Source organism: Phragmites australis, chromosome 10, assembly GCF_958298935.1.
Source record: "Phragmites australis chromosome 10, lpPhrAust1.1, whole genome shotgun sequence".
In the NCBI taxonomy this organism is placed as follows: Eukaryota; Viridiplantae; Streptophyta; class Magnoliopsida; order Poales; family Poaceae; genus Phragmites; species Phragmites australis.
This window is the reverse complement of record NC_084930.1, coordinates 3,089,039-3,148,279: the sequence shown is the minus strand read 5'-3', so window position 1 is coordinate 3,148,279 and position 59,241 is coordinate 3,089,039. Positions and strand designations below refer to the sequence as shown.

Here is a 59,241-nt window from a genome sequence, read left to right as displayed (position 1 = left end):
TATAAATCTATGTGAAGTCTAAACTTTTATGTGTCTATGTTAAGTTTGAACTAAAAACTATATGTAATATGTCTATTTTGTTGGATGTTAGCATGTTACGATATTCTGATGTCTGGTTGTTGTCGGTGAATCAGAAACCGGGGGTTCCCGAATCCCGAGGCCAGATCAGTAATCCGCCACGTGGCGCCATCCCGCGGAGTCTCCTCCATGAGGTAAAAAAGATTAAGTCATGGGAGAGGGCGCTCGGGGCCACAGTCAGTGGTCCCCGAGTACCCAAGTTCCCCGATGATCTACGAAGTCTAAGTGCCGGGAAGAAAGTGCTAGGGGAGGTATACGGTGACCCCCGAGCACCCGAGTCCCCCGACGATCAGGAAAGCTAAGTACCGGGAGAAGTGTGCCCGGGGCCGCGAGCAGTGGCCCCCTGGGCACCCAAGTACCCCGAGGACCCACTGAAGGAAGTTCCGGGAGAGAGTGCTCGGGGCTGCGTGCAGCGGCCCCCGAGCACTCGGTCCCCCGAAGATCCGTACAAGCGTGCCCGGGAGAGAGTGCTCGGGGAGATGAACAGTAGCCCCCGAGCACTCGGTTCCCCGAGGACCAAGAAAGGGCATTCTCGGGAGAGAGTGCTCAGGGAGGTGAACAGTGACCCCCGAGCACTCGGTTCCCCGACGACTCAGAAAGCCCCCTGACAGTGGCCCCCGCAGGGGCCCACTGATGAGGTGTCAGCAAGTCAAAGGCCCGAAGCCGCATTTAAGAGTGCGCGTGGCCTATTACCTCCAACTGCTCCCGTCACGCTTTGTGTCAGTTCCTGCCACATTCTGGCAGAAGGGCGTGGGGTCATTAAATGCACGGGTCCCATCCCGTGCCATCCGGCCCGTCTCGGGATAACGTCGTGAGGGCCAAGGCGTTCCGTCTGCTGCACTGCTGTGGTAGGAGAACAAGACAGGGCGGACACGCCAGGCCGCTCTGCGGTTGCCCGGTGGGCCCTCTCGACGGCGCCCGTTGCTAGTGCATTTATGGTGACGGATGACCGGGCGTGGGGCGTATTTTTCACCCCGGGCACTTCGCACAGAGGCTATGATGACGCCCTTTCCATTTATGGTACTTTGGAACTCGTGCCCTCCCGTTCGGAGTACGCTGCTGCCGGCGGGTATTTAAAGTAGCTGGCAGCACGGACAAAGACAAGCTTTAAAATCTCTGAGCAAGCTCGACAAATTAGACAATCTCAAAAAGGTTGGAAGATCCCAGAGGAAGTAAGTAGCGAAGAGAAGAGAAGATCGAGAGCACCCAAAAGCCAACAGATACACGCAGACCGAAGAACAAGGAGCCTCAGGCTCTAGGATAGACAAACATTCTTGTAACCAGCAACATCCTTGAGGGATATTCTCAGGGCATTTATAGTATCCATACAGGAGTAGGGTGTTACGCCTTCGTGCGGCCCGAACCTGTCTAAACACCAGCGCATTTACTTCGTTCCACACTAGATCGTTACACCCCGCCGGCCATCGCATTTATACCCATTTATTTCTCCGGTGAACATATTCAGGATCATCCCCCCGGCCGAATCTATAAAAAGGGGTCCTTCAGGATCCCTGCAACAGGAGTTAACCCTCCGACAGTTGTATACTTCAGTACTTGTGTGTTTGTTTAGGCTGTCATAAGTCAAACATGTATGGTATTATTACTTAAGTTAAACATTTGATATTATTCTCATAGTGTGTTTGTGTGTAATAATCGATCAATCGACTTGATCCTATACATGGTGCATGGGCGTGATTGCGAGTAATGTTACGTCGGTGTTTATCGTTCTATAATTTCGATTCCCGATCGATACCGGCTTGTTTCCGTTCCGACAATATCGTTATCGATGTTCCCGTAATATAGACTTCGTATTCGTTTCCGGCACTATCGTTTTCGATTTCGCTTTCGAAAAAAATGCGAAAGTGGAAATGGTGAAAATCTTCTTCCGATCATTTCCGACCGTTTTCATCCCTAAAGCGAGGCAGTTGGCATCGCATGCCGCTCTGTTCAGCCATGCAGCAGCAGAACTATGGCACAACATCCGCGCTCGCTGCTCTGCCCGTTCACCAGTCTACCACCAGTCGTCGGGGAACCTTAGGCCATCTCCAGCAAATACTCTAAAAATTTATCCTCTATAACACTATTACAGTATCCCCTAACACTATTATAATATCCTCTATTATTTCATCTCCAACAGCTATCATATTTTCTCCCTTCCATTATTCTCCTTCTCTCCTCGGACCCACGTGCATACGCTATGCACAGTGATACCGCAACCCGTATCCATCGGCAAATTTGCCAAAACCTGCTCGATCCCGCATCCCTGTAGAACTTGGAAAATCGCATTTGTCGATTCCGCTGGAGGCACATACAGACGACATCGGGCGGCATTTTCAGCGGGAACATTGATACGGCTGGAGTTGGCCTTAAGGCTTAGTGAACCCCGAGGTGGCACGCCGTGGTCTCCATTGCCCACTCGTCGTCGTCGTGCATGCCAGCGTTTGCCTGCTGACCTGTACGAAAAAATGCTCCGCGTATGACTGGGTCGTCTCACCCGTGGCATGCATAAGCAAATTTTATAGGAATTTTTTATGAAAGAATTTTATGGAATTCTTATTCAGTCATATATTCTCTGAGTTAATGACTGGACTGTTGAGTAGAGAGAGGGAGAAAATACGTGTCATCACAGAAAATGTGGTTTTTCGTAGAACCCGATCCTATAGATTTGGCTTCCGTACTGTAATCCGTGCGATGTGCTTTGGTTAGGCTGCTAAGCCGTAAAACCAAATCATACTTGTAGTTAGGTGAAAACGGATCGGATTTTGATGGATAATGATCATTTTATATTTATATTTATATTTTTAATTGAAAATGAAAACGAATACGGAAATTTGGGATACGAAAACAAATATAGATAATATCATAAATAAATACGGCGCGAATATGAATCGAGTACAAATATGGATGCGAATATCTGTCAAATTACCCCTTAAATTATACGTATAAAAATAATAAAATAACAATATAGTATAATATCACACAAAAGAAAAATAAATTATACATATAAAAACAACAAAAATAATAATGTAGTCTAAGTAGTTAAGGCCGTGGTGGTCTGTTGCCCTGACAATGGTGATGAGCTTATTCTTCAATGGGTCAGGTGAATATGATATTATGCGTATCTTTATTCGGATATTATCTATTTTTTATTCATATCTGACTAAAAAACATTTTCGTTTTCATATCATTATGTTGATAAGAAGTATTCGTATCTATATCCGATTCAAAAATATCCATATCTAAATAAGACATCCGTATTCATTTCTCTAAACCCAAAACGAAAAATATCTAAACTGTTTTCAACCCTACTTGTAGTAGAGCTAGCCGGTTGCCGGAACCACCATATTTGCAATCCGGGACAGAACGATCCGCAATCTGGCGACGGGCATATATGCAACATACCGAGGGGACAGCATCGAACGTACCGTGATTCTTGATTAGATCGATGTGGCACGTGTGAAGCATCTTCAAGAAGAAAAGAAATGATACTCTCTCCAGTTTCAAAAAGAAGTCTTTTTAGACCTCGAACGTTTGCATGCGAAAAAAAAAGGTCGTTTTAGCTTTTTGATGGTCATTTGGACTCTTCTATCCGTACTGTTAATGCTTGTTTATTTACTGCAGCATGCAGGCCTCTTCGTTTTGCAAAAACGTCCAGTCTCTCTGTATTTTACTAACATGCAAAAACGTTCAGCGCGAGAGCCGCTCACCCTGCTTGCATATACAACTTGTTTGTGTTTCAATTTAGGAGATCGCTAAGAGTATTTTAATTAAAATTGTTTTATGCATGTCTACTGAACATGGGGAACAAAATGTTAGATGCATAAAATGGTTGCGACATTCACTCTTAAAAATTAAAGGGTTCAATACATATTTGCATACCCGTACATTTTAATATCAATAACAAAGCAATGACATTTTCTCTTATCAAATTATTAAGCAAGTTAGGTCATAGCCTACTCATGTCTACAATTGATGACTCGCAACCGTCCTATAAAGGTAGGTGCTCGAGTCTTTTTAGATCCCTTTCTTCGTATTTGGGATCTTGAAGTTATTTCCTTCTACTACTTTCATTGTCTCATTCATTATATTTTGAAGTGTAAGAAAATTCTGTTGCACTTGTGTGGACAGTACTAACGAAGGCCTGTTTCATATGAATAAGCTTAGCTTCAAAGCAAATTAACATGAGTATAAATTAACCAAAGAAAAAAAAACAATATTTCTTCAATAATTGAAACAAGATCTACTATTGTTTTTACATCTTCTTATGCTGAATAGATTCTATAGTACATCTAATTAGCTACTCTTTATTATGTGAATCAAGATCCAAACTTCTTTTTGAGACTGGAGGGAGTACTCCAGTAGGAAGGACGGCCGCCGGCGATGCTCCGGTTCCTGTCGCCACGAGGATCACATTCATCACGCGGAGAGAGAAACGGGGACAAGAAAAGGCATTCGTCAACGGCCGCTTAATTGCACGCTAGTTTCCACGAGAGGTTGGTTCCGGACGGCTTTTATCGATTGTTAATCGAGCTTAGGTATGGTAGCTTGGCTATCAAGTCGTACAATGCTTGACGCCTCTCTTTCTTTTTGTAGACAATAGAAAAAAATCGCCCTTTTACATCCTATGATACATCATTAACTTATTATTATATTATCTTAGGTCAAAGCTAAATGTTGAAGGAAATACTTCTCTTTGTGAAAGTGCATCTACGTGAAAATAAGAATATTGGTGCTACATGATCATAAACTGAGTACACCTTTCTGTGGACCAGGTGCATAACTGCACGTCTTGGTCCTGACTCAGTGATCATGGAAGGACGATCGGAGTTAGATTTATAATTTTTCAGACGGAAGCATATATCTGTAATTTTTTGATTTAAAAAATATTAAAATAAAAAAGTTCGACTAACAGCTCTCCTTGCAGGCCATACACTTGTGCATTCGCCTGGCACGGCCTGGTAGCTCAGATTATATACATGCGTCCAAACACCGAGCGCACGGGCCATACCGTTTGTATACGAGTCAATCAGGCCCAATCGAGATCAGCCCACACCAACTCGGGAGGCCGGCCTCGTTGGTAATGGCACACACGGATGGGCCAGAAGAGGAAGGCGAAGTGGAGCACTCGTGCGCCTCCCCTGCTGGATTACGTGCGCTCTGCGGCGGGGATCCGCGATCTCGTCCGCGCGCCACGCTGCCACATCTGTGTCATGGCGCGGAAACGGGTACCCCAACCATGCCGTGCTCTGCTTCTTCCACCGACCCATCCACCACTCGCTAGGCAGGTTAGGGCTTCCGACCTTGCATACGCCGCAGCCGCCGACATGGCTGGGCAAAGCGCGCTCCGTTGCTGGAAGTCGTTCTTCGCGGCGTTCGGCCACCGGCCCGCTCTCCCGCGACGAGTTCCGGCTCGTCAGGGGTGAGATCGTCGAGCTGCTCTGCGACGCTTCACAAGACGCCAAGGTGGAGCTCTTCCTCGTGCTCTACGAGTTGGTTACGTTTGTTATATTAGTTTAGTGTTCGTGTGTTGTAATGTGAATAAATTTTATATAAGTTCATATCAAATATATATGTATAGATATTATTTATATCAATGGATCTAAATAGTAACTTATTGTACTGCCACATGATAGATCTGCTGTTTATTTATAACTGTTTTTATTTCTAGTACGTCTGGAGATGAAGGATGGTTTTACCCTGCATGCATATGCAAATTAGACTGTATAGTTGAATACCCGTGTATTGCAATAGGAGACGCAAATTTACACATGATAATATTATTGAATTCTATAAAATCTATAAAACCAGTCATCATCGTTGAAATATCTTTTAAGCAATAACATTGTTAATATTATTGAAGCACTTCAAACACTAAAGATACTATTTTGAACACCAAACAACACACGACCATACAGTCAAGTTGACATCCTTATTCGATCATACACTGAACACTCATAAAAAACATAAGGAAAGGAGATTCATGCTAAACGTTGGCGTCAAACGTAACAAAGTATATACTTAGATTTTTTCACAGAATATAAATAAAAATAAAAAATACAAACAATTTGGGAAATGGCTGCTACACCATCCTCGTTGAACCAATTCAAATATAAGGAATGCATTGATCAACTAAGCTAAAAACAAGATGCAATATTGGACCATATTTATACTTTAAGCTTTGGCAATACGCAAGAATCAAACTCGTGCCCACCGATGAAGAGGAGAAAACATGGTTCCTAATAAGGACCTCATCACAAACAATTTTTTTTGTCATCATCCACATGAAATCTTTTATCCACATCATCCACATGGAAGGTGTTAGAGATGTATGTGTGCTTGTCTCGTGGTATGCAGGTGATGATGCAACTTGGCAACTGACGATAGGATAATCGGGGCCAAGCAAGGTGTTTGGTGCTGGACGATCGAGGAGGCCAGGTGGAATCAAGGGTGATCATAGCTAGACACATAGAGGTTAATCAAAGCATGGAAAGATGGATAAAGATGACATATTAATAAAATCAAGCGAAAGGGATACCAGTGCAAGTGATAAGTCGGTCTAAAAGATCGGCAATAGGAGAGACTTACCGGCGATCAAGATCACAAGATGGACTACACGCGTCGACATTATGATGTTTGCTTAAGCGGTAAGGAAATAGTTGCGAGTCACATTTTGATAAGCATGCAAGACGGTTTTTCGATTTAGCCGCAAAAACCACAGGAGGATGAAGTGCACGTGGCATCATTGTGAAGCTTGCGTCGAGGCGAGACTAAGTTATGAAAGCGTCACGTCTATCCGATGGACGGAAAAAAATTCAAACGAAACTACATCCGGTGATAGGTGTGAGTGTATTGTAAGTGAAGAGTAATTTATGGACATGATTGCTTAAGGGTTAAGCAATCCCCAGGTCTATAAATAGAGAGGTATGACTGGTGAAAATATGAGAGACTTCGAGAGTTTTTGGAGAGTTTTGTGCGCCCTCCACTTATGTTGTGTGGAGAGTGAGATAGGAGTGCTCAACCTATATTTATGTGAGAGTTTTTTTAAGAAAAACACTTTGTATTCTATCAAAAGAGGATATTCCTCCAAGCTTAATAAAGAGAGTGTTTTTGCATATGCTCGAGTTCATCTTCTTTTAGTCTTCTACTTTTGGCTCCAGTATTTTGGTGCAAATTTTTGGTGTGTTCATTTTCATTTTTATTTTCTTTGAGAACTGTTTCTTTTGGGTCTTGTAAGAGATGTTTTTCTTATTGCTAGAAGGTTAATCTTCTCATATGAGTTGGTCTTGATCCATCTCAATTCTCTGGATATGTCAATTTGAAGAATCTCTTATTTCAATGGCTAGTTCTCTTATGTTTAGGAGATTTTCTTCAAGCTAATTATTTTCTTGCGCTATGACTCTTTGATATGAACTTCAATAGAATCTAGAGTTCTCATCTATTAAAAATGAGTATAGATTTTGAAAGTCTTGCAATCTATTTTTATTTCTCTTGCTGTTGTATGTTGTTTTAAGTTGCGTTGAGTTTAAAAATAGTAGAAGTTTATCAATTTTGTAAGAAATTTGTTTAGATCTCTAATGGTTAATCTTGATCCTACTGTTGTTCATGTGATTTCTCCAAACTTCCGTGTTAATTTCTTTTGATATTTTCACCATGTTCGTGCTTCATTCGTAGCATTTGGCAATGCTGTCGATCGCCTAACGCCGGCGACGAACATATGTGTTTGTTTGGAGAGTTCACTCGTGCCAGCCACCACCGCGCACGACGGTGCCTAGATCCACCGTGCGTGCATAATTTAGTTTTCATAAAATAGCATTACATAATTACGAAGGACAAACACCACATATTATCTTCTTTAAAAGAAACTAAAATAAAAGCACCACATATTATTCTGCATGCACAGAATAATCACGGACCACCAGGTCTTCAATTGCATATTTGCATGTCCCTTCACAATCAGCATGCAAACAGACCCACAGGCCACAGCTCGCAACTCTTGCTTATTTGTCGATCACAATACGTAGAGATGAAACTCTCGTGTACAACAGCGCACGTTCCAGGCTCGAGGCTCTAGAGCAGGTCTGCCATGACCTTGAACTCCTCGATGGTGATGGCGCCGTCGGCATCCAAGCACTCGGCGATCGCCGCGCAGTCCTGGACGCTGGCGGTGCCCATGACGCCGAGCGCCCTGGCGAGCTCGTCCGCGCCCATCAGCTCGCCGCCAGCGGCCTCGAGCGCGGGGACCGCGGACTGCAGCCGGCCGTCGCGGTCGGCGTCGGCGCTTGCCAGCATGCCGCAGGCCTCGGCCTCGGCCTCGGACTTGTCGAGGCCCAGGGACACCAGCAGGCCCCAGAGCTCGGGGCCCGTGACGAGGCCGTTTTTGTCGGAGTCGAACTCCTGGAAGGCCTCCACCAGGCCGCTGATGTAGCTCAGCGCCTCGAAGTCCACCGTCAGCGGCCGCCCCGCGCCCCGGCGCTGCCATCTCGCGCGCACGAAGCCCAGCTCGCCTGAGTTTTTTAGCTGGTTGCCGTGCTTGTAAAGCCCAGCTCGCCGGCTTGCAAGCACGGCCGTAAAAAGGGTGAGAGCCGGCTTGTGATCACCATCTCGTTCGTCGAGATTTTGATCGAACGTCCGTGAGAGCAGGCGTGCATTGAACGTTTTGCAAGGGTTCGGGTCCGTGACATGGACTGTACTGGATAATTTTTTTAACAGCACTTTTTCACTGTGCGGCCTTCTTTGGAGAGCACGTCCGGTTCGGCTTGTCCCATCGAGTCTTTATCACTGTACTCCATGCCCGTCCGTATGTACTGGATAATTTGAAGCTTTGGTTGCTTTGGTGTTGACGTGGCCCAAACTTTTTGTTTGTTAGGTACATGACGCATGACACACTCACGTTACATGCATGCACGTACATGTGTGCGCGTTTCTTACACATATTAGAGAGAGATTAGAAGACTCTAGACATTCAATACACGGGAAACGTGCAATGGCACTCAACGGGCGTATGTGTACCTTGCCAATGGAGCTAACTTGATGTGCCACTCTTTGATGAGTAGTCAGTCTTCGTAGCACCCGAAACGACTGGACCTGAAGATGTTGCAGGCCTCCAATTACATCTTTGATGGGCCGAAGTCCTGTCAGTTGCGGCTTCCATTTCATTCTCTGCATTGTTTTTTTTATGTTTTTTCTTCAACACACCGGACCAACTTTTCTAATCGGCCGGATTGTATAAGACCTCTCTTTTCGCTGAAGTTCGGCTGGTCAACTTGCCTCGAAGAAAAAGAGAAAAAAAAGGAGGAAAAGCTCATGCTCGTCTACGTTTCTGTCAGGATTTGTCTACCAATCCTTCATAAAGGCGTTCAGATCACCATCTAATGTTTATTTTGGTGCCATTTCTCCATGTTGACGATTAAGCACACATTAAACCGCTCCATTTTCGTTCCTAGAAGAATATGGCTCCTTTTGTTCAACACGACGAACGACTGACTCGCTTTGCCATAGCTTCCATGCTCCTCTACGGCTGTCAATGGTGATTGGTTTTCGAATGACTTTTGTCCGAAATCGTATATGCAGGTTGAGGGAGTTATATTTATTAAAAAAAATTATTTGATTGTATTTATCTAAATATATTGAGCTTAGTTTCTATTTGGTTGACCGAATATGAGACCGTATGAGTGAATGTAAGAATTGATACTGTGATTAATTGCTAGTAAGAAAATAATTTTGTGACACCGATAAGTAGGTCTATCTACATGAGCGGATGCAAGAGTCTGCATCCGTCTGATCAAATTGTAGAGGGAAGCTCGACTCTTGAGCCAGACTACGAGCACACATTTACCTCCACCGAACTAAACTAAAACAGTACATACAAAACAACAAACACATACTTATACGAGATTATACATAACTACCGAGCTAAGTTACTCTTGTGCAGACATTCCATCACACCCCAAAGCCCCAGGGTCAAATCAAACCAACTCACACGCAGGCAGCCCCATATATTGACCGATCAGGGTCTAGAACCCAACGGATTTGTGAAAAGTCATCTCAATCTCCTGCGTGTTCTCTAAAAAGAAATTTTCTCCCCATCCAAAGTCAGCAAGGCGAACTTTCAGGCTCTTGAGGAGGCACTGTATCTGAAGTCTTAGATACGCTCTAATGATCTGCCAGCCCGGCTTACTTACCCTTGTCTGACCGGCCATGATATTTGACATTTTTTACACGGAAGTCTGAATTAAGGTTCAGGATCAACGGCAGCAAGTGTATCCAAGTCTAAACTAAGACGGGTTACGTGAATTGTTAGAAATAGCAATTTATATTTCACGAAGGCTATAGAATAGTATACGTACATGTAGAAATGAGCAATATGAAAAAACTCTTATAACACAGGAACATTACACAGAAAGAAACTTCCTCCACGCCATGGCCAGAAAAAATTTCAGGTCAATCTTTTTATCCTTTTTATTGTTGTTAATTAGTGCAGTAGTAGTATATGACATAGATTTTAGATATTTAGATCTAGGGTTTAGAAAATTGTAAAATTTAGTTAGAAAATTGCACAATAATAGTTGAATATAGAATATTATTTTTAGTATATTATTTTCAATTTGTTACCTGTAGTATATTATTTGTAGTATATTATTTTCAGTATGTTGTTTGTAGTATATAGTTTATAGTATATTACTTATACATGCGGACGTATGAGTTAACAGTAGATGATAATTTACGAACCTAGGGTAGCATTTAAAAACTATTTTATCCGATAATCAGAAATATAGTTTGTTGTCTTAACATGTGTTATGTTTGCGGGTGTTTCCAGGAATGGGAGATAAATTAATTTTTCAGATATATTATGGTGAGGGTGAAATTATGTACGGTCCCAACAGTGTAGATCTCTCTGGATTTCGCCATGTTATGAAGGGGCTTAGTAAGGCTAATGAGAGAACTATTGTGGGGGTGTGCAAATGGCTCATACGGTTTTCCCAACTGGATCCGCAGCAATATGAGCTGAAGTTGAAAGGTGTTCTGAGCCGTGGTAGTCATGGATACTTTGGTGAGCTTGTTCCCATCGAAGCCACATCAACTTGGAGGCAGTATGTAAATATATGCTGTAAACGTGGCATGCCGCTTGTTTTATTAGTTGCGGCATACTTGAAAGATCAAAATGAGGTGAACTCTGAAGAAGCAGTAGCAGGATCAAGTGAGGCAGTGGAAGATGAGTCAGAGGCGACTAATGTAGGGTCCAGAGAGGAGGTTGGTGATGTTTCAGACCTGCAGCCGATGGGTGTAGCTGATGAAGGAGAGCACATCCCTAGCATCATTGAAGATATGGATTTGGAGAATGAAGAGTTGGAGGAAGGCCTTGCCGATGAGGATTCTTCTGATGAGGAGGGTAATGCTGCAGTTCCTACAGAGTGGCGGGATCAAGAATTTTTGAAGTTGGTGGTTAGCGAGGCTGACCAGACACCGTGGCCATACCATGAGAATAAGGTGTCACAGGGTGCTATGTACCCTACAAAAGAGGCAGTTATTGATACTGTGAAATTTTGGTCGTTGTCTCTTCGTAGGCAATTCAAGGTTGTTAAATCAAGTACAAGAGAGTACGATGTGAAGTGCTTGGTTCCTGAGTGCACTTGGCGGGTACACGCATTTAGAGGGAAATGGGCAGACTACTGGTAATGCTCAATAGTTAAGGAACATAATTGTCATATTGAGGAAATAGAGTTCGCCCATCGGAACCTGTCTTCTGCTTTCATTGCAAATGTTATGTACGGAGAGATTATGGACAACCTAAGGTATGAGCCACGATCAATAATCCGTGCTATTGAGCAAAAGTTCCAGTACACAATAATTTATGCGAAGGCATGGAGGGCGAAACAAAAGGCTATTGAGATTAGGTTCGGTACATATGAAGATTCGTATCACAATCTATCTCGTCAATTAGCCACAATTTGTGCAAGAAATCCAGGCAACTACTATGATATCAAGCATTACCCCTCTACTGATGTGGAGTACAGCGGAAAAAGAGTGTTGCAGCGTGCTTTCTTTGCATTCGGTGCAACTATTAAAGTATTTAGATATTGCCGACCCATCATATGCCTAGATGGAACATTCCTAACTGGGGAGTACAAAGGGCAGATATTGTCTGCAATAGGGGTCGACGGTAACAACCAAGTGCTGCCACTAGGGTTTGCGTTCGTGGAGAGTGAGAATAGGGACAGCTGGTATTGGTTCCTAGAGCGGGTGAAGCATGCAATTGTTCTTGACCGACCAGATGTGTGTCTCATTCATGATAGACATGCAGGATTGTTGCAGGCTTTGCTGGATATGTAACACGGTAGCGTGCGACGGGGTGTACCAGTACAGTAGCCAGATCTCAAAAGCAGGTGGTGCATGCGCCATATGGGTGCGAACTTCTACAGACAGTTTAAAAACAAAGAGTTAATGAAGCTCTTAAAGAAGTTGTGCAGTCAGAACCAACAACGTACGTTCAATGCATTATGGGCAAGACTTGATGAACTGACTCTTAAACAAACTGCGGAGGCTGCACCTAATCGTGAGGAACCAATAGCCGAGTCGTTTTGGCCGTCAGACGTGCACCGACGTTCTTCAGTGTCGGCACCCACACGACCCCTTCTATCACGTCTTGGAGGGTCCGAGCAACATGGTACGAATTATACTTTTGAAAATTATTGATCAATATCCTTTACTTATTGTTATTAAACATTCATTAGGTCCGTCTGCACAAGTCTCGACACAGCCTCGCAGATTGAGCCCTGTACGTCCACAGTCAGGTACTCCGGGAACCCTTCTTCCTAATTTCTAGTACTTTCAGCAAAATAAGTTACAATTGTGCTCAGGTTACTTCGGTGACGAGACCGGTCCGTCTTCGGTGGCCCCACACCCTACCCCCCGCAACGTACTACGGCACGTCAGTGTGGCCTTCTTCTGCTGCACCGTCGTACCACGCAGGTACAATTATACATTTTTTACTACTACTTTCAATACCATATTGTTCGTATCTAACGTGATTATTTGTTCACAGGCCCCTCCAGCCAGTACACATGGACGCCTGCCGAGTCTTCACAGTCCTCCTACCCTAGTCAGGAGGATGAGGCTGGCCCCGACACCGCAGACGACATCGTCCGTGACTTCTTCGGGGGCACACCTGACTACGACGTCCTTCAGCGGTCACAGGTTTTCAGTGCACCGCTTCGGACCCAGCTCACGCACCACGAGCCCTCGACACCGGTGGTCCCTACTAGGCCTACCAGACACGTCGGCCCACCTGACCCCCTCACCTACTCCAGGGGTCACGTGAGGGTTAACCAGCGGCATCGGGACCACGATGGGGCGCACGGACGACGGCAACGAGGGAGGCATGAGTAGCATTTTACATTTTTTTAACTAACATATACGTATTCGCTTCGTGATGTGCTCATATGTATTAAGATATGTTCACTTTGTATGGTCGACTTAACATTTCGTAAATACATTTCATATTCAGACACGTTCAATGAACAAGTGACCACACCACTAAACTTTAATCATGACTTAACAACACATGCCTCCTGCCACAGACTTTAAACAAAATGTGACAACACTACCCAATTTTTTTAAATCAGTAAATGACGTGCTTGTAAAGCCCAGCTCGCCGGCTTGCAAGCACGGCCGTAAAAAGGGTGAGAGCCGGCTTGTGATCACCATCTCGTTCGCCGAGATTTTGATCGAACGTCCGTGAGAGCAGGTGTGCATTGAACGTTTTGCAAGGGTTCGGGGTCCGTGACATGGACTGTACTGGATAGTTTTTTTAACAGCACTTTTTCACTGTGCGGCCTTCTTTGGAGAGCACGTCCGGTTCGGCTTGTCCCATCGAGTCTTTATCACTGTACTCCATGCCCGTCCGTATGTACTGGATAATTTGAAGCTTTGGTTGCTTTGGTGTCGACGTGGCCCAAACTTTTGTTTGTTAGGTACATGACGCATGACACACTCACGTTACATGCATGCATGTACATGTGCGCGCGTTTCTTACACATATTAGAGAGAGATTAGAAGACTCTAGACATTCAATACACGGGAAACGTGCAATGCCACTCAAAGGGCGTATGTGTACCTTGCCAATGGAGCTAACTTGATGAGTAGTCAGTCTTCGTAGCACCCGAAACGACTGGACCTGAAAATGTTGCAGGCCTCCAATTGCATCTTTGATGGGCCGAAGTCCTGTCAGTTGAGGCTTCCATTTCATTCTCTGAATTGTTTTTTATGTTTTTTCTTGAACACACCGGACCAACTTTTCTAATCGGCCGGATTGTATAAGACCTCTCTTTTCGCTGAAGTTCGGCTGGTCAACTTGCCTCGAAGAAAAAGAGAAAAAAAGGGAGGAAAAGCTCATGCTCGTCTACGTTTCTGTAAGGATTTTCTACCAATCCTTCATAAAGGCGTCCAGATCACCATCTAATGTTTATTTTGGTGCCATTTCTCCATGTTGACGATTAAGCACACATTAAACCGCTCCATTTTCGTTCCTAGAAGAATATGGCTCCTTTTGTTCAACACGACGAACGACTGACTCGCTTTGCCATAGCTTCCATGCTCCTCTACGGCTGTCAATGGTGATTGGTTTTCGAATGACTTTTGTCCGAAATCGTATATGCAGGTTGAGTGAGTTATATTTATTAAAAAAATTATTTGATTGTATTTGTCTGAATATATTGAGCTTAGTTTCTATTTGGTTGACCGAATATGAGACCGTATGAGTGAATGTAAGAATTGAGACTGTGATTAGTTACTTGTATGAAAATAATTTTGTGACATCGATAAGTAGGTCTATCTGCATGAGCGGATGCAGGAGCCTACATTCGTCTTATCAGACTGTAGATGGAAGCTCGACTCTCGAGCTAGACTATGAGCGTACATTTATATCCACCGGACTAGACTGAAACAGTACATACGGAACACCAAACACGTCTTTATCTAAGATTATGCATATCTACCGAGCTAAGTTACTCTCGTGCAGACATCCGATCACACCCCAAAGCCCCAGGGTCAAATCAAACCAACTCACACGCAGTCAGCCCCATATATTGACCGATCAGGGTCTAGAACCCAACGGATTTGTGAAAAGTCATCTCAATCTCCTGCGTGTTCTCTAAAAAGAAATTTTCTCCCCATCCAAAGTCAGCAAGGCGAACTTTCAGGCTCTTGAGGAGGCACTGTATCTGAAGTCTGAACCTTCTCAAAGAGGCCGAGAGGAACCAGTCTTGGATACGCTCTCTAATGATCTGCCAGCCCGGCTTACTTACCCTTGTCTGACCGGTCATGATATTTGACATTTTTTACACGTAAGTCTGAATTAAGGTTCAAGATCAACGGCAGCAAGTGTATCCAAGTCTAAACTAAGACGGGTTACGTGAATTGTTAGAAATAGCAATTTATATTTCACGAAGGCTATAGAATAGTATACATACATGTAGAAATGAGCAATATGAAAAAACTCTTATAACACAGGAACATTACACAGACTCAAAATATTTCTAACACTGATGAGCGATGAGGTAGCAACCAATTGTTTCAGAGAGTTGGTATGACATTGGCTCAGCATGGTTCTAGACTTCTAGTTCCTGTTTTCACCCGAAAGGCCGAAACCATGGGTTGGGAGGGTTGTTTATGTCGTGATTTCACCATAATCTCACGTAACATGCGATTCGAGCACCCGTTTTCGATGAAGTAAATGTGATCTATGTTACAAAACTTGGGTGAAACAAAGGTTTGTGTCAGATATTTTTAGAAAGAGGTTCACCCTGCTTGTATTGGAAGCAAAAGATTTGTGTTACATTAGGTTACATGTAATTTAACATGATGCAAGTCAAGGAAAGAGATGGATTATATTACTAGATTAGTACGGACTAGTGACCAATTAAACAATTGTCAAAACCAATTCACCTAATGCCAGATGCCAACCAGAGAAACCAAGCTGTTCACCAACAATGTTGACGATGCAACGATGGGGCCGAGCACGTTGTTGACTTTATACATAAGAGAGATTTGGACATGTGAAATCAAGTAGATTGAACACACGGCATATGTTTTCGGAGGCGCATGAACCGTTTTAACCTTTTACCGGAAATACAATGAATTGATTAATGAGTTCTATAAACAATAGCTGATGCAGCGAGAACAAGATCGTTTCATGAGATTGTGTAACATCACTACCTAACAAAGAGGCCCCCATGGACGAATTTCTCCTTGCTTTGCATGTGCCAAAAAAATATTTTCTATGTGCAAAATGTTAGTGACGTCAAGTGCTAAGCATGCATGATGAAAGATTATCGATGGTTTGTACATTTTTGGTGGCGATAAGTCAAGTACCTCCTAAGCATCATGACGCATCTCTATCGGATAAGTATGCGCGCAAAGCATTTACCCGGCAATGCTTGGCGCTCCTACGATACGGATCACACAGGCCACTCATCTGATTGTATTTGTTCATCCATGCACAGCCGTCCATCAAGACAGAGACGGCTGCTGATGTGATTCAATCAATTCAACTACACAAGAACAATTCGCCTCCCAACCAAACCACCAGCTGAACTCGAGATCATGTCAACTCTTCTCGCCTTTTCTACGCTCTCAATCTACGGCTCTAGGCAACGTGAGAGGGAAACGTCGGTAAAAAAGGGCCCTTCTGAGGCAACGAAAAGAAACGCATCAGCATCTGGACGCACTTGTAGCTGCATGAATGCATCACCTAAACCGTCGCCTAATTGGCTAAATTGCATTTGATACTCACTTGGTTATGTTTTCTGTCTACCAAGGTGTCGCACGAGGCATCCGCAATGAATCCCAATGGGCCATGCTATGCAAATGGTACTAATATTTGTGCAACTACGACTGGCTAATCATAAACTAATAATCCATCACGGCAAAATAAAGAAAAGAAAGTGCGTGGAAATACAGTTTGAATGCAAAATAAAATAAAATAAAAGGTACCAAGAATAAAACCAGGCTAGTACATGTGCCTTTCTTTTTCGGCGAATCAGTCCAGTACATATGTTTATCATGCTACTTACACAACTAAAATATGTTCACTCTGCTCCCAAACAAACCTTGCATACGACTGCGGTCTACCACTATTTTGCACATCATGTTGGTAACAAACCTCCTTTGATCCATCAGATTGATTTCAGAAATAATTTCCAGAACATGGATACTAATAGTATAATTCCAGCAGCAGCAGCAGCTCCTAAAACTCTATGCACATAAATCCTTTTTTCAAAAATAAAAAAGTCTATGCATATCTAAAGGTCTAGCCACAGCTTGCAACGACCTGCCTTGCACATCTGATCATCTCCGAGCCCAAGCTACCACTCAAATTTTTTGTCATGATCCACACACGCATAGGTCATCCTCAGAGAGTCATACGCCGTAGGGCCAAGGAAAACAGAAACGCTTGCGCAGACGTACACATCACCCGAAGCTCCAAAAGTAAACGGGCCGGGGCCGGGGCGGGAGTACCCACCCACCCCTACCAATCGATCTCGCCGTTATCCTGACCTCCACTTGCTCCTCAATCAACCGCATACTACGTACACATTGACCACGACATTAATGATTGCTTTTTAAAATTATGTGTGAGGTAAGGTCTCGAGATATCAAGATAAGTAGTGCTCGGCATGCACCTGCCACTTCCACCAGAAGTGCCTCGCGGACACTAGAATCTTCAGCGCACCTGTTCCTTTCGCCTTTTCCCTGTTCAAGGAAAATGTTTCGGAGAAATGATCCATGCGTTAGAACTGAGCGTTGTGGTGAATATGCAAAGAAATCGAGCTGTTTCTTTTTGAACTGAATTAAATGCTGCAGTAGGCGAGAGTTTATCGACTATGGCGTGATTACTCACAAGTTTTTCTTGCTAAGGTTGGTGAAAACCATTGTTTGGTTCCTTATCCATTAAGGTTCATATAATTGATTCAGAACATATGTATACATGTATGCAACTATATATTATTATATGTGAGCATGGTGCAATATTCAATAGCAAGCTTGGTTCCAAAAAAAATATTCAATAGCAACTTCCAAAGTTTGATGACGATCTGGAGAAGGATAAAAAATAATGTTTTGCACAGGAAAGTTGGACTTTTGCACGTAGAATTGTATCTACCGAAGCAAACCGTCAAACATGTGAAGTAGACAACAGAAGTATTTCTTTTTTCCACGCTGGATTGAAAATATGCCACTGGCAAACGTGTAGAAACTGATTTGGATGTGTATGTAGCATCTAACCTTTGCCATCTTCTTCGAGGGAACAAGACGAGGAAAGAGCAAGCAGCTTCTCTTCTCCCCCATGCTGCTGCAGAACGAACCTCTGGTTCTTTAGCCAATCAGAGCCCAAATTAAGCATCCCAGCAGCAGGCAAGTTTCATGAGATAAGCATGATTCCACTCAATTTGCCATGCAGCAGCAGCAACACCAACTTACCCGTGCCTTTCTTTGGCCTTGCCTTTGCCCTCCTGCTCTCCTTTGCTTCTCTCACCAGCTCCTGCACCGAGCAAGAGAAGAGCTCCCTCATCGACTTCCTAGATGGGCTCTCGCCAGGCGGCAATGGTGGCCTCAACGTGTCTTGGGTGAACAGCACGGATTGCTGTCAATGGGAGGGAATCACCTGCAGCAGTGGAGTGGTCACGGATGTCTTTCTGGCTTCTAAAGGCCTCAGAGGGAGCATCTCACCATCTCTCAGCAATCTCACAGGGCTGTTGCACCTCAACCTGTCCCACAATTCACTCTATGGCAATCTACCGATGGAACTGGTGTTCTCCGGTAGCATCATCATCCTGGATGTCAGCTTCAACCACCTATCAGGTTCTCTGCAAGAGCGGCAACCCTCGAATCCTGGCCTGCCTCTCCAGGTACTGAATATCTCAAGCAATCTCTTTACAGGACAGTTTCCATCCACAACATGGGAAGTTATGAAGAATCTGGTTGCTCTTAATGCAAGCAACAACAGCTTTATGGGACAGATGCCATCTTCTATTTGCATCCACGCCCCATCATTTGCTATGCTTGACCTTTGTTACAACCAATTCAGTGGAAGTATTTCCCCAGAGTTTGGCAATTGCTCCATGTTGACAGTGCTCAAGGCTGGACACAACAACCTTACCGGGGCTCTACCTCATGAACTGTTCAGTGCTACCTCACTGAACCACCTCTCTTTTCCTAGCAATGATTTACAAGGAGTTCTTGATGGTTCCAACCTAGTCAAACTCGGTAATTTGACTGTCCTTGATCTTGGATCAACTGGGATCAGCGGCAAGATGCCAGATTCTATAGGGCAGCTGAGAAGATTGGAGGAGCTGCACTTGGACAACAACAACATGTCTGGTGAGCTGCCACCGGCCCTCAGTAACTGCACAAGTCTCAGGTACATCAGCCTCAGAAACAACAGTTTTGGTGGTGATCTTAGCAAAGTCAACTTCGCCCAGTTGGATCTGAGAATTGCAGACTTTTCACTGAACTTCTTCACTGGTGAAATTCCTGAAAGCATCTACTCATGCAGCAATCTAATTGCGTTGAGGCTAGCTTACAATAATTTTCATGGCCAGTTCTCACCAAGAATAGGCAATCTCCGGTCCCTCTCCTTCCTTTCAATTACCAATAACTCATTTACAAATATCACAGATGCGCTTCAGAAGCTCAAGAGCTGCAAGAACCTCACCACCCTGCTCATTGGAACAAACTTCAAGACTGAAACCATACCGCAAGACGAAGCAATTGATGGTTTTGAGAATCTTCAGATACTGGCCATAGATGGTTGCCCATTGTTTGGGAAAATCCCTCTTTGGCTGTCGAAGCTGGCAAAATTGGAGATGCTAGATTTATCAAGCAATCAACTTACTGGACACATACCATCCTGGATTAACAGACTGCAGCTTCTCTTCTTTCTAGACATATCAAGCAACGAACTTGCAGGGGATATCCCAACGGCATTGATGAATATGCCGATGCTACAATCTGAGAAGAATGCTGCTCAGTTGGACCCGAAGTTCCTTGAGTTACCTGTATATTGGACACCATCACGTCAATACCGCATGCTCAATGCTTTCCCCAATGCATTGAATCTATGCAACAATAAATTCACAGGCATCATCCCCCCGGAGATTGGTCAGTTGAAAAGGCTTGATGTCCTCAACTTCAGCTCCAACAGATTATCTGGAGAAATACCACAACAAATCAGCAACCTCACAAGCCTGCAAGTGCTGGACTTGTCAAACAACCAGCTCACAGGTGAAATCCCATCCGCATTGAGTGATCTGCACTTCCTCTCTAAATTCAATGTGTCTAACAACGAACTAGAAGGGCCAGTTCCAACTGGATGGCAGTTCGATACATTTACAAATTCTAGCTACAGCGGGAATCCCAAGCTATGTGGCTCTATTCTCAACGTCGTTTGTGATTCCGTACGAACAAGTTCAGCCTACATGAAAAAGAGGCACAAGAAGACGATTTTTGCACTTGCTTTAGGTGTGTTCTTTGGAGGGCTTGCCATCCTTTTCTTGCTGGGACGTCTTCTTTTGTCCATCAGAAGTACAAAAACTGCCAACAGAAACAAGGGCAACAGCAACAGGGACATAGAAGCAACTTCATTCAACTCTGTTTCGGAGCACTTGTGCGATATGATAAAGGGAAACATTTTAGTGATGGTACCTCGAGGCAAGGCAGAATCCAGCAATCTTACATTCAGTGATATCTTAAAGGCCACAAATAACTTTGACCAGCAGAACATTATCGGCTGTGGAGGCAATGGTCTAGTCTATAGGGCTGAGCTACCCAATGGATCAAAGCTTGCAATCAAGAAACTCAATGGCGAAATGTGCCTGATGGAAAGAGAATTCACAGCAGAGGTTGAAGCACTCTCCATGACACAACATGAGAATCTTGTGCCACTTTGGGGCTATTGCATCCAGGGAAGCTCGAGGCTCCTCATATATTCTTTCATGGAGAATGGAAGCCTGGACGATTGGCTTCACAACAGAGACGATGCCAACTCATTTCTCGACTGGCCAACAAGGCTCAAGATTGCACAAGGAGCAGGCTGGGGTCTTTCTTATATCCATAACACCTGCAAGCCTCGCATTGTTCACCGTGACATCAAGTCCAGCAATATCCTACTTGACAGAGAATTCAAAGCTTATGTTGCAGATTTTGGTCTCTCCAGATTGATCCTTCCTTATAATACCCATGTCACGACAGAGCTCGTAGGCACACTGGGTTATATTCCTCCCGAGTATGGGCAGGCATGGGTGGCCACGCTAAGAGGTGATATTTACAGTTTTGGAGTGGTTTTACTTGAGCTTGTCACACGGAAGAGGCCTGTCCAGGTCTTGACCAAGCCGAAGGACCTTGTCCAATGGGTAAGGGAGATGAGATCCCAGGGAAAGGAAATTGAGGTCTTGGATCCTGTACTCAGAGGAAGAGGGCATGACGAGCAAATGCTGAAGGTTCTTGAAGTCGCTTGCAAGTGTATCAACCACAATCCGTGCATGAGGCCAACCATCCAGGAGGTCGTGTCCTGCCTGGAAAATGTAGATGTGGACCTGCAGGGGCAGATGTAGTTAAACGACAACAGACCTGTGGGTGGTAATTGTGTACTTTACCAGACTAGGTGTAACTCCGATAGAACAAAGATTTTCTAACAAAACGTACAGTTGTCTTTGTACATTTCTGAAAAGAAAAGGCCCACGGTTATGAGCATTTGTATTCAATTTTCCTTCTTTTTTGTGTAGAAATATTGCACTTCCAAGTTCAATTGCATGAACATGGAAAGTGCGTCAAAAGGGCATTGAGATCTTGCTTAATTCGTGCATATTGGTTTTCTAACAAATTGTACGTTTGTGTGTGTACATCTCTGTATTCGATTTTCCTTCTTTGTGGAAATCTTGCACTTCCAAGCTCAACTGCATGAATATTGAAAGTGCATCAAAAGCATATTGAGCTATTGTTTAATTCATCTACATGTCTAAGGTTGTTCAACATACTCGCAGAAATAATAATTGTGCTAAGCAAGGCATGTATACGTGGACAGGATAATTCAGGAAGCAGGGTGGATTTTGTTGGTTGCTCCGGAAAGGGGACAAGACACAATCTAGTACTGTTCAGAATTCAACTTATCGTCCGGAAAGGGGGCATGATAAGAACTGACATTGTTTAGAATTCAAATTAGAAACATCCTCTGTGTTGTTCAGTTCATATTGCTTCTTCCCTCTGCCATCTTCAACTATCACAATACTTACTTCCTACTAGATCCAGGGCAACCATAGCAGCACAATGCCAGAAGCGAAAGCACCCATATGATTCAGACCAAAAGGAAATAAATCTACACTTCCTCGGGCAACGCCATTCTAACAGTCCAAAAGTTTTGCATGAGGAATGACATGAACAATCGCCACTACTACATATACACAAGCCTACAAGGCAGTGACCAACGAAGAGGGGGGAAAAAGCTGCACCGGTTAAACCAAATGCGACGGACATCAAGGGATGGCACTGACCATTGGGGACCCGTCGCGGCGGTTCGCCGAGGGTGGGTTTCGCGCCGCGCGAATCCACGGCGGGACGGGAGGGCCTTCGGCACGGCCGTGGCCGGGAGGCAGGCGGCGGCCGGCGTGGAGGAACCGATGAAGAGAGCAAGTTGCACGAGCCGGCCTGGCCGTCTGGGTCGCGAGATCTAGAGTTTTTTTTAATTAAAAATTTAAATAAATAGATTTATCGGGCAACATTGCAAAACAAGCCGTCTTACCTACTCAGAGAGGGCTGCAGCCATCGGCAGACACCTAGTTTACAAATGTTGATCCGAAAATTTTATTTTTTTAAATTTTTAATGAAAAATATAAAAATAAAAAAAACGTCGCGAGATCTAGGGCGAATTCATCCGAGCGTGGGCCGTGGGGTGCATCGTGTTGTGGGCTAGACCAGATTTTTGAAGGTTGGGGGCGAGATGGGCTTTTGGGCCTCGACCTATGGATGTCACGAACTAAAATTTTTATGGATTAGGCCCAAGAAAATAAGTGTGCATGGAACCGAACATTGAGGAAACGAGATTCCTTTATTTGTAAAACAGAAATACAATGGAATCGGAGAAATATTTGAATCTACGGAGGTCTAGTTTAAAAATTAAACAAAACATAATAATGACATTGCCTTTAATTTTTTTTAAAAAAGAGACGTTTATTAAAAAAAAAGAACTTAAACGGAGGTCTGTGCCCCCGCGGACCTCTAGTGGGTCCACCCTGCAGTTAACAGCTGAATTAGCCTGTAGAGTCATCGATAAATCCATCATCGTTCATCAACCGGGAACCGGCCTGGTAACTGTCGCTAAATCTGTCGTTGCCGTAGCGGTCTCGTACGCCGGTACGTACGCGGCTGGCCGGCCCCGGCCGTCCGGGCAAAAAGCTGCCAAAAAGCTCACCGCCTCGTCTGTACACACGCACACGCACACGCACGCGCGGGCAAAAGCGAAAGCGCGGAGAAGCGGTGCTCGCCGGGCGGGGGCACGTGGCGGTGGCACGACGCCGTACCGATCGGCGCGAGGAAAAAGCTTCACGCTCCAGCCAGCCATGGCAGATGCGCAACCCCCTGTTCCGTTTGGTCTCTTGTCGTAGAGATATTTTAACATGCGAGCTCGGCGCCTTCCACGCGCGCCACCAGGTCTCGTGTATGGATGGATCACGAAGCCTTTTTGGCGCTCTCTCGTCGTGCAATCTCGCTTGCACATGGGAATACTCTCGTCGTCTCATCAGTCATCGCCGCGTTAGAGAGACTTCCAGCAGCAGGAGTTTGCTAAAGAATGCAAGGTTGCAAACTGTAAAGTGCAGTGGTTGCAGTAACCCAGAGGATGTTGCCACTGCTGTCCCTGCAGAAGAAAGTTCGTCATTACGTGGTAATCACCCATCAGTCAGATAAAAGAATTACCGACTTTCAAATGGTAATCAAGCCAGCGCGTCCATCGAGAGTGCCTGCCATCTTTCCTTCCTAGGATCCATTTCGATCCCGATGCAAATGCACTACGACACTGGCAGAGTGGCAGGCTGCCACTGAACCTGCAGGGTTCCACTTCAGTCAGTGTTCAGACAGGTTAAATTTCTAACTGCGATCAACTTGCGCCCGACGAGTATGGCGCTGGAGTTAACCTCCACCAGTCCTGCAGTTGGTCAATGTGGCCGGAGGATCCTTCAGATCGTCTCCCACCTTGTTTATTCAGATGTCACACCTAGGGGCACGATGCTTTGCAATAGTTTATTACTGTTGCAAAAGTGCCTGAAGAGCGCATACTGCTACCACTGACTGCACTTCAGGTTAATTTTCCCAACAAGTTCAAAACGGCCCCTGCTTAGTAACTGAAATTCAGAAATCTGAATCATGTCGGTGCAATGCTGACTTTCGATTCCTTGGACTCGGTTTGAATTTCTGACCTGCAAAGGCTGAAAGCATGTATGAACTGTTGTCTGAAATACGCGCGGCATGCAGTCAGCTCTCTTGGGGATCTGTGCTAATCCTGCTTTTGCTCTAGGCTTCTCATATCATCTCCTCAATCACAAACATACTCATGCAACTGTACAGAAAAAGTTCCATTTGAAATTTAAAAAATTATGATGAGGTTAAAATTGGAATTTCTCTGGTTAATTTACTTCTGCATGACAGCGTCATTAACAACTAGAAGAACATCAGTCGCTATGTTTCTGTGGACAGTTACGGAGAAGAAACTTCGACAGGTAAAAGTGAACCTACAGCAACCAGATCTTCTACATCACGTGCCTCCATCACGTGATCCAGACACCTCCCCTGCAGAGAGGAACGTGATGAGCACTTAAAAACTGACGCATTGGTCCTTGAGACCCAACTAACCCTAGTATTAGACCAAATTGAGCCAAGGGTTTATCAGTACAGTCAAAGATGCAGCACATGACGCCCAGTGGGAAGAAGCAGAAAACAATTAGCACATGAATTCCCACAGGATGCTCCGGGGTAGTGGTAGCGATTAATATCTTGCTGGTTACTGTACATAGCGGGTTCGGGTCATCATTTACGTATATAGCATCCGAAACCGTCTATCATTTGAATTTTGTTGCATTTGAGGGGAAGAGGGGAATGTTTCCCTTCTAAAGACTGTTCCTTTATATTGCACATTCTTTCACACTTAACTTTCTCGCACAGTCTTATCTAGGATCATTTGAGTCACGAGGCTTTTATAGGAAATACCATCACTTCTTTACAAGAGCTTTGTTTTTTTTAACTCCCCGCGTTCAAAATTCGTTTACAACCTAATCCATTATCACTTTGTATAAAAAAATTAACCTAGTGGTACTATGTTTGGAACATAAAGATTTATAAGCTGGAATATAAATGATTAAAAGCTGACTAAACCTATTTAAACTATCAAAATAGTACTAAACCTATCACACTGGAACACTTGGACCACATGAGTTGAAATCGGAAACACTAGTAGACGGAGTATTACATTTTCCCTTACAAATACTAAGGCACACAAGACAAGTTTCTCAAATACCTCCATATACCTAACCAAAATTTGAAATTTGAAACAATGCCTTGCGGTTCGAGTTTGCCGCCCGGCCCAAGATCCGACCGTAGTACCGCCGCTTGTTAGTTGCAGCTGGTATGGTGGTGAGTATAATATTAATCCCTGAATAAACCCCCCTCAAAGCCCACGTTAACTCCGACCATCTCTCCTCGATCCTTGTTCTAATCCACACCCCACCCACTACCTCGGTTCCTCGCTCCCTCCCTCGCACACTGCCCCAGGCGGAACACACACCAAGACCTGCCGCAGGTTCTCTGCAGATGATGAGTTCTCCCAGAGCCTGTCCAGTGGTGCTGCCACTGCTAGTGGCGCTTCTTCTACTGAGCTCGTCGTCAGCAGCGTGGTCCATGGAGCTGAGCGCTGCTGCTGAAGGTGGTAACAACCGGCCGGCTCGGCGGCGGCTGGTGTCGCGGCCGTGGACGAGTCGGCAGAAGGCCGAGCGGCAGCGAATGCGGGTCGGCGACGGCGAGAAGAAGCCCTTCACGCAGGGCGTCGCCGCGAGCTTGGGCAAAAGGAAGGTACCCAGATCCGGGTGGAATCCCATCCAGAACAGATGAGCGAGGTATGTAAACACATGCACTGCTAGCAGCTGCTAACTCCGTTTTGTAATATTTGTCCATCCCCACTATTACATAAAAAAAATATTTAAATCGATAAAAAAAATACAGTAAGATGATTATGCTACCCCTAATCAATGTAAGTATGAGAATAAGTAACTCACCAGCGTTAGAGTAAATACACGTATGCATTAAGGACATAACAGAAAAATAGACTATAAAACATCCTTGTTACTATAATAAATAAATAATTTGAGATAGATACTTTAAGATTATGGACAAACATTGCGAAACGAAGAACTAACTAATTAGTGCATGCGTGATCTAAATTACTGGCCGAACGTGAAGGAGTTTGCAACATGATCTCTACGTGTTCTTGTTTCAGGGAACGGTTCAGGTCACCAACGATCGAGCCCAGGCATCGCAAGATGAGGGTACACACTGTACACGAGGAGGAAATCACATGCATCGCACCCCGAGCTTTGGATCGTTGCAGCTCGTGTACTGTTGCTACCTTTTGCAGCTTTCTAGTGCTACTTCTTCTTTTTCATCTTTAGACACTACTAGTAATTAGCTTATGTTAATTAGCCAGCCTCGGATGGGAGTAATTAATAGCTAGATGGTTGTGGCAGGACCTTTTCGTTCCTGTTCTTACTTGTTCAGATCGATGTTCTTTTATTAGTTTAGCGTGCAGCTGCAATATATAAGTTGCTAGTACATGGAACAAGCAATCTAGTTGCTGTTTTGTTTTCCGGCTGTGACTTGTGAGCATCCAACCTGCATGTGTCCGCCGAATACTCTAGAAGCCCGGCTGAGAACGCTGACTGGTTGAGTATGTATGTAACACAGAGAAGACGCACTCCCTTTAACATGTCGCTCCTCGCAAAAAAGAAAAAAAAGCAAAAAGCATGTTACATGATGTTAACAATCAGGGAAAAAGAAGCACTGCACAAATTGCAGTAGTTCTTTTAGCTGAAATTATGAGAGTTTTAATGAAGCCCCGCCTTGAAGATCTCTTAAAAAGCAGTTATGTAATACCTGGTATATTATAGTGTTTCTGATTTTGGTCTGTATGGTCTAAGTATTCTGGTATTGAAGATATCTTAAAAAGCAGTACCATATAAGTAGTTGAGATATGTTGAGATCAGTTTATCTTCATGCTCTAAATATAGCACATTTGGATTAACTATTTTACATGAACTGAAGACAAAAATGCAATAAAGACGCTATCAGGACCCATCTTATAGTGGGCTGAGAAGGTTTATAAGCTGCCTTTAATCTATTTAACTACTATATTATGTCCGTAGAGTAGAGCTGGTTCTGAATACCAAAACAAGTGTATGCGCTCAAATAAGGAGGTGTCAGACACAGCTTTCGCCTTTTCATTTCTTACCCCAAAACAAGTGGGCCTTTTTCAGAAGCCCAACAATCGGGCAACTGCCAACTGGGCCGCCATATGAATTTCTCACTTTTCTCACACGTCGTTGGATATGCTACTATTTGCAGTGCCGCAAAGCTCTCATTGGTCATTGCAGTGCTGCAAATGATTGATTTCCCTGATCAGCTCGAATTGCCAGGCAACCCAATAGGAAGAGATCGAGAGTGAGATGCAGGCGAGCTCAGGCGACGGCGCCCTGTGACATATCGTCACCTACACCTCCGGCAACTTCTCTCCGTCCCTTCCCCATCCGTTCCTCCCGATCCCCACTGCCTCCTTCCTCTGCCCATTGGCTCGTCACCACTGCTTCGCGACATCCGCGAGCGAGGACACCCCCCAAGATGACCATCACCGGTTGAAGCGTCCTACGGCGGCGGCCGTTCGTGCGGCAGCCGCGACGCTCACCATGTGCGGCAGCACGGCGGTTCGAGACATGTGCACAAGGGCAGTAATCCGCAAGCGGAGTACAAGGCGGGTACATCGGAGGAAGGAGCAAGCGAGCGCAACAGCACAAACTGGCTCCTCTTGGCTGTCTATCGCGGTCCCCGGCGAAGTGGGAACCGATGGCTCGAAGGAGAGATGGAGATGGCGTCGAGCAAGCGCGGGCCAACACGTAGCGGCCACGCGCTAGAAAGAAACTTCCTCCACGCCATGGCCAGGTGCCTCCTTTTGTGAGCCCTGTCCATGCCGACCGGCTCCACAGTTAAATGTGTAGGAAATTTTGCTAGTTAGGTTATCTTTAACATATACTTTAAAAATTTATTTTTTATAATATTATAACATCTACTAATACTATTACAACATCCTTTATTTTTATAATCTCTAGTAACTACTCTATTTCTTACCTTCAATTACTATATATCCTTCTTCAGATCCACAGTCATCCTCTAGCTACAGTGATACACTCATTTTTGCTTTTGCTAATTGGCCAGACAGGGCCTCGTGCCTGTATCCCTGTGCCGGTTGATACGGACGCTATTGGAGAGCTTTCCTCCCACTTCCGATTGGCAAAAGGACAAACATAGCAATCAACACAGTGATACGGTGTGTTTTACAGTTTTTGTTGGAGCTGGCCTTAGTACAAACTGGAAATAACTTTACATACAGAGAAGAATCACAAATCACCCCCAAAATTTACAAAATATACAGATAACCTTTTTCACTTTTCACCATGTCAAAATGCCCACTCTAGTTTCTTTCTGCACATAGATAAGGGACCTCGTTTCGGTTCTATCACCTACTGTTGTCAGATAAGAACAGGTACCGGAATTTCGAATCGAACGGGATGACACTAAAACTGCGCACCCCAAGAAGACGCTGCTTGTGCGACGATGAAGTATCTTGGATCGCAGCGACCTGATCCACTGTCAGGTGACGGCAGATCCAATCGGCAAGCAGAGAGTCCTCCACGATGCCCTTGGCATAGCTCTGCAGTAAATTTGGGACTATAAGCTTTCCTTTGTCATTTATACCAACTGATGCTCTGATGTAGTCTCTCATTGATTCTTGAAGCTCCCGTCTAACATTTGCAGCAGTGAAAATCCTTACCTGATAAAAGTAAGTTAGCATTATTACTTCTGAAAAGTCCGTAGTCTTAAAATACTAGTACATGGTAATGCACGAATCGTGTAGCACTTGCAGTTAAGAAACGTTTTAACTCTAGGAACTATGAATGATCCAAAGCATTTCTTCTAGCATGGTAAAACGATAGTATAACAAAATATTCTGGTAACTTCAGTTTCTGTAGCTGAGTTCCCTTGTCACTCATTCACTTACCGCAGGTGAAGAGAACATCCCACAACTAAGCGCAAACAGCACAAGGGGTTCATTATCATCGATTGAATATTTCTTGTGCTTCTCTGAAGTATTGAATTTGTGAAGAGCCAACATCAACGACTGAAAAGGAGGGAAACAGTAAGATGCATTGTGACTTGTACGATGAATAGAAGAACATGCAAATGAGGAACAGAGTTATACGAGTTGTGGACGATACACTGGAGTCTTCATCTTCAGAATAACAAACTCTATTTCAGTTGCACTGATGGGCTGCCCACCGACCGTGTAATTGGCCTGCAAAATTCTTTCTAGTTGGCCAATAGCGTATGTCCAAACTCTAGTGTAAACTAAAAATCAAAGAGATATTAGTCAAACCTTTTGCATTAGCGAGAAAAGTTTGATGTCATTTTCGGGAACACCATATGCTAAATATGCCTGGTAAACTCCAAGTAAACATGCAGAGAGTTCAGGATGCATAATATACTTACATGCATTATTAATGCATTGTATAGGTTAATCCAAAAAAACTAAGTGGCAGATAATACTTACATGCATTATTAATGCATTGTATAGGTTAATCCAAAATGCTAACCGCTCATCACAGTTCATACAAGTAGGGTCAACCTTTGATAGTTGCTCTACAAGAAACCTGCAAAAGAGAGTGGTAGAAACAGTTAATATCACTTACCTTACTAGTAAAATACAATGCAGCTTAATTGTCTCACACATGTACTAATGCATTATATCATGTGCTTGATTGTTGTTCAGTGTTCTGACTTTATCTGACCATCTTTTAAAACATGCAATGTGTCAATTAGAATTAATAGCTGAAGGCAAGTGTTTGACTGAAAAACCTGAACTTTTTCAGAGCTCCAGATGCATATCCAAGTTGTTCAGTGCCAACATACATCCAAGACACTTCAGCTACAGAACAATAGCTTCCAATGTCTCTCCGGGCTTCCTTCCCATTAACATTGTATGGATCAAAGTTTGTAACTTCTTCCATAATACCATAATCGTGGTTCAAGTCAATTGAAGGACTGCGCAGCACTGAGGCTATTACAGATGAATCTGACAAAGACGTCGATGTTGAACCAGACAGACGTTCTGCTGATGAAGATGAATTATCAAAAGGCGCCTTTGGTGATATCTTGGAAGATGCAGATAAATGAAGGAAGATATCTCTCATGGAGCGCACCATCTCTTCAGAGAGCTGGTTTGGATTATTCCACACATTTCCAGTCATGCTGCTTTTCTTCAAATTGGATTGGCTAAATGGTAATACGTCTATCCTCTGATCTTCTTTTTCCATAGAGCATGCCTCTTGCATCTGAAAGAATACAAATTAATTTTTGCTTCACTGAAAACATAATTTTTATAGTAGACGTTTACAACTGAGAAATATAAATGCAGAACCAGACCTCTTCATCTTGGTGTTCCAACAGTCTTGTTAAACGAGCATCTTGGTGCTTTTCTAGCAGCCTATTTGGAGATATCATCTCTCTATCTTCACAATCATTTTCATCATCCTGTTGATCTTCAAATTCAGTTGATAAATCTTCTTGCATTGACTGCACTAACTGACAATCTCCGAACCTCAAATCTCTTAACTTTGATACATGCTTAGAAAATTCATAAAGAAACTGTCACTAGCTGCATACCAAAAGATGGCACTTTTAAATGAAATAATTTTTATGAAGAGAACTTACTTCTTCCCCTGTACAATTGCACGCTGTGGACGGTTGGCATTCTGATGATGTAGGTAGCAAGCATCCTGGGTTATTTTCTGCAAGTAGCCTTTCATTCCTTACATGACGTAACTGGTAACGTAGGTGATTTAGATCCTCTTCAAGCTTTGAGACAGTAATCTCCAAAGAGGCTATGCTAATTATTAGCTCCCGTGCCTTTAAATAGGAAATGTTATCATAAGATTGCAGGGTGCCTATATAGTGTTGAAAACAGAGGAATACATCAATATCTAACATGTGCACCTTGTCTGGAACCTTTGTAGAAGACTTCAGTATCAATGCGGCATCATATCTAATGGCATCTGCCAACGCCAGATGCAAGTCAATCTCTTCTTGGAGCTGCCATTGCAATTTCTTAACCTGTACAGGTATGTCAGGACTAGAATATTACAAGTAGTACATGATCACATCTGGGGATATATGTTCTTATTTCTTTTGAACTTGCAAAAATTATTCTCCTGTCGTAGAAGCTACAAATAATTCAAGCTTTCGTTAAAAAGGTGTCGATTCACGGAAAACTGTTCAAACTTTGAAATTATTTTCAAGCATAAACATAGTATCTTTGGGATAAATTGTGTCTATTTTCTGTAGTTAAATGTTTGGTTCCCGCCTTTAACATGCAGTGCATGAAAAACCGAAAAATGCACACACAATTTTTACCAAACTCAATATAGATTTATAGGGAACAAATTTTAGGTACTGGATTTCATCAGAGGACCATTCTCAGGAGCAATTTCAGTGAAGCACTGGATATGCCACGGGCCCACGGCCAATAGCAGCCAGTCCCATTGGTAATAGCTTCCATTTAACAGAAACAGAGCTCATCACAACTCAAAAAAAAGGCAAAACTCTTTCAATTCAACACAACATTTTACAAACTTCAAAGTTCTAGAGCTGAGGAACCAATAAATGCACTTACTTCCTGCTCGAGCTGCGATCTGTACCGCCGCATGATGCACCTTCGTCCCCCTTCCCTCTTGGCACTACCAACGCTGCTATCATCCTACAAAGAAAACACAAACACCAGACCAGAGCTTTCAGATTCACAGACCTCCTGACACAGTCGTAGAACCAAGAAACGAGCATGCCATTGACGGATACAGCCGAAGCTGGAAGCATCCGCACCCCTGCATGCAACCACTTCAAGAAGACAGCGACGAACTAGCAAAGGGGAAAGTGACATCTCATCTGGGCCCCTCAAAATTCGGCACGCGAGCAGACAGCTTGTCTGAAGCTGACGCTGCCTTACCCTGCCCAACACGGGACAGGATGCACAAAACAAACACAGCATTTTTCAGCAAAATTATCGGAACCGAAATTTGCACGTCAATTTTACGGACGCGCAATTATCATATGGCAGCAGCGCGAGCACAAGAGAAGCTGCAAGAGCAGAAGGGGAGAAAAAAAAGCGGGCTTTGATCGCCAAGGAGAGAAGAACCAACCCCTGAGCAGCTCGCTGATGCCGACGCGTCGCCGCTCCCCGGACGCGCCGAGCCGCCCGGCCTCCTCCCTCCGCCTGCCATCCTCCGCGCCGCTCTCCGGATCGAGCTGCCCCTGCACGCACGCGGACCAAGAGAAGAGCCAACTATGAGCAAACCTCCAGGAGGCGAAGCACATTTGCAAATTGCAGGGCCTAGGGGGAAAGAGACGAGAGCCTGACAGGGTCACGGAGCGCATCTTGTCGGACGCCGCGGCCGCGGCTGCAGCGGCGGCCAGGGCGTCCTCCGCGCGCACGCACAGCATCCAACCCGCCTCCAATTCTTTACTCTCCCCTCCTCCCGCTACGTACAGCCGAAGTACAGCTCCGGCACTAAACTAACCCGTTCACCCGGGCAGCCGGAACAGGGCAAACGACAAGGTCGCCGCAGCCGCAGCGCATAACCCATGGCCAATCATTGCGTGAACGGAGCCTCTGCACTAGCCGCTCGTGATGATAAGCGATGAGGGTGGCGAGGTGGTGGCGATGATGGCTGCCATGACGAGCTACTTAGCTAGGTAGGCGATGGTCAGTGGTCAGACCCACGCCATTGACGCGCCTCACCTGTCGCTGCGCTGCAACAATTATTGTTTTGTTGAGACCCGGCGAGGCAGCGGGGGCAGGGGCGTCTGAAAAAGGGCGGTGGAGTGGTAGCTCAGGGTTGTCGGTTTGGTTCGCCCGTGGCCGGTAGGACCACCGGCGCAGTGGGAGGAAGAGGGTGAGACGAGTGAGGCGAGCGAGGTAGTTTGGTGGAGTTGGTGAGACAGGAAGACGTCAAAAACCGCTGTGTTTTTGTTGCGCCACAATTGCTGCACTGCATTCATCTGCGCGAAACTTTCCAGTAATCGCCATGACTTTTTTTCCCGAGCTGCAGATCATCGGAGGTCGGTCGGAGGATAATGCTACTAGCACCGGAGGCGGAGCTGAGCAGATCTTGATGGCTTTGATTCGGATCACGTGTCTTGCACATGAACCTTCCGAGGTCCGTGCTACGCCATCTGGGTGACTCGCTCAGGATCGGGATCTCCGCCGAGGGTGAAGAGGAGCTGAGCTGAGCTGAGCTGAGCTGAGCAGGGCAGTGACAAGCGGCAGCCTTTTTTTCCCACCCGCAGGCGACGCGCTTTCCCTGCGTTTTCCCGTTGGTCTCCTGCATCAAAAGCTGAGCCGTTTGTTATTTTGCTATATCCACTAGCTCTCAGGACAATGCCAGAGTGATTGTGCTTTGTGGCGTTGACAGTATTCCTGAGATGATCACTGCGACTGCTCCTGCTCCTTTGTTTTACTCCATTATCTGATTTCATGACTTGTGGTCTACAGTTAATCTACAGCCATAATCGGTGCTCATGACCAAACTTTGCCATTGCTCTTTTTTCCCCCAATGAAACTTTAGCTGTACCTTCACTGTTTAAACTCAGTCACTAGTAGAGTGTGTTTGCCATGCAATTTTTTGTCATGGCACAATGATACAACATTGAACAATATAAAGATGTTTGGACGTTGCCTTACCAACTTTAACTATCAAATCCATGTTCATGTTGCCCAAAAGCTCGCAGGGAAAGGGGCCAATTTGGACCTGTAATGTTTTTAGCATAAAACCAAGTTACTATCTCTATCTCAAAATAGATGACGTCTTAAAATTTAGTGTAAGTATTAAAATAAGAGAAATGATCATCATACTCTCTTCTAATATTATTTATTACGTGAAAAATGAGACTTACATTAGGAAAGAAGTTACTTAATGGAGGAGATATGATTAGAAAATTTGAACTAAAATTACATCAAAATCATAAAACGTCATGTATTTTGAACATTGTATAAAAGACTAAAATATTATTTATTCTAAGATGAATAGAGTATTTTTAGAAGATAGCATGAGACCAAGTGAAGGCCATAATCTACATGCATTAACCACCATTCTTCGAGCCATGAACTTCGTGTCACACTGTACAATCCACTAGAAAAACAGATCGAACAAAAAAAAACTCAACAAGAAAAAAAACCCCAAAAATTAGACCTCTAAAAACAAAACAAAAAAATCAGAAATTCCACACAAAAGCCACACTTAGGGCTGTTTTTTTAATGATTCTAGGATTTTGATTTTAAAATTAGAATCGAAAATAAACATACAAATTCTACATTCTAGAGGTAGATTATGTTATAATTCATAATCCAGAGGAAGACTACTTCTGAATTGTAGATTATGGCATATATATACCCACCATTATCATTATAAATATAATGTTTAGCTTTTTTCTCTCCCTTCGCTCTCTCCTTGCTCTCTTCCTCTTGATGTCGACCCGAGTTGCAATTGAGCTCACCAAGGTGGGGAGGTCGTGGATCTGGCTGGAGTCAGAGGAGTGTCGGTGGTGTTGGGGAACGGGTTGGCTACATTAGCCTAAAAACAAAAATTGTCTACCATGTTCACATAGGAAACCATACAAGTAGAAAATCTTAGGTCGTTACAACTTGATCGTAGTGCAGCATAAGAGGAGTTGGAGTAGACCGATCCAACGTTATGCGCGTCAAACTTCTCGAGCAGCTTCTCAATCAGATCCGCGACTAGCCTTGCGTAGGTGGTCACACTCCTCGACCAGCTCCGAGCAGGTGGCTGTGCTTCTCGACCAGCTCCGAGCAGGTGGTCATGCTCCTCGACTAGTTCCTCGACCAGTTTCGACCACGGGCACCACGTCCTCGACCAGCTTCGTGACCATGTAGAGGAAGTAGTCGATCACGTTGACCACCTCATCGACCACGAACATGAAGCTTTGACCATGCCCTTGATCATGATGAAGAAGTAGTTGAACCCGTCCTAGTGTCATTGACATCGATCAGCACCGCAATAATCGTATCAGTGCCTCCACAGTATCCACACGTACATGGATGGAACGTCGTATGCCAGTGTGTTAGCACTGCGCGCCCAACTAGGCTTTCATAGGGAGTTCGGGAAGAGGTGGCGGCCAGAGTTTGGTGGCAAAAATCAACTCATACGCCCACGGCTCCCGCCTCCTCTTATATAGAGTACGCTAATGGGTATTTAATCACATTAAATCCCACCATGACTCTAAACTATAATAGACATTAAATCATATTAAATCTCATTCGCAGATCCAATCTGCATACACGATCGGCTCTAGGGCATATCACTAACAATCTCCCACTTGCACTAGAGTCGATTCATGCAAGTTTTAAATTCCATCACTTTAAGTGTGTGACCTGTTAGGTTCATGTATAAACGGCTGCTACCCGAAAACCCTTTCTGAATTGCAAGTCAATAGTGGTACTTGGCAGCACATATTGACTCCCGAGCACACATAAAGATCATATCGATTAAAACTTGATATATACATGCACTAACCCCTTTACCACACAATACCAATCAAGATTAAGGCGAGATTTGTGCCACACTTGTGATAGCTCGACCATTCACTCGATCAAGTAGTGGATTCATCATGATTAAATCTTTAATTATATTGGCATGGTTATACACTTTCTTAATCCAACTATCTCGAGGGGCCCAGAGATATCTCTCCCGTTATCTAGGAGGGACAAATTCCATCTTGATCTCTCACATCCCATGATATGTTTCATAACATACTCGAAAGCAATCTTTATAACTACCCAATTATGTAGTAGCGTTTGGAAGCCTCTAAGTGTGTTACTACACATTCTGGAATCAATGACGATCTCAGGTCAAAGGATTTTGCAAGTACACTATTCGAGAGTACAATTGATGACAATCCAAATGCCCAAAAAAATTCTATAAAAAATGTTACAGACGTGGATTACTCTGCTGCATTATCATGCGAAATTTCAGACGGAGATAAATTCGGCACTGGGATTAGTAAAAAGAGAACTTTGGATGATAATCTGAAACTCTGACCATTGTTCGTCTTATGTCTCTCCTTGGATGTGGTCAGGTTTGTGCGTGGTCTTGGAGTGTACTATTCAATGCTACCATGCATGCATATAGTGTGGTTGAATGGCTCCACAAGCATACCGTAATCTATTCTGAATATCTGATTCTGAGCAGCAGCACTTGGCAGAAGCAGCTTGGTAGGTTGCCTTGGTTTCTGAATGCAAGTTTCCTACTCATCCTCCTGATCCATTACTAGTCTTCTCCCCTGTGCTACTGACTTTGTTACCTTAGTCAGAGACATGGCATATGACGACAGGGCAAGTGATCCAGTGGATGGGTTGGGTCATGCTCATCACCTCATGCAGGGAGCTTGCATGCCAGTTCCATTTTCTGCTACTCTACAAGGCTCACTGGGGCATTGCTATGAAGTATCATACTTGGAGTCCCGGTCATTGACATTGCTATGAAGTATGCTGATATCTTTCATTGTCAGATTGATTCCTTTCCTCTTAAATACCTTGGAGTCCCTGTCAACCCTAGTAGGCTCCATCTTGAAGACTGGGTAACAGTAGAAGAGAAGGTGTTTAAAAAATTAGATGTCTGGCAAGGTAACCTACTCTGTTTTAGTGGTAGGCTAATCCTTATTAATTCAAGTCTTTCTAATGTCCCTACTTATGAGATGTCAATGTTTTTACTTCCCAAAACAATCCTTGAGAGGATTGACCTTACTAGAAGAAAATTCTTTTGGCAAGGAGGGAGTTCCAAGAAAAAATATCATTTGATTAGATGAGAGAAAATATGTTTACCTAAGAAAAAAATGGGCCTAGGAACTAATGATTTAAGCAAGTTGAATATTGCACTTATGTGAAAATGGTGGTGGAAGATTAAAATTGGTTCAGGCTTGTGGCAAGCAATTGTTCGTAAAAAGTACCTCCAAAATGATTTTGTTGCTATTGTCAAGCACAAATATAATGACTCCCCTTGCTGGTCTGACCTGCTAAAAATTAAAAGCTTGTATCTTCATGGCATAAAGGTTCTGATTGGCAATGTAAAACTGCTAGATTTTAGGAGAATGTGTGGATTTCTTCTAGCCCTCTATCTTCTATGTCTTCAACTTTATATTCTATTTGTAATAAAAATAATATCATTGTGCATGACTACCATCAGTTGCATTAGAATCTTACTTTTAGAAGATAGCTTACTAATGATCTTCAAATACATTGGTATTTGATTCAGAGTTGGCTTCGGAGTATCCATCTAGGTGATACTAATGATATTGTATCTTGGTCTTTTGACAAAAAAGGTACCTTCAGTGTTAAGTCTATGTATAACTGGCTGGTGAAGAATGCTCCCTATCAGCCATTTAAGCACATTTGGAAAGCCAAAATTCGCATGAAGATTAAAATCTTCTTATAGTTAATGGAACATAATTCTATTCTCACAAAAGACAATTTGACTAAAAGAAAATGGAGTGAGATCCCTCCTTGTTATTTTTGCACTCATAATGAAACTTGCCAACATCTCTTTTTCCTTTGCCTCGTTACTAAGGTTGCTTGGGGTGTGGTTGCTACTTTCATTTGTGCAGATACTATCCCTAACTCTTTACAACAATACTATACATGGTTTAATGATAACTTCCTGGCTGGGAAATCTTTAGCTACTCTTGGATTGGCTAACATCTGCTGGTCCATTTGGAAAGCCTGCAGTAAGGCATATTTTGATAAGAAATTACCAAGAGACCCAACTGATATTATTTTCATGTTTGTTCCTTTTTGAAAATTTGGACAATTTGCTTAATGAAATGAGCAAGGAAGACATATTGTGTGGCACCCAAGGTCTCTTGAAAATGGTGAACCACCTCCTGGGTGGACACCCAGCACGTCCCACTGCTTAGTTGTAGCTACTCCACTCTCAGGATGAGGATGTTCAACATCAGATTGAGGAAGACCATGCTGGTGCTTGATCACGCAAATCCTGATGTCCTCTTCTTTGATATCCCACGAGTAGCATCCTGTTGGCTAGGCCATCTCAGCTCTGATCTATCCCCTTTCCTTCTTCAGTACTTTGGTTTTTTCGTAGTTGCTTCTCTAGGACCTGCCCGTTTTTGTTTGCATCATGTTAATTGTTGGCACTTGGACATACTAATCTCTCCTCCTTCCCTTTGCTTATTTGTGAATCTTTAGTCTTTTGTTCTCGTTGTAAGACTAATTCTGTTATCTTGGTAGTGGAAAAGGGTTTACCCCGTTGTCAAAACAAGGCTCACTGGGGCATGGATGAGATATTTTGGTCTTCCTCGGTTGCCTGTGTGGCTGTGCGCTTCAGTCCATCTTGCTTCGTTTTGGAGAGCACATCAACTAAAGTGCACAATTGAGGAAGGACAAAACTTTAGCCATAACAAACAAAACAGCTAAAGGGCCACTGCGTGCTCCTTGCCCCACCGCCAAACTCTTGCCTCCCTGCCGCCCCCGCCACTCGATGGAGTAGCAACGCCCCATTCCTCGCTGTCCCACATTGCATCGTGGCCTTCACGCACGCCCTCCCCCCCCCCCCCCCCTCGCTGGAGTTGGAAGCTCACTTCTGCAAAGTCTAGTTGTCGAGCTCTCCATTGACCTGATGATGCTTTCTCTCACCTCTAGATCCACTTCCATCACCAGCTCCTCTCTCATCTCTCACCAACTCCTCAGCAATGGTCTCTTTTGAATTTTAGCTCAGCGCCATGGATCCAACTCTGGAGTTCATTAGGGATTGGAATTTTCAACATGGAAAGAAGTTCCAGGTAGAGGTCCTCTCAAGATTCTGCTCAATGGTTCATCATCCCTCTTCCTCTCCTCGTGGTAGTTTCTTCTTGCTTGCTATTTTTCGCCCCTTTACCTTTCATCTGTTGGAATAATCTGTGAGTTGGGCTCTCCATGCTTGCTTGGGTGGTTCACCTGTTGGTTTCCATGTGGTCTTCTTGAATGATTGACACTTTCGCTTCTCTGTTGCTAATAAGGCAGTTGGCTTCCAAGTCTGTGATTTGAAGCGTGTCGTTTCTAAACATTTTGATGTTTCTTTCCATTTGTGGAGAGATGGAGGGGACAATTGGGAACAAGAGAAAAAGATTTGTGATCGTGGCGAGCAAAATTCTTGGACTCTCATCACACATCATCATTGGAAGTCAAAAAATTTGGATAGCAGCAAGAAAGTTTCCTTTGCAAAGAAGCTTGTTAAAGATTCTCCTATTATCAAATTCAGGCCAATTTCTGCTCTGCCAGCTGTTAAAATTGGAAACCTTATGTGTCTGTTGGTTTAGTCCAAGCAAATATTTTTCCTGGATGCTTATCACAATAGCCATGTCAAACAGGTTCATTATCTTGCTAGCCCTTCCTTGCATAGATGCTCAAGCTTGAACTCAGATATTCCAATCAAGAAAATCTTTAGCAATCTGAAGGGGGACTTGGTCTTTGAAGCTGCTACCCTGTACACCTCTCCTTGCAACCCCCTTCTAGATGAGCAGGCCTCACCAGTTGCTCAGCTAGCAAGTGGACTGATTGTTGAAGACTACGGAGATATAGCATATTCTGGCCTAGCTTCCCGTTCTGCTCTATCTTCCCAACCTCAAACTTGCTTCAACTGTCTTAGGCCGGAGCATCTTGCCAGGGAGTGTTCAATAGAGGTGAGATGCAAAGGTTGTTATAATTACGGTCATGTTATCAAATATTGCCTCAAAGTAAACAATAGCAGACGACTAAGATCGAGGCTAAGCTCTGTGGGAGGACAAACAACAATGTTCAGTCCAACAGTACTCCATTGCAGATGAACGACCAAAATAGCTCAGTCTCAAATGTTTTTTCAGTTGCAGGCTCATCCTCTTCTTCCTCGGGTCAGCTGTTTTGTCAAGGTGCAAGTTTAGATTCTGACTTTCAGGTTTGGCATACCTCAGTGTGAGATAGAACTCTAGTTCCTGCAGCAAATGTTGTCTCAACTCCTCTTTCAGTTACTATGCAACAAGACAACTTTAAGCAATTTAAGATATATGACTCTTCTGCACATTTTAACAATGAGAACACAATAGATCAAGTGACTTCTAAGAGGGGAACCCAGAATCAGCAGTGTCAACTAGCAGTCTTTTCTCCTACACAACAGAGTCAGTTCATGACAATGGCGCAACTAGTACATCCTTTCCTAGTGGAACAACTCAGCAAAATTATCAGTGGAACTCCTCTAGACCTCTCCTTGGTTATTAGGTGGGGCTTTGTTTGGGGGGGGGGGGGTTGTGCAAGGGGAGATCATGGATAGTTCCGATATATGCCCTAGACAATGAATTAGCTGATGTGTTCCTACAGGATGCAGATGTGTTGCCACTTATCAATGGTAAGCCAAGATTAAAGAGAGTTCATGCTCCATTTTTTGTCTTCAAGAAACCAAGCGAGAGATGATTGATAACTTCTCAAGAAGTTTGCTCCCAAAAGGTTTACCAAATTTTCTTTTGCCCCATCTATTGGGGCCTCTGGCGGAATCCTCATTCGTTGGATTGGCTCTCTATTTATTGGGAATGTGATCGTCTAAGCTTCTTACGCCCTAACGATAGCTTTTACTTCCACTCTGAATGTTGATCGGTGGTATCTCATGTCTATTTATGGACTATGTCATGGTCAAGAGAGGGATTCTTTTATCAATTACCTTAATGATCTTCAAATTGAGGAGGACAAAAACTAGATGATAATAGGAGACTTTAATTTCTATAGATCTTTGGAAGACAGAAACAAGCATGGTGATAATATGAATGACATTTGCATTTTCAATGAAGTTATTAGCAATTAGGGTTTATTTGAAATACCTTTGAAATGAATAAAATTTACCTACAATAACATGCAGGAGGAAGCACTTCTAAAGCAGTTTGACTGGTGCTTTACCTCAACTAATTGGATTGTGGATTACACAAACACCCTTCTTCTTCCCCTGGCTAAACCAACATCTGATCATAATCATTGCATGGTACAAATTGGTACCAAAATCCCGAAAGCTCAAATTTTAGATTTGAGAATTATTGGATTGATCATCTGAGTTTCTTGGATTTGGTTGAAAACACATGGAACACATCGGTCAAGGTTGACAATAGTGCCACAAGAATTACTGCTAAATTCAAGTTGTTAAGAAGAATCTTAAAGAGATGGAGCAAGGATTTACCTAAACTAAATAATCGGATCTAAGTTTATAATGATATTTTGGCTGTTTTGGACAAATTAGAAGAACGAAGATCTCTGTTCATTCAAGAAAGCAATCTTAGAGAGATTTTAAAGAAACACATTTTAAAGTTGCTTCATCACAAGAATGAGTATTGGAGAAAGAGGTGCACTATAAGGTGGGCGGTTTTTGGAGATGAAAACACAAAAATTTTCCAAGCAGCGGCTACTAAGAGATATAGAAGAAACATAATTACTTGCCTTGAAGCATAGGATGGTAGATTAGTCAGTGACCACGATGAAAAAGCAACCATTCTTCTTGAAGCTTTCAAAAATAGAATGAGAAATTCAAATAAACTAGAAATGTTTTTTAACTGGAAGATTTAGTACGAAAATTTGATCATCTGGATGGTCTCTTAGAGCCTTACACAAAGGATGAGATTGATAGAGTAGTCAAAAACATGCCAATAGACAAGTCACCAGGCCCAGACGGATTTAATGGTCTTTTCATGAAACAATAATGGCATTTCATCAGAGAGGATTTCTACTGCCTTTGCAACGATTTCTTCAATGGTGCTATTGATTTGCAGACAATTTACAGCACCTTCATCACCTTGATCCCAAAAATAACAACCCTGCTTCAGTTAATGGCTACAGAGCAATTTCTCTTTTCAACATTGTGCTCAAGCTGATTACTAAACTTATTGCAAATAGACTTCAAGATGTCATCATATCTGTATTTCACAGAAATCAGTATAGGTTTATCAAAAACAGGACAATCCAAGATTGCTTAGCATGAGCTTATGAATTCCTACATCAATGCCATCAATCTAAAGAAGAGTTGGTGATCTTAAAATATGATTTTGAAAAAGCTTTTGACATAGTTGAACACAATAGAATTTTATGCATGATCAAGCAGCTTGGTTTCAATTAGAGATGGATAGAAAATATTTTTAGCCTTGGCTCTTCTTCGGTGCTTCTTAATGGAATCCCTGGCAATTTCTTTAACTGCAAGTTGTCGTTGTATCAGGAACCGGGGATCCCCGAATTCCGAGGCCAGGCCAGTAATCCGCCACATGGCGCCATCCCGCGGAGTCTCTCCCGTAAGGTGAAAAAGATCGAGTCCCGGGAGAGGGCGCTCGGGGCCACAGTCGGTGGCCCCCGAAGTACCCCAGTTCCCCGATGATCTACGAAATTTAAGTACCGGGAAGAAAGTACTCGGGAAGGTGTACGGTGACCTCCGAGCACTCAAGTCCCCCGACGACCAGCAAAGCTAAGTACCGGGAGAAACGTGCCCGGGGTCACTAGCGGTGGCCCCTGGGCATCCAAGTATCCCGAGGACCCACCGAAGGAAGTTTCGGGAGAGAGTGCTCGGGGCTGCGCGCAGCAGCCCCCGAGCACTCGGTTCCCTGAGGATCCATACAAGTGTGCCCGGGAGAGAGTGCTCGGGGAGGTGAACAATACCCCCGAGCACTCGGTACCCCGACGACAAGAAATGACATTCTCGGGAGAGAGTGCTCGGGGAGGCGAACGGTGACCCCCGAGCACTCGGTACCCCGACGACCCAGGGAGCCCCCTGGCAGTGGCCCCCGAGGGGCCCACCGATGAGGTGTCAGCCAGTCAAAGGCCCAAGGCCGCATTTAAAGAGCGTGCGTGGCCTGTCACCTCCAACTGCTCCATCGCGCTCAGCGTCAGTCCCTGCCACGTTCTGGTAGAAGGGCGTGGGGTTATTAATTGCACGGGTCCCATCCCGTGCCATCCGGCCCGTCTCGGGATAACGTCGTAAGGGCCGAGGCGTTCCGTCTACCGCGCTGCTGTGGCAGGGGAACAAGACAGGGCGGGCACGCCGGGCCGCTCTGCGGCTGCCCGGTGGGCTCTCTCCACAGCGCCCGTTGCCAGTGCATTTATGGTGACGGATGACCGGGCGTGCGACGTATTTTTCACCCCCGGTCACTTCGCCCAGAGGAAATGATGACGCCCTTTCCATTTATGGTGTCTCGGAACTCGTGCTCCCCCTCCCGTTCGGGGCACGCTGCTGCCGGCGGGTATTTAAAGCCGCCGACGGCAAATAAAAGGAGAGCTGAGTAGTGTGGAAAAACACAGCACAAGAGAAAAAACAGCTGAGAAGTGAACAACACGAGTCAGGCTGAAGAACAAAGAGCCCCAGGCTCTAAGATAGACCAACATTCTTGTAACCAGCAACATCCTTGAGGGACTTCCTCAGGGTATTTATAGTATCCATACAGGAGTAGGGTGTTACGCCCCCGTGCGGCCGGAACCTGTCTAAACACCAGTGCATTTACTCCTTTCCGTATTAGATCATTCCGCACCGCCGGCCATCGCATTCATACCCATTTATTTCTCAGGCGAACATATTCAGAATCATCCCCCGGTCGAATATCTAAAAAGGGGTCCCCCAGGATCCCTGCGACAGGAGTTCACCCTCCGACACAAGTGGTGTTAGACAAGGGGATCCTTTATCAGCCCTTCTCTTTGTGATTGCTACTGATATGCTTCAATGCATTGTGAACAAAGCTCACAGATTGGGTATCCTTTCAAAGCCTCTACAAAATCAGATGAAAATGATTTTCCTATCATCCGGTATGTTGATGACACCATTCTGATCATGAAAGGATCACAAAAAGAGTTGTTTTGCCTTAAAGGCATACTCTAAACATTTTATAGGATAGTCAAGAGAAATCTTAACTAAAGTTAAATCTTGCATGATCCCAATAAACATTAGTCAACAAAAATCTTCTGAGCTGGCAGGTGTCTTTAGTTGTTCAATTGGTTCTCTTCCCTTCACCTATCTAGGATTACCACTAGGGACAACCAAGATAAGAGTAAAGGACCATGCTCCTCGGATGAATAGAGTTAAGAGAAGGTTAACAACCATATCCAATTTTCTCACAATGGCAAGTAGATTGGAAATGGTCAACTCAACTCTGTCAACACTGCCTACTTACACGATGTGCACCTTAAAACTACTTGGAACTGTGATCGAGAATATTGATAGGGCAAGAAAAAACTGCTCGTGGCGAGGATCAAATATAAATGCAAAGAACAAGCTTTTAGTGGCATGGAACAAAGTTTGCAGACCAAAACAGAAGGGTGGTCTAGGGGTGATCAACTTGAGAATTCAAAATGAAGCTCTTTCGATCAAACATCTTCATAAACTCTATAATAAAATTGACCTTCCTTGAGTCAAGTTAATCTAAGACACACATTACTCAGATGGTCAAGTACCCCCATGCTTCTCTTGATAAGGACTCATTCTGGTGGAAGGATATTTTGAAACATGTTGATCATTTCAAAGGGATTGTCTGCTGCAAGGTAGGAGATGGTAGCACTATACTTTTTTGGAATGATGTTTGGAATGAGCACTACCTCAGAGAACAGCTCCCAAGGCTCTTCTCTTTTGCAAAAAAATGAAAATTTATCAATTGCAGAGTATAGGCATGACAGCTTTATTCAGAAACATTTCCACCTTCCATTGTCAGAGCAAGCTTTTCAAGAGCTACAAGTTCTACAATAAAGATCATGCAGTTACATGAACATACACTCAGACAAATGAATGACACTATATTTGGGGGTCCAACAAATACTTTGCAAATAAATTCTATGCTATTCCCTTCAATTCAATTACTCCGCTAGCTCCAATTCTTTAGGTTTGGAAATCCAAATGCAGCAGAAAACTGAAAGTTTTTACATGGCTTCTCCTAATGGGTAGATTAAACACAAGGAGTATCTTGAAAAGGAAGGAGTGCAAAATTGAGAGGAATGACTACTGTTGTATTCGTTGTAGCTTGAAGGTGGAGGAAACGGCATATCATCTCTTCATTGATTGCTCTCTCAACTCTAGATGATGGCAGGCACTGAACATCCACTGGGATCAACATTTACAGTTCTTCAACATGCTGCAGAAACAAAGATTGAATTTCAAGGATCTTTCTTCATGGAGGTCTTTATCATAGCTGCCTGGAATATTTGAAAATAAAGGAATGGTTTCATATTCAGGAAAATTAATCCTACCTTTCAAGGATGGATAAATGGCTTTAAGAATGATGTTGCTTTCCAACTGCACACGATGAATAAGACTCTTAATCTTCTTTTCTCTGTTTGGTTTAGTACTTTTGTTTAGTTTTTTTTTTCTCTTCTTCTCCGGTTGTCTTTGCCTCTCTTAAAGATTCTGTTCAGTTTTTTTTCCTTCTTTCTTTCTTCATATAATATATATGTACCACAGTAAGAGTTTCCCCGACTATTTTTCCCTTAAACAAACGAAGTGCCACAGGTTAAGTTCGACCGAGACACCACCCTCCGAGCCTGAGATGTTCCGCCTGCCCACCGCGCGCCTCCACGCCAGCTTCACCGTGCACTCAGCTCGTCGTTCTGCCTGCGCACGCCGAGGTTGTGGGTGTGCCACGTTCAACCAAAGAAATGCAAACATTTCAGGAACCTCATTTGCAGTGACTGATCACAAATAACTCTGAGAGACTGAAACTAGACCAAAGCCAAACGCCACAGGTCTGGAGCTGTGGACCAAGCCAAATGTTCGTGACCCAGATTCTTCTTTGAAACTCACTGTTGTTTCTTCTAAAGAGCAGAAAAAACACATTCTTAAAAATGAAGTCACATATTTGGTGCCAGAATCTCAAACACATGCATCCTGCAGCTTATGTGTTCTAACTGATACGCCATACATGTTACTATTTTTACATGGTAGTAAGAAAACAATTAAACAAGTGTGTCCTCAGTTCACATTACAATACTTGCACGGAACGAAAAAGATGCATTCAGAACAACTCGCAGCATACATGATATGAATATGATTACGTGTCCAAGGGGAGGAATGGAGGATGTATGCCCAGCCGAGAGCTACTCGTGCAAATTACAGGTTGCACTTCTCATTGAGCAGGGCCGTCCCCGAAAATTTCGGGGCCCTATGCTAAATATTAAATTAGCCCCTAATCTTAACTACCAAAATAGAAATGCTAATTTTATATAATTTATTTGTACCACTGATAAATATATTGCTTGAAAAAATGTCTTCTTTCCTTTTTTTTTAGACCTGGACACATGTCTTCAAACTAGCATTATTTAGCCTTTAATTAAAAAGCATCATTCATCTACTAATAAATCTTTGTAGGACGCTTTTGTACTAAAATACCAATCATTTTTTTTTTGTCAAGGACTTCCTCATAAATGATATCAAATATAACAGTATGAAAGAAACCAAAAGACGTATCAATATTAGCTAGCAAGTACATAGACTTCATTATTATTTCTAGTAGGGTGTACAATTCAAGTTAAAACCAACACTAATGTTGTATTTTCCAATGTTTCAAAAAGCGCTATGCGTTAAGCGGGTAGTCAGACTCTGTCTAGCGCCTAGTCTACGACTAGGCGGCCTTAGACTCTTGTATTTTTGGCAAATGAACACATAAAATAGAGAAAATGGGAAAATATTGCATATCAACACAAGAAAATAGGGGGAAAAGGCAAAAAGCCTAGACCAAAAGTATAGGTGTAAGCGAAGCGGTCCTGCTCCGCCTAGCGCTAGTGTTTTCCATCCAAGCTATATAACACATGGCTGACAACTCAAACACACAAATACATGAATGAACAAAATAACAAGTACAATAAATTCAAGTACACACTCAATAGTAGCTATGAAAAGCGACGAAACAACTTGATTCGGTGCAGCGTTTATCGCTCGTGAAGGCCCCAATAAAACATGAACTAGCTACGACTCCAATAGAGCAAACTAGAGGCACGTGAATAAACTTATATCAATTGTCTGTGCGAAAGAAAAGAACATTTCGAGAGAAAAATTTTGTGCTTCATGGTCTCTAATGAGATTTTTTTGTGAAATCGTAAATTAATGAAGGGGGAGGATTAGGATATCTGAGCACTAATATTATTAATTGTATGGATATTAAAATTAGGGGCCCTTGCAATTTGGGGGCCTGTACGGCCGCACACTTCGCACGTGCCCAGGGACGGGCCTGTCGTTGAGCTGTAACCGGCAGCTCATCTATTGGCTTGGTGCTGGTGGGGGGTTGGGGGTGGCATCAGGACCCTGGTTCAAGTAAACGAAATGTTTCAGTCAAAATTGATGTTCCTCACACTAACATCCAGCAACTTCAATTTTGCAGAACCGAAAGTGATATTTCAAATTGTAAACCTTCGCACACATTCAGATTTCAAAATACACCCTGCTCCGAGTTGCAAACTGTTGACGCTCCTGTGTTGATTAGGGTGTCTAACATTGGATGGGAAGGGAAAAGGCTAAGGCCCTGTTTGGATGCAAAATCTTTATGGAGTTTTGGAAAAATACTATGGTTTTGCAACATACTTTGGTTTTGAAAAACTCCAAGGTGTTTGGAGGTAACAAATCTTATAGTTTTGAAAATCGTAGTATTGCTAAAACTATGGTATTTTTGAAGTTTTAGAAACTCCACCCATGACCTCTTTTTACTAAAATATGGTATTACGTGGTTCTGGTTTATAAAATTGTAGTTTCTCAATAACATAGTTTTTGGAAACTACGACATTCAAACAAGGCCTAAGTGATAACTTAACGAACTGTTACAGTGAACTGGACTACCAAAAGAATTGGGCTAGACATCTGCTCCAACAATAGAACTATGGTAGCTCCTACAATCTCAATGCCAAAGTTCTATGCAGAAACCAGATGGCGCCCGATGCGGCCTTTTGCTGTAGATTGCATCCGAGAAGGTGTCATCCAACTGACCGGCAAGGCTTACAGGATCATCGATGAGAGTATCCACGAACACACCAACTATCCCCCTTTCATGTGGAGTAGCTCGTAAGCAAAACCATGTCAAGAACTTCGCCCTGAAGTTGGCCTCAATGTATTCCTCGCACTCCAGCCTTCTGATCACCTTAACACAGTACTCATAAGATGCTTCTGAGCGTCCATCCTTGTGGCTGATCTCCTCCGATTTACCTGAGAGGCTTTTGTTTGATGAACTCTCTGGTTCAGTTTCAGGCTTCGAAGGGCCTGTTCGAGGAATATGGTAGTCTGTTTTTGATTTACTGCCCATTGCACTGATTCCATTGCCAGATTTGATCTTATTCTCTCTTATGTGTAACAGTGAGCCGCAATATAGCTGTGGACCAGCCAACTAATATTCATTAGGCGCATCTGATGAATTCTCCAATCTATCAGTATCTGCATTCAGGTTTTGCAAAATAGCTTCCATATTGTTAAGCATCAAGTTTGAGGACTCTCTGTGCAAAGATGTTTGGACAGTTATATTGGGATCTGCAGGTTCATTCTCGTGTCCGCCATCCTCAAATCTTCCTGAAGTTCTTTTGCATGATGAACTCCTTGGATCTGTTTCAGCCTTCAAACAGCCATTTCGAAGAACATGATCGCCAGATTTTTCTTCAAAGCTGATTCCTGTAACGCCCTTGTGGTTTACAGTCCCTCTCGGTAGGATGTGTAGCAATGAAGCAGAGTATTCAGGTGGATCAAACAACATATTTCCAGTGTGCACGTGTGTCGCAGTCTCTGACCCAGCAAAAATCATGTCCAGGTTTTCCTTCAGTGTTCGCCGATTATACACCATTAAGTTTGAGGATGTCCTTAATAAAGCTGCCTGAGCATCTGACCTGGGTATTTGTTGTTCTTCATCAAAAGCTGCTGCTGAGACCCCAGGAGATTTCTCCAGACCGTCAACGTTAGTTATCCCGACATCACCAATTTTTGTTGTTTGCGACTTGCTCGCAGGTTCATTACAATGAGCTATACAGGATCCTGAATTACAAGTTACATATAAACATTAATTCCAGTTACAGATGCAAGATATAAAATAAAGAGTGAATTGCATAAAACTATAAAAATTGTGCCATTTGTAACACAAAACTACAAATATTGTATTTAGTAACACAAAACTACAAGTATTATGCATTAATTTCACACAAAACCCAATTTTAATTAGATTCACCTAAAATATTCTTATATTTTTCAAAAATCCTAGAATTTTTTATGTGTTTCATAATCCATGTTGAACCCATTTAATTTGAGTTCACCCAAAATTCTTGTGTAGAGTTTAAACTAAAATTCTCCAAAAAGGCAACTTTTATAACTCCTAATAATTATTAGAGCCACAAATAAAATCCCAAAAATATGGGAAAATCACTCATATTCTTCTTATATGATGAACTAATTTCTAAAATTATTTCCAGCCCTAGGTTTTATGGTGAAAAAGTGAGTTCCTTTGTAAGTATATAAATGGAGCATTACAAAAGAACTCACTTTTTAACCATATAAACTAGGACTGAAAATAATTTAAAAATTATTTTATCAGATAATAATAGTATTAGTGAATTTTTCTCATATTTTTGGGATTTTATTTGAGGCCCTAACAACTGTTTGGAGTTGTAAAAGTAGTTTTTTCAGATAATTTTAGTTTAAATTCTACACAACTTTTTGGTGATTCTAATTAAAATTGGTTGCACATGGATTATGTAATACATACAAAAAGTTCTAGGATTTTGGAGTAACATAAGACGATTTTTTGGGTGAATCTAATTAAAATCGGGTTTTGTATGAAAGTAGTGTATAATACTTGTAGTTTTGTGTTACTATTCACAATACTTGTAGTTTTGTGTTACAAATACCATAATACTTGTAATTTTATGCAATTTACTCTAAAATAAAAGGCATAGAAACTTACTCTGAATTTGGAAAGCGAACCAGAGAACAGCGAATGGAGAGCCTCTATGGCACAGGTACAAAGCTTCTGAACTTCAGCACCTACAACAAGACGACCAACAAGTGCATGACTCATATCTAGAATGCCAGTAATAGGACCAACCTCAGCCTCCAGCTTCTTCATTGCTGTATCCACAATTTCATGCAGAACAAAGTATTTTTTTTAGTGGATATGAGGATCTTATGACTAAGAAAAATCCGATGACACAACACATCCAACTGCCGAGCACTTTTCCTACCAATAGTTGTTTCTTCCAGCACCTGAGGAAAGGAAATTGCATGGTCATCAAACTAGGTTACATGCTCTACAAATATTTGAACAGGGTCTTCTCGTTGATAGCACCAATATACCACAGAAAAAGACACCAGCTCTTCCACCAGGATGTATTTCATAATTCCATCGCAAAGAGCACCTGAGTTGGAAAATACCATCAATGTGTCACTGGCATGTGGCCCTAGGCCCACTAGTAAGCCTCACATTTGATGGTATTTTCTAATTTATACATATTTGTGATAATACTGAGATACAGATTTTTTTTTCCAGGGAAATGGAAGGGGAAACACCCTTACCTTCGATTTTTATTTTTATTTTGGTTAAAAAACAAAAAACAGAAGCACCGGCAAACCCAACAAAGGGAGTAAGGCAAAAGAGAGAGTACAGATGAAGGAAGGAAAAGAAGTAAAAAGAATAGAACTGATATAAGCATAACTGAACTAAGAAACACAGCCTATATCATAGAATAGTACTTCCAGAAGTCCCTGCACCTACTCAAGCAAAAATGACATCTCTGGTATGTCAGTCGTGGTCCTGTACTCGTGTGCCCATAGTTCAAGGCTATCCAGACACATTCTGGTTACTACATTATTGTTTGTCTCAACTACATCAAAAGCTTCACGAATACTGAGCTAATTTTATCTATGGGGGCCAAAGTTGTTTAGAGAAGTAGAAGACATAGCACTGAATGTTTTATGCATGTATGAGTAGTGCAAATCAATTGGAACTCAAGGATAATGCAAATCAGTCAGAGCTCTAGTTCTAACGATTAATATTACTACCTTCCAAATACAAAAATGGCTGAAACCCAAGTCAGTTTGCAATTAATATGACAAGCAACAATGAAGAAACAATCAAACAATCATATTCCTGTACCCACCTTCATGCAACATATGTTACAGATGTATTGCACCCAGTGATTTTACTGCTAAGCTTTGGTTTTATTGGGGGTTGGAGGAGGGGGATCTTACAGGCTGGAAGGATTGAAGATAGCCCTCCAAAAAAGAAGCTAAAAGACTAATTGTGCTAAATTACTGAATTGTAGTGATGACTTGCTAATATAGAATTGATATATTATGGCAGCTAATTAGTAGGACTGGAAGCAAAAGTACCGAAACAGATGTGTGCTACTATATGAAATGTTCGAATATAAAACAGATGTAACTGAAAACAATGTTTAAGAAAAATACCCGAGCAAATCATTTTGTTTTCCACAGTAAGTGCAGTAATAATCACCGTCAAGTTTCTTTGACTGTCCACTCAGTAGAATGCCAGATCTTTCATCCTTGTGAGCACATTCAAGGTGACATGAAAAACCACATGAATTTTCCTGCAAGGGTTGATCTGAATCGCAGAATAGCCAGAGGGTAGGATCCTTATTGTCATCTTATTTGAAACAAATACAGCATGAGCAACGTTTGCAAAATTTATCTTCTGGGTTAAGAGTAGCCCTACAGGCTGAATTTTGGCAAAGGTGAGCTTTTTCTGTCAGTGAACTTACACCAATTAATACTGGAGTGCTTGCCGTAACTGGAAGCAATGATGAACTGTCATTGTTTCTCTGTCTTTTGGAAGGGGATGGAAGGTTAATAGTGTTCGGCTCAGGGTTTGATTTCCTTTTCTTATGTTTCCTAGGGTAAGATGATTCTCCATTCATGACTTTGAAGAGAAAATTTAGCATTTTCTGTTTTGGTATTGAAGAAAATGTTTTCTCTTTTCTCTCTTTTCGTAACTCAGCACACAGAACCTCTGATATTTCACGGCGAGTCCATTCTTATAGCTGTTCAGGTGCACTGCGCTGACACTTCGACAATTCACGGACAAGTTCTCTCTTTTCATTGACACTCATTGAACGACATGTAGCCAGATCAGGAACAAATCCTACAGTGCCAGAAAAGTACGGTCACTACTCACAATAAATTTAAGAACATTATTAAGGTACTAGTGACAGACAAGAATGGAGATGACGAGATGTTTTACAACAAGTGGTAAAGAAAAGGACAAGTCGTCTAAGAACTTGTGAGTGAGTGCATTGTTCCTTAGAAAACCACATGACGCCTTCCAAAACATAATGGTAAAAGGCCCTAAAATAATGGTACACTTAATAATTGTCATGCATATATTGCAAACTATATAAAACAAAACTCATCTGAAGAAATAAACAGATGAATTGAGGCATAATTAGCAATGCGTGCTGCCTCTTTTATTAAATGATATTATCTACGGAAGATACTCAAGGTAAGCACTAGTGCAAATGAGCTATTGCACATATTAATTGTGATGTTTAATCGTATATACAGAAGCACATGTAAAAAATTTGATGTGCAACTACCATTGGTGCAACGAAATCTTAAAGAAAGCTTGCGCTCTTAGAATATGTTAGACTCTTGCTGCTAAATATACGCAAACTGTTTTCACAACAGGCAAATCAACATAAAGAAACAAGTTTTACTCCCAACAAAAGGAGGATGGAGAGCGCTCCAACCCCTTCCCCCCGCCGACGCTCACCCCGAGCTCGGCGTCCACCCACCACCCAACGCTGGAGCTTCCCTCAACAGCCTCTAACCGGGCCCTCTCTCTGGCGTCCCTATCTCCTCTCACACCTCCCTTCCATCTAGGGGCCACTTCGTCGGGTCGTTCGAAGGTGCAAAGCTGGCTCCACGACACACCGCTCTCTACCTCCTCGGCTGAGCGGTCCCCCCTTCCACCGTCATAACCCTCCATGACAGCGCCCCTTGCTGGGCAGTTGTCCTTAGCGCAAAAGAGGAAGGCCATCTTGCAGGTTGGTGGAAGTTGCCTTCCCTACAGCCATGCCTCGCCCACCGATTTCATGGACGCTACCAAGGGAGCCTTGGTTCCTGAGCTAGCCTTCAAGACTGCTCCACTCCTCATCCACCAACCGGCTTCATTCCGCCGGCCCAGGCTGACGACGGGGGCTGGACCATGGTCACTCGTCGTCGTCGTCCGTGGACAGCTAGGTCTCGCCAACCCCCAACATCGCGTAAGCGTAGTCTGCATGCTGCTCTCAATGGGCGCTGCCTCAACTGTCTGTCTTGGACGCACCGTCGAGCAAGCCATCGTCTGCCACCGAGGTGTTTCCGTTGTAAAGGTTTCTGGCACCAGGTCAAGGACTGCAAATAGCCACGAGGCTCCACCTCTGGCTCAGCTGGGTCTAACCGTCGTCGCCAAATCCGTTGCATTGCATCAGGTGGCTCCACACCAGTTGGCTCTGCGGCTGATATCGACACTCCGCCAACTTCCACTGGGAATGCCATTCAAAATCTGGCGGCATCATCCACCCCTACTGGTTTGACAGCTATGGGGCCTACCCCTCGTTGCTCCCTCCAGCACCTATGCCTATGGCTTCACCAAGAACCTCTTTGGAGCCTACTGTCCAACACCCTGCTCTGTCGTCGAAGTGTTGTGTTATTCCTTGGTCGGACGCCTTTGCCTTAGAGGAAAGTCGTTTGCGTTGAGCGCTCGTTGCTTACACCGACCGGGCTCGACAGGGATTTCGAGCCTGCGAACTTTCCAACATCATCACCAGCACTTTAGGCGTCGCGGCGGATGAGTTCCACGTTTCAAGCTTCTTCCCAGATAGCTTCTTGGTCATCTACCACACGCAAGCAGTGCGTGACACGGTTCTCGCTGCCAGCGGCAGCCCCTTGACTGCTGACGTTCGTTGGTTCTTCCGCCCATGGACACGGCTGGCGTACGCGTCCGGTGGTGTCCTGGCCTTCAGGGTCGTTGTCTCATTCAAAGGAATTCCGCCCCATGCCTACTCCACCTACACTGCGCAGTGACTTCTCGATCGCCACTACTGGGTCGAGCGTCTTGAGGATGACTCCATCCTTGCCGATCGGAGGGACCTCGCCATCCTCCGTGTTGTTGCATGGTGCGACCATCCAGAGAACATCCTAAGTAATGTCATCATGGAGGTGGTCGAACCTGATTGTCTGATTCACTACGATGACCCAGAGATGCAACAGCTCTTCGAAGCCATTCCACCTTGCATCTTGGAGAAAAGAACGTTAAGATACACCATCTTCATTCGGCTGCTTTCCTTAGCGGAATTTCCTGTCCCTTCTTCCTCTGGCAGCAAAAATTCTGCCCCCTCTAGTGAGGAGGGTGGCGATTTATCCACCGGTCTGGGACGCTTAAGCCTTCCCCTGGGTAGGCGGTTGACGTTCCTTTTGTTGCCGGACTCTACGGTCGGTGCTGGCGCCGGGCCTGTCCAAGGTCATGCTCATGGCGTTCATTGGTCGTCTGGCGTCCTTCCTTCATCCTCGGTAAGCGTGCGCGTTACTTTCAGCTCCTTCTATGGTGTGCCTCCCGATGAGTGACCCTCTCACATGTCCCTGACACTGCTATTAGGTGGCGTGCTGTCATCTTTCAACGGGGCTCGAGGCGCGCGGTGGACTCTGTGGTCGTTCTGATTCCCTCCCGTGATGAGGTTCAGTCTAGGGTCTTTGACCCCATGTTGGAAGAGCTCTGCTTCTGCGTCAATGGGGCAAGCTCCCCCGTGACGAATGTAAACCGTCCCTGCGACACAATGGTCTCCCAAGACAGCAGTAAGCCACTCCCATCCCCACATGTCACACTGGTGTATACAAGACGTCAGTGACCTTCCGAGAAAGCTGACAAGGTTATGATATCATACCTTGATTCTCGTTTGAACCTAGGTCTCTCTCCTGTTAGTGTGACTCCCGCGAACCGTGCTTCTCAGGCTTCTTTCTCCCCATCCGGCTGAAGCCCTAGTGCTGCATCCAGATGGGCCAGGATTACAGTAAGCCTAGCTCGATTTCCATGGGCCATGTAAGCCGGTCCTCCGCGCACTCAATTCAGCGCTGCTCTGCATTGCGGTTGGGCCATCGGTGTAGGTGCAGTTCACGTTGTCAGACGCCTAACAGTCCTCCTACCTCGACACGCCTAACTCACATCAATGCCACTAACAGGGACAAAGATGCTACTCCCACTCTGGTTGAGAATACGACCGCTCCATCAGTGGGTTCCTTCCTCTAGAGATTGACTATGGAGATCCCTGCACCTTTGGCTTCTCCCCTTCGCAGGAGCAACATAGTTCAGAACTAGGAACAACATCGCTGGAGAAGCAGCCAGCTGGCTACGCAATATGCCCTCTCGACGGTGCATCCATCCAAGATAGGGGAGCTCCTACTCATGCGCCATCTCGGTCTTGTTCAAAGTGGCGAGGCTGTCTCCCCATATGTTCATCAGGCTTACCTTCACCTCTTTGATCAGTCACTGTTTAAGCATCACATTCAGGCTATTAGAGAACTCTTCCCTGATCAAGTGTTGACGAACTCTGTGGCTTCTCATGTCGCGGAACCCCTGGCTTGCTAGACGCTTGCGCCATGTCGTTGCAGCCCTACATGGATAACTTCAACATCTTAAGTTGGAATGTCCGCAGCCTCAATTATAAGGCTCACCAAAATGTTGTTCGTACAATGATCTCTGAACACAACGCTTTGATAGTGTGTTTGCTCGAGTCAAAACTTGAGGTTGTAACTCTTTTTTTAGTTAATGAAATTTGCGGCCTGGGCACTTCTAGGTACTCCTACATGCCGCCCTCTGATACAAGGGAGGAGGGGGATCGTGGCCACCAGAGGCCAGTTCTACCTTACCGTTGTCCATGTGCTCCACTTCTCTGTAAACGTTCATGTATCTTCACCATCCGACGGGACATTCTACTTGTCCGTTGTGTATGGCCCCACAGATGAGCGCCTTAAGGAGTCATTCCTTGCTAAGCTCATGTCCGTCGGCTCGCTGTTGTCTGGTCCCTGGTTGATAATCGGCGATTTCAACATGATCACTTCAGCCGCCCGACAAGAATAATGCCAACCTAAACAGGCGTGCCATTTCGTGATTCCACCGCTTCATCGCAGAGCAGGAACTCAAAGATCTTCACTTGTTCAGTCGTCGATACACCTGGTCTAATGAGAGAGCTATCGCCACCCTTTGTGCGGCTAGACAGAGCGTTGTTTTCCACGGAGCAAGACACCTCTTTTCCTGATTGCTACGTCCAAGCTCTTTCAACCGATTGCTCCAACCATTGCCATCTCCTCCTCTCATCCTCAGTGTTCTCTCGAAGGAGGAGACGGTTCCACTTTGAACCATTTTGGATCAAGCTGCCCGGTTTTCTAACAGTTGTTCAAAAAGGGTGAACAGCCATGAATTATCCAAACCCCCTTTTATCCAGCTCAACATCTTGCTTCAACGTGTTGCGAAAGAGCTTTAGCGTTGGAGCTCTTTGCACATTAGCAACATCAAAGGCCTTGCTGGAGTGCGCAATCGCACGTTGCCAGTCCAGATTGGCGAGTATTCGGGGTGCAGACGCAGATACTAGTTTGTTCCACTCATTTGCCAAGTTCCGAGTGAGGAAGAACATGATTACTTTGTTAACCTTGCCAGATGGACTGGTCTCTACGCACTTGGCAATGGAGACGACGTTGTTTGATCACTTCAATTCTATCTTCGGTGTCGCCCCCTCGAGGAACTCTTCCATCCACCTTCCTGGCCTCAGCATCTCACCGCTCGTCCTACAATTGCTGGAAGCCCCGTTCAGCGAGGACGAGGTCTTCAAGGCGATCAGGAGCTTGCCACTCAACAAAGCCCCGGGTCCTGACGGTTTTACGACCGAATTCTATTATGCTGCTTGGCCAATCATCAAGAATGACGTGACCAATGCGATCACTACATTTTCCTGTAGGGGTCTACATTGTCTAAACAATGCGCTAATCACGCTGCTTCCCAAGAAGGACAAAGCCTCCTCACCGACTGATTACCGTTCGATAAGCCTCATTCACACCTTCGGTAAGCTGATCACCAAGGCCCTATCCTTGCGGCTAGCACCTTGGATGAGTTCCCTAGTCATGAGCAATCAAAATACTTTCATCGGCAGCCATTTAATTCACGATAACTACAAGCTGGTCCATTCAACAACTCAGTTGTTCAAGAGGAAGAAGAAGCTTAAAATTCTTTTCAAACTGGACATCGTGAAGGCTTTTGACTCTATGAACTGGTTTTTCTTATGGAGATCCTGCGGGTGTGGGGTTTTGGCCACGGTTGGTGCAGTTGGATTGAGGCCATCCTCAGCTCTTCTTCATCCCAGATTCTCCTCAATTCCATGCTCGAGCCTGCCATCGATCATGCCCGTGGGTTGCGCCAGGGAGATTCGTTGTCCCTCTTCCTCTTCATGATGGTCATGGACATTTTTTCGCGGATCTTATCTTAGGTAGGTGACGAAGGCATCGTCAACTCCATGGGGCTTGACCTGATCAATCATCGTTGCTCTCTTTACGCAGACGATGCGGTTGTGCTCTTATCACCAACCCCGCTAGACATCCAAGCACACCTTGCTATACTCCACTTCTATGGGGCGGCATCTGGTCTCCAAACCAACTCAGACAAGTGTGTTGTTGTCCCTATCTCTTGTTCTGAGGAGGACATTACGAACATGAATGCTTATATTTCTTATGATATGTCATCCTTCCCAACCTCTTACTTGGGAGTACCGCTAACGACCAGGCATCTTCACAAATGCCATTTCCAACTGATTATCGACAAGGTTGCTACTAAACTTTCAACATGGTAGGCCAAGTTGATTTCACGGCCGGGTCGCACTACTCTAGTAAAATCAGTGTTGTCATCAACTCCTTTGCACACCTTAATCTCCATACATATCCCTCCATGGGTTATCAAAGAGGTGGATAAGATTCGGAAGGCATATCTCTGGACTGGAGAAAGAGAATTATCCGGAGGTCGTTCTGCCATTGCTTGGCCACGAGTGTGTCGTTCGGTAATTTACGAAGGCCTGGGTATTCAGGACCTCCGGTAGGTCGGCTTGGCTCTTCGTTTGTGTTGGCTGTGATGGCAACGATGAGACCAAACCAGACCTTGGACCGATCTCCCTATCCAGCATGAGAAAGAAGTGATCTACAAAATTTGTGGTGGGTAACGGGGAGTCAATGATATTCTGGACGAACGCTTGGATCAATGGTCATTGCATTCATTCACTTGCACCAAACCTCTTTGGTTGTGTCCCTTCATCTGCAAGGAATATAACAGTCAAGACTGCATTGTTGGACCGAAGATGGGTTAGCGATCTTACCGGACCTCTGTCTATTTCAGCAATTTGCCAATACTTGCAACTCTGGCCATTGCTGGAAGGTATCTCTTTAAGCTCTGAGTTAAGACCAAGTACGATGGAAGTGAACATCTTCTAGAGAGTACTTAGCTCGCTCCACTTACCACCTCTTATTCTAGGGATCTATCCGGTTCAAAGGTGCTAGTCTGGTTTGGAAAGCTTGGGCACCTCCTAAGGTGAGGTTTTTTGGTTGGTTCATGCTCCATGGGCGCCTATGGACGGCCGCTCGGAGAAAGCGACATGGGTTGCGATCTGAGGATTCTTGCTCACAGGCATCTGAATCCACTGATCACCTTCTCCTTCGCTGCAACTTGGCACGAGAAATTGGTGGTGAATCTTCGGCGTTTAGGCAACTGACCAGGGTATTTCCTTCTTGG

At 44.0% G+C, this 59,241-nt stretch overlaps 4 protein-coding genes and 1 pseudogene across 6 annotated transcripts; 1 reads left to right on the top strand and 4 right to left on the bottom strand.

Moving 5' to 3' along the window:
* Positions 1 to 8,145: 8,145 nt before the first annotated feature.
* LOC133931105 (probable calcium-binding protein CML29) lies at positions 8,146 to 8,867 on the bottom strand. The gene is made up of 2 exons (XM_062377922.1): positions 8,863 to 8,867; positions 8,146 to 8,767 (listed from the first exon to the last, which is right to left on the bottom strand). The coding sequence occupies exons 1-2, from the start codon at positions 8,865 to 8,867 to the stop codon at positions 8,146 to 8,148; spliced, it is 627 nt and encodes a 208-aa protein (XP_062233906.1).
* Positions 8,868 to 18,310: 9,443 nt separating this feature from the next.
* LOC133931413 (tyrosine-sulfated glycopeptide receptor 1-like) lies at positions 18,311 to 21,934 on the top strand. The gene has a single exon (XM_062378285.1). The coding sequence runs from the start codon at positions 18,507 to 18,509 to the stop codon at positions 21,681 to 21,683; it is 3,177 nt and encodes a 1,058-aa protein (XP_062234269.1). The 5' UTR covers positions 18,311 to 18,506; the 3' UTR covers positions 21,684 to 21,934.
* A 6,590-nt stretch (positions 21,935 to 28,524) lies between these two features.
* On the bottom strand, positions 28,525 to 33,732 carry LOC133883464 (uncharacterized). Of its 3 annotated transcripts, none has more exons than XM_062322797.1 (12): positions 32,846 to 33,732; positions 32,628 to 32,739; positions 32,105 to 32,188; positions 31,429 to 31,545; positions 31,147 to 31,341; positions 30,859 to 31,047; positions 30,292 to 30,767; positions 29,987 to 30,086; positions 29,813 to 29,872; positions 29,639 to 29,731; positions 29,438 to 29,557; positions 28,525 to 29,209 (listed from the first exon to the last, which is right to left on the bottom strand). In XM_062322797.1, the coding sequence occupies exons 1-12, from the start codon at positions 32,926 to 32,928 to the stop codon at positions 28,895 to 28,897; spliced, it is 1,944 nt and encodes a 647-aa protein (XP_062178781.1). In that variant the 5' UTR covers positions 32,929 to 33,732; the 3' UTR covers positions 28,525 to 28,894. The 3 variants fall into 3 exon arrangements, with proteins under 3 accessions (XP_062178781.1, XP_062178780.1, XP_062178782.1); XM_062322796.1 differs by having other exon boundaries at positions 28,526 to 29,209; positions 30,859 to 31,059; positions 32,846 to 33,729; XM_062322798.1 differs by lacking the exons at positions 32,628 to 32,739; positions 32,846 to 33,732 and adding an exon at positions 32,311 to 32,621 and having other exon boundaries at positions 28,527 to 29,209; positions 30,859 to 31,059.
* Positions 33,733 to 48,249: 14,517 nt separating this feature from the next.
* On the bottom strand, positions 48,250 to 52,570 carry LOC133931104 (VIN3-like protein 2; annotated as a pseudogene).
* LOC133883442 (uncharacterized) lies at positions 48,777 to 49,458 on the bottom strand. The gene is made up of 2 exons (XM_062322774.1): positions 49,322 to 49,458; positions 48,777 to 49,220 (listed from the first exon to the last, which is right to left on the bottom strand). The coding sequence occupies exons 1-2, from the start codon at positions 49,341 to 49,343 to the stop codon at positions 48,832 to 48,834; spliced, it is 411 nt and encodes a 136-aa protein (XP_062178758.1). The 5' UTR covers positions 49,344 to 49,458; the 3' UTR covers positions 48,777 to 48,831.
* Positions 52,571 to 59,241: the final 6,671 nt, after the last annotated feature.

Bases quoted from the DNA above. Each gene is read 5' to 3' on its own strand.
- LOC133931413 (XM_062378285.1), top strand. From the start codon at position 18,507: ATGATTCCACTCAATTTGCCATGCAGCAGCAGCAACACCAACTTACCC.
- LOC133883442 (XM_062322774.1), bottom strand. From the start codon at position 49,343: ATGAAGAACAACAAATACCCAG. The intron at 49,221-49,321 runs GTCAGATGCTCA...TTGCTGGGTCAG, and splicing joins GAAGAACAACAAATACCCAG to AGACTGCGACACACGTGCAC.
- LOC133883464 (XM_062322796.1), bottom strand. From the start codon at position 32,928: ATGCTGTGCGTGCGCGCGGAGGACGCCCTGGCCGCCGCTGCAGCCGCG. The intron at 31,342-31,428 runs GTGCACATGTTA...TCCTATTTAAAG, and splicing joins CTACAAAGGTTCCAGACAAG to GCACGGGAGCTAATAATTAG. The intron at 30,768-30,858 runs GTCTGGTTCTGC...GTATTCTTTCAG, and splicing joins TGGAACACCAAGATGAAGAG to ATGCAAGAGGCATGCTCTAT.